The 72,089-nt window shown below is 46.6% G+C and overlaps 1 protein-coding gene across 2 annotated transcripts; it reads left to right on the top strand.

Moving 5' to 3' along the window:
- The first annotated feature begins 32,959 nt into the window (after nucleotides 1–32,959).
- On the top strand, nucleotides 32,960–55,512 carry LOC137305720 (thyrotroph embryonic factor-like). 2 transcript variants are annotated; one of them, XM_067974653.1, is made up of 4 exons: nucleotides 32,960–33,164; nucleotides 44,920–45,225; nucleotides 46,603–46,826; nucleotides 49,903–55,512. In XM_067974653.1, the coding sequence occupies exons 1-4, from the start codon at nucleotides 33,056–33,058 to the stop codon at nucleotides 50,116–50,118; spliced, it is 855 nt and encodes a 284-aa protein (XP_067830754.1). In that variant the 5' UTR covers nucleotides 32,960–33,055; the 3' UTR covers nucleotides 50,119–55,512. The 2 variants fall into 2 exon arrangements, with proteins under 2 accessions (XP_067830754.1, XP_067830753.1); XM_067974652.1 differs by having other exon boundaries at nucleotides 44,920–45,231.
- The last annotated feature ends 16,577 nt before the right edge of the window (nucleotides 55,513–72,089 follow it).

Raw genomic sequence — 72,089 nt, 5'->3', positions numbered from 1 at the left:
TGACTTGGGATGCAACATTTGGCCTCTGCAACCCATGAACTGGGGAACCACCTAGGATTCCTGGTCATTGTGCAGTGAACCCCTGCTGGAGGCTGGACATCAGGTGAGGTTAAGATTGGGCTTGGCTGCGATGCTGTCAGCAGTCAAAGAGCCTGCTGGATCAGACATGAGAATGGCCACTTAGGTGAGGTTGGCTGCAGGCTGCCGGAGCCCTGTGGAACGATGCTCCCGCATCATCAGGAGAAAATTGGGGCCAAGAGGAGGAATTTAAGGGCCCCAGCCAGGGTTGGTGTACCAATGCATACTGCACGGGGTCGCGCACCAGTACTGACTGTGCCTGTATCATCTCATCGTCCTGGGCTACCTTTGGGATACAGCAAGCTGGGCAGAAGCCTGGAGCAAGGCCATCTGGCTACACACTTTGCCCAGGAGTGACAGGTAGCTCACTGGGAGACCTAAAGGAGAAAGAGGACACGGGGTCAAATTTAAATGGTTTCTGTTGCATCGCCAATGTAACCAAATGTCTTATTAATTTATCTTAAAGTAAGAAAAAATGTGATCAGGCCATTCAGGTTTGTTTAGTTTAGAGTCCAGCACTGACTGGAGATTTGATGCTACATTTGCTGAGAGGCTTTGATTATTAGGAGCCATTGGAGAAACTGGGGCGATTTTCATTCAAACAAGGAAAGTTAAAAGGAGATCTGATAGATGTGTTCAAGATTATGAGAAGTTTTGATAAAGTAAATTGAGGGAAAAAAAAGTTGTTGAATTGGTAATTAGAGGGCATAGATTTAAGATCATCACTAAAAGAACAAGTGGGGAGATTAGGAGAATTTTGTAATGCAGAGGGTTGTTAAGATATGGACTGCCCTACCAGAAACATCACCAGAATCCACAATAGCCTTTAAAATAGAAATAGATAAACATTTGACTTGTTTTTAAACGGTTATGGGGAAAGGGCAGGAGAATGTGACTAAGTGGATAGCTCCTCCAGATAGTTGGCACGGGCCCAATGGGCCGAATGGCCTCCCTCTGTACTGCAAAATTCTGTGGTCCCGAAATTTCCCAATGTCCTCTCTCCGTCGCTGGAAGTGCAATGAGGCGGGACTTCTGTGCGCCAATCTCTCCAGAAACCGACTCTGCCACAGATCCCAGAGTCAGCTGATTTGGACTCGTGGGGTGTGGTCACAACAGGCAGACTTTAAAGGCAGGGTGCACTTAAAGGGGCAAGAACGCTGAGCTGGAAGCGAGCAGCAGAAAAAGATTAGATAATTTCACTGAAAGGGAGTTGGCGCATCTACTATGGGGGGCATCGTAACCAAACCCAACCCTGCTGTCACCTGACAGCCACAAACAGGCCATCTTCCAGCAGGAATCACGGAATAGTAATCCAGACAGGGAATCCCAGCAGAATACCCCCCCCCCCCCAACTAATGAGTACTGAGGCCAAATGGAGCAACCCAACTCCGGGCATGTGTTTCATTCACCCACTGAGCCATTTCAATATATTTTGGGGGTGACAAAAAACCAGAAGATACGAAACCTGATGGGAGCGGGGAGAGAAATGAAAATTTATATTCCTAAACAGAGAGGTTCCAGTTCAACCTGTGGCAGAGACAGTGATGCTGACCAAAGTTTCCTTTGGTCTGAACAGTGAAGCTGTGAACATTGTTGTGCTAATTACCAGTTGGACTGTGAGTTGGGACAGGTGCGGAAGGAGAGATGGGGGGTGGGGTGGGGGGAAGAAACAAGATCAGGGTCTGCATGTGGGACCCCTTCCCCTCTTCCCCCTTCACATGTTCAGAAGCTCTGGATTCTCATTTCAGCCATATATCTGCTTATAATTAAGATTACATTACGCGTTTATATATATATATATAGATAATACATATAAAGTACCTTACTGTGATAATGTGCTGGGGCCATTGGTGATTTCGATGAGTGTACAGGATGTTGACTCTCTCCGCACACTTTGTTTTAAATTGTTGTCTTTTTTTTCTTCTCAGAGAGCATGTGAACAGTGGGTGGCCCCTTATAGACTGAAGAGGGTTAATATAGTAATACACTGCAGGCCTGTGCTGTTGCAGAGGCTGGTTTGGTGAATATGTAAATGTAAAATCCTTCAGTATTTCAAATAGCTTGAGGTGTAATTGAACGGAATGATGGAAGCCAGTGTGAGCAGTGAATTGTAATGTTACTGCATGCAATGGGTAAAGATAAATTGTTATTAATGTGTTTTTACCTACAGTGGAACCTGTTTTTATGGTCACCCTGATCTTAAGCCACCGACTCAAACAATATAAGCTGTTTTTGCCAAATCCACATGTATCAAACGGCAAATCTGGCTTCAAATAGCAGTTGGATGAAAGGTGCATGACCTAAGCTCATCACAGCCCCTCAGCTCAAAGTAAAGTCCAGGATTCTGCTACCCAAACATCACAAATAGGCTTAGCGCAGAGATATCATAGAATCATTCAGCACAGAAGGAGGCCATTCGGCCCATTGTGCCTGTGCTGGCTCTCTGAAAGAGCTATCCTATTAGTTCCACTCCCCCTGCTCTTGCCCCACAGCCCTGCAATTTTCTCCCCTTCAAGTATTTATCCAATTCCCTTTTGAAAGTTACTATTGAATCTGCTTCCACCGCCCTTTCAGGCAGCACATTCAGATCATAACTTTCTGCATTTTTTAAAAAACAATTCTCCTCATCTCTCTGCTTCTTTTGTCAATTATCTCATGTAGTCAAATCCTCTTCTGCAGAGCCTGCTGGTTTGCATAGGCTGTACCCTGCGAAACCTGGAACCTCCCACACCCTGGGAATTGGAACTGAAATGTACTTTAGAAAATTGAAACGAGTAATCTATGGGGACTGGATGAGTGGGCGTTTTTACGAGCTTCTCTCTGCGTCGGCTGTATAAATGGCCTGAGTTGTCCTGTCCCAGTGGACCCCACGCCTCGCCCGCCCCCCCCTCCATTTAATGTGTGTTGTGAACTGTCACTGGCTCCCTTCTAGCCAGAGTCCAATGGAGAACAGCACTGGGCAGGAGTGTAAATGGGAGAGAGCAGCTTCCCCCCCAAAAAAACGCATAAACAACCTCGGCACTGGACCAGGACTCCAGAGTAACGGGATTAAAGGGGGAAATTTGCAGGGCAAAGGGGGAAATTTGCAGGGCTAAGGGGAAAGAGCAGGGGGGAGTGGGACGAAATGGATAGCAATTTCAAAGAGCCAGCACAGGCATGATGGGCCAAATGGCCGCCTCCTGTGCTGTATCATTCTATGATTCTAAAGCCTTTGGTGGTCCGGGTGCAAAGGTTCACAATTTCAGTTCAGCCCCCTCGGGTGTCCATATAATGCAGGTTTGACTGTGGGTACCTGGGTCAGCCTAATGCTATGTGTATTAATGGGACTGTTCTTCCAAATGAGGGTATTTTCTTGAGGCGGGGGTTTAATCCCCAAACAGTGCTGGTTTAATTCTGTAGGGACTTTCCCATTAAGTGTCTACTTCAATTTGTAATAAATGTATCTTTTCCTCTCCACTTGAATCCAGCTCTAAATAATTGATCTCGCCTCATGATTCAAATCACTCAAATTTCAGGTAGTTGGTTATGAAAGCAAAATGTGCAATGTTGCAAATCTGAAATTAGAACAGAAAATGCTGGAAACACTCAGCAGGTCAGGCAGCAACTGTGGAGAGAGGAACAGAGTTAACGTTTCAGCTCGATGACCTTTCATCAGAACTGGAAGATGTTAGAAATTTTAACAGTTCATAATCAAATACGAAGTAGAGGGGAAAAGGGGATGGGGGAGGAAAGAACGAAAGGGGGAAGGTGTGTGATGGGGTGGAGGGCAGGAGTGATTACATGACAAAAGGGACGATGGTGCAAGGCAAAAGAGGGTAAATATGGGACAAGTAAAGAAACGAAAGGTGGGACTAGAGGAGGTGTAAATGAGAACAGCAGAACCATTACCAGCACCTGCTGTCCGAAAAAATGGGAGCAGTGGTTATGATCTGAAGTTATTGAAATCAATGTTGAGGCCAGAAGGTTGTAAAGTGCCAGATCGAAAGATAAGATGCTGTTCCTCGAGCTTGCGTTGAGCTTCATTGGAACGGTTAACTCTGTTTCTCTCTCCACGGATGCTGCCTGACCTGCTGAGCGTTTCCATCATTTTCTGGTTTTATTTCAGATGGTTGGTATCTGGACCCTGCCTCAACAATTGGGATCAGTAATTTTATTTTTCATTGATGATGTTTCTTATTTATATATACATATAAAAAAAGAATCTAATAGTTGATCTCAACTGGGTGGCAGTGAGGCACTAGATGTAGTGCCCAAAACTACTCGTCCCAGGTTCCTGCTCCTGCCAGTGACCAACAACTTGATTTTATAAAGTCTTTAACATAGCAAAACGTCCCACGGTGTTTCAGTGGACGGCGAGCCAAGAGATATATTAGGAGGAGCTTGGTCAAAGAGGTGAGTTTTAAAGGAGGAGAGGAAGATGGAGAGGTTTAGGGAGGGAGTTCCAGAACATGGAGCCTAGGCAGCTGAAAGCACGGCCGCCAATGATGGTGTGAAGGAGTTGGGGGGGGAAACGACACATAAGAGGCTGCAGTCAGAGTGTCAGAATTCGGGCGGTGGTTTGTGACTCTGGAGGAGGTTTCAGTGGATGGGCAAGACCACAGAGGGACTTAAACACCAGGATGAGAATGTTCTATCTGACACATTGAGGGTCGAGGAGCCAGCGTAGGTCAGCAACTCTAGGTTGATGGACAAGCGGGGCTGGGTATGCTATAGGATACGGGGAGATGACATTTAGATAAGCTGAAGTTTACAGAGGGTGGAATGTGGGAGGCCGTCCAGGAGAGCATTGGAATCGTCAAGTCTGGAAGTGACAACAGCATAGAATCAGGAATTCCCTGCCTGAAAGGATGGTGGAAGTAGATTCAATAGTAACTTTCAAAAGGCAATTGGATATATACTTGAAAATTAAAAATTTGCAGGGCTATGGGGAAAGCAGGGGAGTGGGTCTAATTGGATAGCTCTTTCAAAGTGCCTCCTCTGCTGTAAGATTCTATGAGAGGATATGGGGTCAGAAGCTCAGCTCAGAGTCAAACAGGATGCTGAGGTTATGAACAGTCTGGTTCAGCCTAAGACAGTGGCATGTGAGGAAAGTGGAGTTGGTGACGAGGGTAAGAACAGAGCATTGACCAGATAATCCAGGCTGACACTCCAGTGCAATGCTGAGGGAGTGCTGCACTGTCGGAGGTACCGTCTTTCGGATGAGACGTTAAACCGAGGCCCTGTCAGGGGGATGTAAAGATCCCATGGCACTATTCAAAGAAGAGCAGGGGAGTTCTCCCCGATGTCCTGGCCAATATTTATTGTTCAGCCAACATCACTAAAACAGTTTATCTGGTCATTCATCTCATTGCTCTTTGTGGGATCTTGCTGTGTGAAAATTGGCTGCTGCGTTTCCCTATGTTACAACAGCGACTACACTTCAAAAGTATTTCATTGGCTGTAAAGCACTTTGGGTCATCCTGACGCTATGAAAAGCACTATATAAATGCAAGTTCTTTCTGCTTCTTTCTTCCAAACCAGTAGATCCCAGATTGGAACGCTGGTCTGTGCTGTGTCAGCCAGTGGGCAGCAGTTTGGGACATCATGATCATAGAAACATAGAAAATCGGGCCTGCTCTGCCATTCAAAATTATCATGGCTGATTGTCTAACTCAGTATCCTGGTCCCACTTTTCCCCCCATATCCCTTGATCCCTTTAACATTAAGAAATATATCTATCTCCTTCTTAAATACATCTAATGAATTGGCCTCCGCTGTCTTCTGTGGTAGAGAATTCCACAGGTTCACCACCCTCTTGAGTGAAGAAATTTCTCCTCATCTCGGTTCGAAATGGCATACCCCGTATCCTGAGACTGTGACCCCTGGTTCTGGACTCCCCAGCCATCGGGAACATCCTCCCTGCATCTAGTCTGTCTAGTCCTGTTAGAATTTTATATGTTTCCATGAGATCACCTCTCATTCTTCTAAACTCTAGTGAATACAGGCCTAGTCGACTCAATCTCTCCTCATACGTCAGTCCTGACATCCCAGGAATCAGTCTGGTAAACCTTTGTTGCACTCCCTCCATGGCAAGGACATCCTTCCTCAGATAAGGAGACCAAAACTGCACACAATACTCCAGATGTGGTCTCAGCAAGGCCCTGTATAACTGCAGTAAGACATCCCTGCTCCTATACTCAAATCCTCTTGCAATGAAGGCCAACATACCATTCGCCTTCCTAACTGCTTGCTGCACCTGAATGCTCGCTTTCAGCGACTGGTGTACAAGGACACCCAGGTCTCGTTGCACCTCCCCTTTTCCCAATCTATCACCATTCAGATAATAATCTGCCTTTCTGTTTTTACAACCAAAGTGGATAACCTCACATTTATCCACGTTATACTGCATCTGCCATGTTGCCCACTCACCCAACTTGTCTAAATCACATTGGAGCCTCTTTGCATCCTCCTCACAGCTCACATTCCACCCCAGCTTTGTGTCGTCTGCAAACTTGGAAATGTTACATTTAGTTCCCTCATCCAAATCATTGATATATATTGTGAATAGCTGGGGCCCAAGCACTGATCCCTGCGGTACCCCATTAGTCACTGCCTGCTACTCGGAGAAAGACCCGTTTATTCCTACTCTCTGTTTCCTGTCTGTCAACCAATTCTCAATCCATGCCAGTATATTCCCCCCAATCCCATGTGCTTTAACTTTACACACTAACCCCTTGTGTGGGATCTTATCAAAAGCCTTCTGAAAATCCAAATACACCACATCCACTGGTTCTCCCCCATCAGTCACACACACGTGTGTGAGGGAGCGGAGATGGGGAAATCGAACAGCGTTCCCACTCCCGATCACTTAATCGCCACCCCTGTTGCAAGTGTGCTGGGGCGGATTTCAGGTGAGGACGCGATATGGTGATGGTCCCTGCAATCGAATTGTCTGCTGACACTCGCTGTCTCAGGTCCCACGTGTAGTGCCCCAAAGGTGAGGTTCCAGAGGGGGAAGCCAGCACCTGTGAAACTGCATCACAACATTGCCTTCAGGAGTGGAGAGGACAAAAATCTGAGAAAATCTTTCAGGGGCGAGATGAGAATTTTTTTACGCAGCGAGTTGTTACGATCTGGAATTCACTGCCTTAAAGGGCGGTGGAAACAGATTCAATAGTAACTTTCGAAAGGGAATTGGATAAATACTTCAAAAAGGACACATTTGTAGGGTTATGGGGGAAGAGCAGGGTGAATGGGACTAATTGGATAGCTCTTTCAAAGAGCTGGCACAGGCACGATGGGTCGAATGGCCTCCTTTTGTGGTGTATGATTCTCTCGGGGGGGAATGAGCCAGGAGACAGCCAGGTCACTACTGCACTGATTCTGAAAGAATAAACTGCGAACAAAAATCTCCTCTTCACTCTCCAGTCAGCAAGGTCCCTTCAGCCAGCAAATCAACTATGGCAGTGCAAGGTGATCGGTTCCTGCTGTTTGAAGCCCAAGAGGAAAAAAAATTGAATTCTGTGCCCACCCTAAGATCAAGGTACGCTCCTATAAAGTACAGTGAGGTAAGAACTGTCACCGATAAATACTGGCTACGACAGTCATCAAAGCAGAATGAAAATTCAGGCCTTAGAGTTCAAGGTGAACTTGCCTCTGCTGTTAGCAGTACGTGAATCGTCCCACCAGATGGTGCCTTTGCTCCCTGTGTTGGCAACAGGACAACACAAGAGCTTAACAGTTTATGTTGATGCTGGCAGCATTTCAGAAATATAAAACACGGTAGAAGCTATAAACAATTTTTTTTAACTCCGTTTTCTTTCTTGACTCTTGCTGTGTAAATGGTTTCATGGGTGCCAGCAGTCCTTTGACACCTGACCCGAGTGGTCAGTCTTCAAATCAGAGCCAAGACAGTGGTCATCAGTGGGCTATTTGACTGTGGAGGGCATCACATTCAAGCCCTGATTCCCAATACTCCCACACACAGACACACACACACACCCCCTTTCAGTGTCGATTACTGGGTATTCAGTCAAGCTCCAAAACCCTGGCTGATTTTTCCCTTCCTGATCTGGGGGAGGGGAGTGGAGGGGCTGGGGTCAATTGTCAAGGTTTTGACCAGGTAACTCAGCACAGACTGGGGGTCAGGGCAGAGTTCGTACAGCTCAGTGAACTCACAGCCGTCAGTGGAGCCGCCCCCCGCGTTTGCCATTTTATTTATTTTTCCCTTCCTGGGTTGAAAGCAATGAAAGCTCGGCCCGTGTGTGTACAAAGCTGCTGCATTGACATCTCTCTCTCTCCCCTCTCTCTCCCACCACCCCTTTCTCCGAACCCCCTATCTCCCCTCTCTCCCACCACCCCTTTCTCTGAACCCCCTCTCTCCCCTCTCTCCCCTTATCTCCCCATTCTCCCTCTCTCCCCCCATTCTCCTTATCTCCCCGTTCTCCCCTTATATCCCCTCTCTCCCCTTATCTCCCCTCCCCTTATCTCCCCTTATCTCCCCTCTCTCTCCATTCTCCCTCTCTCCCCTTATCTCCCCTCTCTCCCCATTCTCCCTCTCTCCCCTTATCTCCCCTTATCTCCCCTCTCTCTCCATTCTCCCTCTCTCCCCTTATCTCCCCTCTCTCCCCATTCTCCCTCTCTCCCCTTATCTCCCCTTATCTCCCCTCTCTCCCCTTATCTCCCTATTCTCCCTCTCTCCCCTTATCTCCCTCTCTCCCCATTCTCCCTATCTCCCTAAGCAAGTTCAACTCTGCCTGAGGGGCCTGCAGTGGGGAGAGAGATTGAGGGTTGCTTCCCCCTCTTCCCCCTCTCCTCTCTTCCCCCTCCCTCTCACCGCACCCCCTCCCCCCGCCTGCTGCAGGCCCCTCGGGCAGCGTTGAACTTGCTGAGCCTGTTGCACCCGCACCTTGGGATTAACACCTTGCTTGCTGAGTTGTAAGAGAGTGGCTCGCTGTATTTACAGCAATTCGTTGAATTAATGCCCTTCATTTCCCCTTTTTGCAAAGCTTGCTGATGTACGACTGCTGGAAGAGTAGTCGGACTCAGTTTGGTGCTATCACCGCAGCAACAGGTAGGGGCAGTGAGGCCAAAGGTCAAACAGCCTGAGACCCAGTGTTGTAATTTGGGCCTCGCATTAGAAGGTATGAACAGTCCCCACCACTTATAGTTAACGCAATTTGGCCGCATTGGACGGTTCACATGATCAAAAAGTTCCGATACTAATTAAACTTTGAAATGGACAAAAATAATTCCTTCAAGAGAACCTGTGCTCTGATTTAATCTGTATTGCTTGTTTGCTGTAACTTGATTCTCCCTCAGTGATTTTTTATATTCATTCTTAAGGTGTGGGCGTCACTGGAAAGGCCAGCATTTATTGCCCATCCCTAATTGCCCCTTGAGAAGGTGGTGGTGAGCCGCCTTCTTGAACCGCTGCAGTCCGTGTGGTGAAGGTTCTCCCACAGTGCTGTTAGGAAAGGAGTTCCAGGATTTTGACCCAGCGACGATGAAGGAACGGCGATATATTTCCAAGTCAGGATGGTGTGTGACTTGGAGGGGAACGTGCAGGTGGTGTTGCTCCCATGCACCTGCTGCCCTTGTCCTTCTACGTGCCCTGAGGAACTCCTGCAGCAATGTCCTGGGGCTGAGATGATTGGCCTCCAACAACCACTACCATCTTCCTTTGTGCCAGGCTTGACTCCAGCCACTGGAGAGGTTTCCCCCTGATTCCCATTGACTTCAATTTTACTAGGGCTCCTTGATGTCAAGGGCAGTCGCACTCACCTCACCTCCAGAATTCAGCTCTTTTGTCCATGTTTGGACCAAGGCTGCGATGAGGTCTGGAGCCAGAACCCAAACTGAGCAACAGTGAGCAGGTAAATGCCGCTTGCTAGCACTGTCAATGACTTTTTCCATCACTTTGCTGAGGATTGGGAGTAGATGGGGCGGTAATTGGCTGGGTTGGATTTGTCCCACTTTTTGTGGACAGGACATAGCTGGGCAATTTTCCACATTGTTAGATGTCGGTGTTGTAGCTGTATTGGAACAGCTTGGCTGGAGGCGCGGCTAGTTCTGGAGCACAAGTCTTCAGCACTACAGCCAGGATGTTGTCGGGGCCCATAGCCTTTGCTGTGTCCAGTGCACTCAGCCGTTTCTTGATATCATGTGGAGTGAATCGAATCGGCTGAAGACTGGCTTCTGTGAGGGTGGGGATCTCGGGAGGAGGCCGAGATGGATCATCCACTCGGCACTTCTGGCTGAAGATGGTTACAAACGCTTCAGCCTTGTCTTTTACACTCATGTGCTGGGCTCCGCCATCGTTGAGGATGGGGATGTTCACGGAGCCTCCTCCTCCCATTAGTTGCTTAATTGTCCACCACCATTTGCGACTGGATGTGGCAAGACTGCAGAGCTTTGATCTGATCCGTTGGTTGTGGGATCGCTTAGCTCTGTCTGTAGCATGCTGCTTCCACTGTTTAGCATGCATGTAGTCCTGTGTTGCAGCTTCACCAGGTTGGCACCTCATTTTCAGGTACGCCTGGTGCTGCTCCCGGCATGGTCTTCTACACTCCTCATTGAACCAGGGTTGATCCCCTGGCTTGATGGTGATGGAGGAGTGAGGGATATGCCGGGCCATGAGGTTACAGATTGTGGTGGAATACAATTCTGCTGCTGCTGATGGCCCACAGTGCCTCATGGATGGTTAGTTTTGGAGGAGCGCCGAGATCTGGGAGGATTGTGGAGCTGGTGGCTGTTACAGAGATAGGGAGGGGCAAGGCCATGGAGAGGGATTTGAAAACAAGGATGAGAATTTCAAAATCAAGGTGTTCCCGGACTGGGAGCCAATGTAGGTCAGCGAGCACAAGGGGTGATGGGTGAACGGGACTTGGTGCGAGTTAGGATACAGGCAGCAGAGTTTTGGATGAGCTCAAGTTCACGGAGGGCGGAAGGGGGGAGGCCGGCCAGGAGAGCATTGGAACGTTGGCTGATAAGATATGATTCTGTGAGAATGATTCCCAAGAAGATAACGCCTTAGACTCAGTTTCTTGAGAGCTGAAGAAACCTCTTTGTGGTAAATAACACCTGGAGTTTCCGCATAATTACCACCCTAATCTGGGCGGAATCGAATGAAATTGCGCCAAAGGTCGCAAGAGTTTTAAGCGTGAGGGAGTTGCGCCCATAACCACTCTACGCTGGAACATCTTTTACACCGGTTCAAAAGCCCCCGCCCACAAAACAGGCCCCGCCCCCAGGTCGGAATGGCGAGTTTCTGCTGATTGCACCCATTCAGGGGGTGTTCATCACATTGTGCCCAGATACTCGGGTGCACAGGGTACCTGTGGGCACAGGTATCCAGCGTTAATTACCTGTACCTGCAATGAGCAGCAGCCAATTGAAACCTGACCCAGGTCGGTTTCTGCTGCTGCTATGACCTTAAATTACTTTAAATTCTGTTTAAATGAGTTTAAGTTCACTCACTTGATCTGCCCTTGGTACATTGGTGAGGATGGTCAGTTCCTCGTGTTGGTTCTCTCACCTCCTGCCGCAAGCCCAGTCTGGCAACTATGTCCTCAAGGACTCAGCCAACTCAGTTAGTGGTGGTCCTAACAAACCACTCTTGGCGATGGACATTGAAGTCCCCCACCCATGATATATTATGTGCCCTTTCTACCTTTAGTGCTTCCTCCAAGTGGTGTGCAACATGGAGGAGTACTGATTCATCAGCTGAGGAAGGGGGGTGCACTGTCGGGAGGGAGTGACCCTGGATGTCCTCAACATTGAATCTAAAGCCCATGAAGCCCTACAAGCCCCCGAGATCTCTGCGCTCCTCCAGTTCTGGCCTCTTGCGTATCCCTGATTTTAATCACTCCACCATTGGCAGCCGTGCCTTCAGCTGCCCTTGGCCCTAAGCTCTGGAATTCCCTCCCGAAACGTCTCTAACTCCCAACCTCTCTCTCCTCCTTTAAGATGCTCCTTAAAACCTACATCTTTGTCCCAGCTTTAGGTCACCTGTCCTAATATCTCCTTATGTGGCTCGGTGTCAAGTTTTGTTTGATAATCACTCCTGTGAAGCGCCTTGGGAGGTTTTACTACGTTAAAGGCGCTATATAAATGCAAGTTGTTGTTGTTGAGACAGAGCTTTCAAATAGATCTTAAATTATAAAAAAATCTAATGTGCCATAGCCATTCTTTATGCATTGTACTCGCCTCCCAGCCTCTGAGCTACAACATTTCCCCCGATTGGTTCACGAGCCATCCTGGCTGGGAAGGCGGAGCTCCGTGAGGATGGACGTGTCAGGCGACCAATGGCGAGAGTGTGGGGGTGGAGCAGGTGGAGGCAGGAGGTCATGTGATGGAACCTCCAGGGATAGATTGGCGGCTAACTTCAGGGAACACAGGGCAGGTTTGCGTGGGCGTCTGCGCTGAGCCGCAGGCAGGAAACGAATGAAGCAACGGGGGCTGCAGGGGATAGAGACAGACCGAGAGATGTGGAGAAGTGGAGCTCACTCTCTCAAAGCAGCAACAGCGTCACTTTTATCGGGAAAACCAACCAGAGTCAGACGGACACAGCCTGAGGGGCGAGACTCTTCAAAAGACTAATGTGCGGGAGAAAAGTACTTCAGAACAATACAAGTTATAGGGCCTCTTCCCATATACCTTATCACTGCATTAGGTATCTGAATATACAAGTTTAGGCGAACATAACTAATGGGATAATTAATGGCTGTAATTCTTGATAAAGTGACTGCGCTGGGAGTCGCGAGGTCAGCTCGTCTAAATATCGGTTGTCAGGCGCAGCTCCCGAGTAAAACTGAAATGAAGCGCTGGGAGGGGAGGGGAGGGAGGAGACCTTTTGCTGCAGGGTCCCAAGGAAGGTCTCAGGCAACCCCTGCCAGAACTAAGAGGCAGCCGCAGAGTTTTAGTGACCCAGGGTTAATGGCAGGGTTGCCAATCCTCCAGGATTGTCCTGGAGTCTCCAGGAATTGAAGATTAATCTCCAGGCCACTGCTGCGAGCAAAACCCGGGAGAAAAATCATAGGGGCAATAAATAAAATTAATGGTTTTTTTCATTTTCTTTGAACACTTCTGTTTATTAGTTATAAAAATATCGGAGAAAGGGAAAATGGCTGTTTGACTGACAGTCAAGAATCATCCAATTGGGTAATGAAGAGCCAATTGGCTGGGAAGGCGGAGCTCCGTGAGGATGGACGTGTCGGGCGACCAATGGCGAGAGTGTGGGGGTGGAGGCAGGAGGTCATGTGTTGAAACCTCCAGGAATAGATTAGTGGCAAACATAAGGGAGCCCAAAAGTCTGTTCTAAACATATAAATAGTAAAAGGGTAATCAAAGGAAGGGTGGGACTAACTAGGGACAAAAAAGACCTTCTTGTGGAGGCTGAGGTACTAAATGAATACTTCACATCGATCTTAGAACATAAGAACATAAGAAATAGGAGCAGGAGTAGGCCAATCGGCCCCTCGAGCCTGCTCCGCCATTCAATAAGATCGTGGCTGATCTGATCCTAACCTCAAATCTAAATTCATGTCCAATTTCCTGCCTGCTCCCCGTAACCCCTAATTCCCTTTACTTCTAGGAAACTGTCTATTTCTGTTTTAAATTTATTTAATGATGTAGCTTCCTGGGGCAGCAAATTCCACAGACCTACTACCCTCTGAGTGAAGAAGTTTCTCCTCATCTCAGTTTTGAAAGAGCAGCCCCTTATTCTAAGATTATGCCCCCTAGTTCTAGTTTCACCCATCCTTGGGAACATCCTTACCGCATCCACCCGATCAAGCCCCTTCACAATCTTATATGTTTCAATAAGATTGCCTCTCATTCTTCTGAACTCCAATGAGTACAGTCCCAATCTACTGAACCTCTCCTTGTATGTCCACCCCCTCATCCCCGGGATTAACCGAGTGAACCTTCTTTGTACTGCCTCGAGAGCAAGTATGTCTTTTCTTAAGTATGGAGACCAAAACTGTATGCAGTATTCCAGGTGCGGTCTCACCAATACCTTATATAACTGCAGCAATACCTCCCTGTTTTTATATTCTATCCCCCTAGCAATAAAAGCCAACATTCCGTTGGCCTTCTTGATCACCTGCTGCACCTGCAAACTAACTTTTTGATTTTCTTCCACTAGAACCCCCAGATCCCTTTGTACTGCAGTACTTTCCAGTTTCTCGCCATTAAGATAATAACTTGCTCTCCGATTTTTCCTGCCAAAGTGCATAACCTCACATTTTCCAATATTGTATTGCATCTGCCAAATCTCCGCCCACTCACCCAGCCTGTCTATATCCCCTTGTAGGTTTTTTATGTCCTCCTCACTCTCTACTTTCCCTCCCATCTTTGTATCATCTGCAAACTTTGATATGTTACACTCGGTCCCCTCCTCCAAATCGTTAATATAGATTGTAAAGAGTTGGGGACCCAGCACCGACCCCTGCGGAACACCACTGGCTACAGGTTGCCAGTCCAAGAATGTACCATTTATCCCAACTCTCTGCTTCCTGTTCGATAACCAATCCTCCACCCATGCCAGAATATTACCTCCAATCCAGTGATTCTTTATCTTGAGCAATAATCTTTTATGTGGCACCTTGTCGAATGCCTTCTTTAAGTCCAAATACACTACGTCCACTGGTTCCCCTTTATCCACCCTGTACGTTATATCCTCAAAGAACGCAAGCAAATTTGTCAGACATGACTTCCCCTTCGTAAAGCCATGCTGACTTTGTCCTATTAAATTATGTTTATCCAAATGTTCCGCTACTGTCTCCTTAATAATGGACTCCAAAATTTTACCCACCACAGATGTTAGGCTAACTGGTCTATAATTTCCAGCCTTCTGCCTACTACCCTTTTTAAATAACGGTGTTACATTAGCAGTTTTCCAATCTGCCGTGACCTTGCCGAGTCCAGAGAATTTTGGAAAATTATTACCAAAGCATCCACAATCCCTACTGCCACTTCCTTCAAGACCCTAGGATGTAAGCCATCAGGTCCAGGGGATTTATCCGCCTTGAGTCCCATTAATTTACTGAGTACCAATTCCTTAGTGATTTTAATCGTATTTAGCTCCTCGCCCCCTAGAGCCCCCTGTTTGTCCAGTGTTGGGATATTCTTAGTGTCCTCTACCGTAAAGACTGAAACAAAATATTTGTTCAGCATTTTTGCCATCTCCATGTTTCCCACCATTAATTTCCCGGTCTCATCCTCTAAGGGACCTACGTTTGCCTTAGCCACCCTTTTTCTTTTTATATAACTGTAGAAACTCTTGCTATCTGTTTTTATATTTTTTGCTAATTTATTTTCATAATCTATCTTCCCTTTCTTAATCAATCCTTTCGTTACTTTTTGCTGTCTTTTGAAGACTTCCCAATCTTCTATCCTCCCACTAAGTTTGGCTACCTTATATGTCCTTGTTTTTAGTCGGATACTATCCTTAATTTCTTTACTTAGCCACGGATGGCTGTCATTTCTTTTACACCCTTTTTTCCTCAGTGGAATATATTTTTTTTTGAAAGTTGTAAAATAACTCCTTAAATGAACACCACTGTTCATGTACCGTCTTACCCTTTAAACTATTTTCCCAGTCCACTTTAATCAATTCCGCTCTCATACCATCATAGTCTCCTTTATTCAAGCTCAGTACGCTTGTTTGAGAACCAACCTTCTCACCCTCTAATTGGATATGGAATGTAACCATGTTATGGTCACTCATTCCAAGGGGATCTTTAACTAGGACATTATTAATTAATCCTGACTCATTACACAGGACCAGGTCCAAGGTTGCTTGCCCCCTTGTAGGTTCAGTTACATACTGCTCAAGAAATCCATCCCTAATACACTCAATAAACTCTTCCTCAAGGCTACCCCGCCCAATTTGATTTGTCCAGTTAATATGATAGTTAAAATCCCCCATAATTATAGCTGTTCCCTTATTACATGCCCCGACTATTTCCTGATTAATACTTCTTCCAGCAGAGTTGCAACTATTAGGAGGCCTATATACTACGCCCACGAGTGTTTTTTGCCCCTTATTATTCCTTATCTCTACCCAAACTGTTTCATTATCCTGATCCTTTGTCCCAATATCTTTTCTCTGTATTACAGTGATTCCTTCCCTTATTAACATAGCCACCCCACCTCCCCTTCCTTCCTGCCTGTCCTTCCTGATTGTTAAATACCCTGGCATATTTAATTCCCAGTCGTTGTCACCCTGCAGCCATGTTTCTGTAATGGCCACAAGATCATACCCATACGTCGTTATTTGTGCCGTTAACTCGTCCATTTTGTTACGAATGCTACGTGCATTCAGATAAAGAGCTTTCAAATATGTTTTGTGACATTTAGGGCCCGAATTTAGCAGGCCTGCGGGTTCCCAGCGGGTGGTCCTCCGGGAGCGTGGTCAACACGCTCGGCGAAATTAGTGGGTTGCCCACGCGATCGTAGCAGGCAACCCACTAATAGGAATCAATTACCTGCTCCTCCGGGGTCCACGGCGCTGGCCTGCGCGTCGGTCGGGCTGCGCATGCGCAGTACGATCTGTCAGCTGGAGGCTCTCTAGTTAAAGGGGCAGTCCTCCACTGACAGATGCTGCAACCAATGGGACAAATTGCAGCATGGAGCAGCCCAGGGGGAAGGCTGCTCCCAGTTTAATGATGCCTCACCCCAGGTATCATCAGATGGGGTGAGGAGGAGGGGGAGGACACAGATCTTCCCCCCGGCGGGCGGGAGGAAGCGGCCTGCCTCTGCCACCAAGAAGGCCTGGCTCGAGGTGGCAGAGGGGGTCACCTGCGCCACCAACATATCGCCCACCTGCATACAGTGCAGGAGGCGCTGCAATGACCGCAGTAGGTCAGCCGCAGTGAGAACACAAAGTCTTTCCCCTACACTCCGTCTGCCACAACACTGCCCCCACCCCACATCTCCTTCGGCACCGCCAACACTATTCTGTCACATCACCCTTCATACCCACTCACACCCCATCCTCATCTTACCTCCACCTACTCACCTCGCCAGTACTCACCCTGCCACTAACACGCAACCCACTCCTCATACAATCTCATTGCTCCATCCCATACTCACCCTCTCGTGCATCTCCCTCACGGCCAGCCTCACTCAACCTGCCACCACCTGTGCTGCAGCCACAGGGCATGCATCACATATGTGCAGTAGGCAGCGTAAGGCAAACGTCTCGTCAGCATGAAGGGGGTGCACAAGGGTGTCTGAGGGTTTGTCATGGGTGTTACCCATATTGAATTTCAGAGCAACAAACAGCACACATTATATTGACACCACCACTGCCATGTCTCCGCGAATCCTGTCCGTTGTGTCCAATAATGCCCGCTCCTGGGTATCACTATGAGGACCCACCACTGATGCCACCCATCGTGTTACTGCAGAGTAGGTGCAGGTGTATTTGCAGGGCTCGTCCGCGCAGACGACTGAGAGACATCGGCGGTGTAGCCGGCTGCACCCTGGAAGGATGCGGAGGAGAAGGTGTGGAGGGCAGTGGTGACTTTGCCAGCGACAGGTAAGCAGTTGGTGCTGGGGCTAGCCAGGAGCAGCTCGGCATGAAAGAGGCTGCAGATCTCCACGACTACATGTCGAGCGAATCTGCGCCTCCCTGTGCACTGCTGCTCGGAGAGGTCCGGGGAGCTGCGCCTCGGTCTGTGGACCCTGTGGCGAGGGTAGTGCCCTCTGCGACGCGTCTCTCTCTGCGGTAGCCCTCCCTCCTGCTGTGCAGGTGGCCGTGCAACAACACCGTGTTGGGGGGATCCACGTCCCTGCGGCGGACGGCGTGGACTGCGAGGCTGCTGGTGCTGGTCATGCTCTTCGTCCTCCGAGGGTCTCCACACACCACCCAACTGGCAGGTGTTGGTCTGAGGGGTTGTGCAGGGTAGGTGTGTGGTTCCTCGGACTGGGGCTGCGGTTTCGTGTCGGTCTGTCCTCTGGCTTGGCGGGGGGTGGTGGAGGGCAGGGGTTGCCCTATGTGACGCGGTGGCCTCCTGCGTGGGTGAGGGCTCTCCCCCGTGGAGCGCACCTTGGCACCTGCCACAGGCTGCTGGCTGCAACACGCCTGGTTGGAGGGAGACTGTTTCCCCCAGTGTGGGAAACTCACTGCCTTGAACCTAAAATCCCACACTTCCTCTTTTGACAGCTGCTTCAGCTCATTAACTGACCACAACGAGCAAGGTAAGTACTCTCAAGTGGAACCCCGCTGGCTTTAATTGCCTGCGGGATTCCCACCAGCGGGGCTTGAGCGCGCAGCCCCGCACGTCAGCGCAGTACCCGGAAGTGGCCGGGATTTCGTCGCGATCCGGTCACGTGACCGGATATCGGGATTTTCGGGGCCACCCCGCTGGGAACCCGCCGGAAACACGATCCTAAAATCGAGCCCATAGAGTACAAAAGCAAGGAAGTTATGCTAAACCTTTATAAGTCACTGGTTAGGCCTCAGCTGGAGTATTGTGTTCAGTTCTGGGCACCACACTTTAGGAAGGATGTCAAGGCCTTGGAGAGGGTGGAAAGAGATTTACTAGAATGGTGCCAGGGATGAGGGACTTCAGTTATGTGGAGAGACTGGAGAAGCTGGGGTTGTTCTCCTTAGAGCAGAGAAGGTTTAGGGGAGATTTGATAGAGGTGTTCAAAATCTTTAACGGTTGATAGAGTAAATATGGAGAAATGTTTCCGGTGGCAGAAGGGTCGGTAACCAGAGGACACAGATTTAAGGTGATTGACAAAAGAACCAGAGGCGACATGAGGAAATATTTTTTTTACACAGCAAGTTGTAATGATCTGGAATGCACTGCCTGAAAAGGTGGTGGAAGCAGATTCAATCGTAACTTTCAAATGGGAATTAGATAAATACTTGATTGGAAAAAATTTACAGGGCTATGGGGAGAGAGCAGGGGAATGGGACTAATTGGAGAGCTCTTTCATAGAGCCAGTGTAGGCATGATGGGCCGAATGGCCGCCTCCTGTGCTCTACCTACTATAATATTATGAATGCATTCAACCAGAATAGGCAACCCTAGTCAGTGGGTGACAGTGGACAGTGGAAAGGCCGGGTACTGGGCTCACCAGGGGAGGAGGCCGTTTAAGGGAGTGATGCGGAGGGAGGTGGCAATGACATTGAGTGCCAGCTCTCTCACCCCGGGACAGCAGGCATTTAATGACCTGAGACCTTTTCACTTGGACACCATGAGACTCTCTGAACTGATCACCCTCACTTCTCTCATGGAATGACATGTCTTCATGTGCAGCACACCATGGTTCAATCGCTCCCTAACTCTTCCACCTCTGTTTGGAACTCCCTCACAAGCCTTTCTTGCATGTGACCCCTTATAGGAACAGGAGAAGACCATTCAGCCCCCTGAGCCTGTTCTGCCATTCAATGAGATCATGGCTGATCTGTATCCTAACTCCATCCACCCGCCTTGATTCCATATCCCTTAATACCCTCGGCAAGCAAAAATCTATCGATCTCAGATTTAAAATGATTAATTGAGCTCGCATCTACTTCATACAAAGGGTGGTAGAAGCATGGAACACTCTCCCACAAAAAGCAGAAGTGTTTCCTAACTTCTCTCTCTCATTTTAAGGTTATGTCCCTTTGTCCTAGACTCCCCCACCAGCGGAAAAAGTCTCTCTATCTACCCTATCAATTCCTTTCAAAATCCTAAAAACCTCAATCCAATCACCCCTTAACCTTCTATATTCCAGGGAACACACGCCCAGTTTATGTAATCTCTCCTCCTAATCTAACCCTTGGAACCCTGGTAACATTCTGGTGCGTGTGTATGGGTGCAGGTGTTTGTGTGTGTGTGTGGGTGTGTAGGTGTAGGTATGTTGGACGTGGGTGTACAGGGCACAATTTGCAGATGACACAAAACTTGGAAGTGTAGTGAACAGTGAGGAGGATAGTGATAGACTTCAAGAGGACATAGACAGGCTGGTGGAATGGGCGGACACATGGCAGATGAAATTTAACACAGAAAAATGTGAGGTGATACATTTCAGTAGGAAGAATGAGGAGAGGCAATATAAACTAGAGGGCACAATTCTAAAAGGGGTACAGGAACAGAGAGATCTGGGGATGTATGTACATAAATTGTTGAAGGTGGCAGGGCAGGTTGAGAAAGCGGTTAAAAAAGCATACGGGATCCTGGGCTTTATAAATAGAGGCGTAGAGTACAAAGCAAGGAAGTCATGACGAACCTTTATAAAACACTGGTTCGGCCACAGCTGAAGTATTGTGTCCAGTTCTGTGCACCACCCTTTAGGAAAGATGTGAAGACCTTAGAGAGGGTGCAGAAGAGATTTGTTGGAATGATTCCACAGATGAGGGACTTTAGTTAAATGGATAGACTGGAGAAGCTGGGGTTGTTCTCCTTGGAACAGAGACGGTTGCGAGGAGATTTGATAGAGGTATTCAAAGTCATGAAGGGTCTAGACAGAGTAGATAGAGAGAAACTGTTCCCATTGGTGGAAGGGTCAAGAACCAGAGGACATAGATTTAAGGTGATTGGTAAAAGAACCAAAGGTGACATGAGGAAAAACTTCTCTACACAGCGAGTGGTTAGGATCTGGAATGCACTGCCTGAGGGGGTGGTGGAGGCAGATTCAATCATGGCTTTCAAAAGGGAAATGGATAAGTACTTGAAAGGAAAAAATTTGCGTGGCTACGGGGATAGGGCAGGGGAGTGGGACCAGCTGGATTGCTCTTGCTTGGAGCCGGCGCGGACTCAATGGGCCGAATGACCTCCTTCCATGCTGTAACCTTTCGATGATTCTATGTGTGTGTGGGTGTGGGTATAGGTGTAGGTATGAGTGTGTGTGTGTGTGTGTGTGTGTGTGTGTGTGTGTGTAAATGGGTATAGGTGTAGGACCCCACAGCCGAAAGGAACATGTCTCCACCCGTCATCCCCACAGTTGTACTTTCCTATAGGATTCATTACATAGCGATCAGAAGCAGGACCTGGGCAGATTTTTCTGTCCTGTCACTGAAACCAATTGTAGTGCCCGTACCATCAGCTAGCCAGAGATCGGCTACTTCATCACTTGAGATCCTCCTGATCTATAAGATGGGGCAGCTGCCACTGAGCCCGTGGACAGCGGTTCCTGAATTTTTCTCCCTGCCACAGCGAGCGCAGAAATCCGCAGCATTATTTTATAGAGTTTAATAGAGAAGGGAGTGGAGGCACTTTTGGTGGGTGAGAGGGACACAGGCATTGATGGGGTGATTAGGAGGGAGTAAGAATAAGGAACAAGAAAGATGTGGATAGAGGGCAGATTGGGAGCAGAGGCAAGGAGCGAAGTGAATGATGGTAACTGTCTACTAATAATTTAAACTCCGTTTCTCTACTAAGAAAATTTAAATTATCCAATAATTTGAATTAAGCAATGTAAATATCATAGTAAAATGGGAATTTAGTGTTAAAAAGAATTGAATTATCAAATAGTTTGAATTAAGCAACTCTGGATTAAGAATGGACCAAATAACATTGTGCACTAATTTCCCAATTAATTAAACCTTCCCCTCCTACTACTGTGCTAATTAGAGACTGTGTCTCTAGGTCTCTATGTCTTAGGAGGCTGCATTATGGACCTCGGGTCAAGTTTAAAGTCCAGTTCTGAATTAAACATTCCAGTTTAAGGAGTGGCAATCCACTATCGGCAAAAGTACAACCGCAACCCCCCCCCAGCACGAGACAAACAATCGGACCAGGTTCGATCAGGGATGGGGCCATTGTTTTAAGTATTGCATCCCCCTGAGTCTCAATGGGAGAAAGGTAGCAGTGCTTTCCACCCACGAACAATCTGGGCAGGCAAGGGAGGCATTTGGGCACCTGGAAATATAACAACGTGCACTGACCAGTCTAGCACTGAGCCATGCACATCGAGAATGCCCAGGGTTCGATTCCTACCCTTTCTTAAGTTCTCTAATTTCACTTGGATCATCAGCTATAACTGGCCTCAGTACTGTTAGCCGAGGGAAGGGGGCAAGAAGATCAGCCAGCCCAGGGGGCCCCGTCCCTGATCATTATCCAACGTCCCTTGCTGGAAAGTGAGGGTGTGTGGATATCAGCTGAGGATCAGAGTCAGCTGTGATGCCCTCATGGTCAAATAGCCTGATGATGCTCATTATTTGAGCTCACATATAAAGCATAGCCACTTGATAAGGTACCAGAGACCACTGCCTGTGGAGTTATGCTGTTGTGTGCAATGAGGGGAAAGAACAATGGTCACAATTAGCTACAGAAAAATTACATAGAATGTACAGCACAGAACAGGCCATTCGGCCCAACAAGTCTATGCCAGCGTTTATGCTCCACATGAGCCTCCTCAACCTTCATCTATTCTTTGCATCTGTGCTGTTCGCCTCAACTATTCCTTGTGGTAGCGAGTTCCACATTCTCACCACTCTCTGGGTAAAGAAGTTTCTCCTGAATTCCCTATTGGATTTATTAGTGATTATCTTATATTTATGACCTCCAGTTTTGGTCTCCCCCACAAGTGGAAACATCTCTACGTCTACCCTATCAAACCCTTTCATAATCTTAAAAGACCTCTATCAGGTCACCTCTCAGCCATCTCTTTTCGAGAGAAAAGAGCCCCAGCATGTTCAGTCTTTCCTGATAGGTATAACCTCTCAGTTCTGGTATCTTCCTTGTAAATCTATTTTTGCACCTTCTCCAGTGCCTCTTTATCCTTTTCATAATATTTAGACCAGAATTGTGCACTGTACTCCAAGTGTCCCCTAAAAAATAGGGAGTGAGATTTGAATCAGAGAATGATGGTCAGTTGAAACCTATTTACACTGGTTTATACCAAAGAGCAGAAGTGGTGACAACTAGTGTTATTGGGTCATCACTAAAAACATACATCAATAAAAGAAAGGAAGACTTGCGTTTATATAGCACCTTTCACAACCTCGGGACGTCCCAAAGCGCTTTACAACCAATGAAGTACTTTTTGAAGTGTAGTCACTGTTGTAATGTAGGAAACGCAGCAGCCAATTTACACACAGCAAGCTCCCACAAACAACAATGTGATAATGACCAGATAATCTGTTTTAGTGACGTTGGTTGAGGGATAAATATTCCCCAGGACACCGGGGAGAACTCCCCTGCTCTTGGAACGGAACGGACGACAAGCGCCAGTCTTGAATCAGCCGATTCATTTGAGATCAGATTTGTTTTTTTCTGTTTCAGCAGATAAATTAATTCCCCTGAGCACAAGTTGAACAGATCAATCATACGCTGGAACTCTGAGCTGTACATATTCTGAATCAAAACATGCCGTTGTACAGAAACATGCCCTGTTTGTCATGTGCTCAAGATATGTGAGCTGGACACATGAGAAGCACTTTCATTAACGTTGGACATTTCATGAAGCCTTAATTATGTTTGTAACAGCCAGGTTTTGTGGTGTCGATCAAGGTATATGCCTCGCTCAGAGTGCCACATAGAGTTTGTGGGGGTGGGGAGGGGGAGATAGACATCTAAAGTACATACAGACATTGATAGAGAGTAAGATGAAGCAGAAAAAGGGGGGGGGCATGTGACAGATGTCAGGTTGATAATACAAGTGAGAACCAGGCTGAATATAGAAAGTTCAGAGGAGAAGTGAAAAAGGAAATAAGAGGGGCAAAGAGAGAGTATGAGAATAGACTGGCGGCCAGTCAGATTAACTTCGGAATGTGGAAAGCTTTCAGAAACAATAGTCCGGGACAAAATTAATAGTCACTTGGACAAATGTGGATTAATAAAGGAAAGCCAGCACGGATTTGTTAATGCAAATCGTGTTTAATTAACTTTTTTTATTTGTTCATGGGATGTGGGCGTCGCTGGCGAGGCCGGCATTTATTGCCCATCCCTAATTGCCCTTGAGAAGGTGGTGGTGAGCCGCCTTCTTGAACCGCTGCAGTCCGTGTGGTGAAGGTTCTCCCACAGTGCTGTTAGGAAGGGAGTTCCAGGATTTTGACCCAGCGACGATGAAGGAACAGTAATATATTTCCAAGTTGGGATGGTGTGTGACTTGGAGGGGAATGTGCAGGTGGTGTTGTTCCCATGTACCTGCTGCTCTTGTCCTTCTAGGTGGTAGAGGTCGTGGGTTTGGGAGGTGCTGTCGAAGAAGCCTTGGCGAGTTGCTGCAGTGCATCCTATGGATGGTACACACTGCAGCCACTGTGCGCCGGTGGTGAAGGGAGTGAATGTTTAGGGTGGTGGATGGGGTGCCAATCAAGCGGGCGACTTTGTCCTGGATGGTGTCGAGCTTCTTGAGTGTTGTTGGAGCTGCACTCATCCAGGCAAGTGGAGAGTATTCCATCACACTCCTGACTTGTGCCTTGTAGATAGTGGAAAGGCTATGGGGAGTCAGGAGGTGAGTCACTCGCCGCAGAATACCCAGCCTCTGACCTGTTCTTGATTGAGTTTTTTGATGAGGTAACAGAGAGGGTTGATTAGGGCAATGGGGTTGATATTGTCTATATGTACTTTCAAAAGGCGTTTGATAAAGTGTCACATAATAGGCTTGTCAGCAAAATTGAAGCCCATGGAATAAAAGGGGCAGTGGCAGCACGGATACAAAATTGGCTAAGTGACCAGAAACAGAGAGTAGTGGTGAACGGTTGTTTTTTGGACTGGAGGAAGGTGTACAGTGGTGTTCCCCAGGGGTCGGTACCAGGATCACTGCTTTTTTATATATATATTAATGACTTGGACTTGGGTGTACAGGGTACAATTTCAAAATTTGCAGATGACATAAAACTTGGAAGTGTAGTAAATAGTGAGGAGGATAGTGATAGACTTCAAGAGGACAGACAGGCTGGTGGAATGGGCAGACACATGGCAGATGAAATTTAATACAGAGAAGTGTGAAGTGATACATTTTGGCAGGAAGAACGAGGAGAGGCAATATAAACTAAATGGTACAATTCTAAAGAGGGTGCAGGAACAGAGAGACCTGGGGGTATATGTGCACAAAAAGCATTTTGGATCCTGGGCTTTATAAATAGAGGCATAGAGTACAAAAGCAAGGAAGTTATGTTGAACCTTTATAAAACACTGGTTCGGCCACAACTAGAGTATTGTGTCTAATTCTGGGCACCGCACTTTAGGAAGGATGTGAAGGCCTTAGAGAGGGTGCAAAAAAGATTTACTGGAATGGTTCCAGGGTTTGAGGGACTTCAGTTACATGGATAGACTGGAGAAGCCGGGGTTGTTCTCCTTAGAGCAGAGAAGGTTGAGAGGAGGTTTGATAGAAGTGTTCAAAATCATGACTGGTTTAGATAAAGTAAATAAAGAGAAACTGTTACCTTTGGCGGAAGGGTCAAGAACCAGAGGACGATCCATCTCGGCCTCCTCCCAACATCCCCACCATCACAGAAGCCAGTCTTCAGCCAATTCGATTCACTCCACCTGATATCAAGAAACGGCTGAGTGCACTGGATACAGCAAAAGCTATGGGCCCCGACAACATCCCAGCTGTAGTGCTGAAGACTTGTGCTCCAGAACTAGCCGTGCCTCTAGCCAAACTGTTCCAGTACAGCTACAACACTGGCACCTACCCGACAATGTGGAAAATTGCCCAGGTATGTCCTGTCCACAAAAAGCAGGACAAATCCAATCCGGCCAATTACTGCCCCATCAGTCTACTCTCGATCATCAGCAAAGTGATGGAAGGTGTCGTCGACAGTGCTATCAAGCGGCACTTACTCACCAATAACCTGCTCACCGATGCTCAGTTTGGGTTCCGCCAGGACCACTCGGCTCCAGACCTCATTACAGCCTTGGTCCAAACATGGACAAAAGAGCTGAATTCCAGAGGTGAGGTGAGAGTGACTGCCCTTGACATCAAGGCAGCATTTGACTGAGTGTGGCACCAAGGAGCCCTAGTAAAATTGAAGTCAGTGGGAATTGGGGAAAACTCTCCAGTGGCTGGAGTCATACCTAACACAAAAGAAGATGGTAATGGTTGTTGGAGGCCAATCATCTCAACGCCAGGACATTGCTGCAGAAGTTCCTTAGGGCAGTGTCCTAGGCCCAACCATCTTCAGCTGCTTCATCAATGACCTCCTCTCCATCATAAGGTCAGAAATGGGGATGTTCGCTGATGATTGCACAGTGTTCAGTTCCATTCGCAACCCCTCAGATAATGAAGCAGTCCGAGCCCGCATGCAGCAAGACCTGGACAACATCCAGGCTTGGGCTGATAAGTGGCAAGTAACATTTGTGCCAGACAAGTGCCAGGCAATGACCATCTCCAACAAGAGAGAGTCTAACCACCTCCCCTTGACATTCAACGACATTACCATCGCCGAATTCCCCGCAATCAACATCCTGGGGGTCACCATTGACCAGAAACTTAACTGGACCAGCCATATAAATACTGTGGCAACAAGAGCAGGTCAGAGGCTGGGTATTCTGCGGCAAGTGACTCACCTCCTGACTCCCCAAAGCCTTTCCACCATCTACAAGGCACAAGTCAGGAGTGTGATGGAATACTCTCCACTTGCCTGGATGAGTGCAGCTCCAACAACACTCAAGAAGCTCGACACCATCCAGGACAAAGCAGCCCGCTTGATTGGCACCCCATCCACCACCCTAAGCATTCACTCCCTTCACCACCGGCGCACTGTGGCTGCAGTGTGTACCATCTACAGGATGCACTGCAGCAACTCGCCAAGGCTTCTTTGACAGCACCTCCCAAACCTGCGACCTCTACCACCTAGAAGGACAAGGGTAGCAGGCACATGGGAACAACACCACCTGCACGTTCCCCTCCAAGTCACACACCATCCCGACTTGGGAATATATCGCCGTTCCTTCATCGTCACTGGGTCAAAATCCTGGCACTCCCTTCCTAACAGCACTGTGGGAGAACCTTCACCACACGGACTGCAGCGGTTCAAGAAGGCGGCTCACCACCACCACCTTCTCAAGGGCAATTAGGGATGAGCCTCACCAGCGACGCCCACGTCCCATGAACGAATAAAAAAAAAAGCACAGATTTAAGATGATTGACAAAAGAACCAAAGGCGACATGAGGAAAAACTTTTTTATGCAGCTAGTTGTTATGATCTGGAACGCACTGCCTGAAAGGGTGGTGGAAGCAGATTCAATCATGGCTTTCAAAAAGGAATTGGATAAATATTTGTAGGTAAAAAATTTGCAGGGCTACGAGGAAAGAGCGGGGGGAAGGGACTAACTGGATTTCTCTTTCAAAGAGCCGGCAGAGGCTCGATGGGCCGAATGGCCTCCTTCTGTGCTGTAACGATTCTATGATAGGTGTGCTCCACTTATACCTTGTTTTCAATGAAGACCCAAGATTGTGGTATGGAACAACATAGGCCCAAATGTCTCAGTTCAAAATGTGCTGAGTTACATAAAATTACATCGAATCTACAGCACAGAAACAGGCCATTCAGCCCAACTGGTCTGTGCCAGTGTTTAAGCTCCACATGAGCCTCCTCCCTCCCCTCTTCATCTAACCTTATCAGCATATTTCCCTCATGTGCTTATCTAGCTTAAATGCATCAATGCTATTTGCCTAAACTATTCCTTCTGGTAGCGAGTTCCACATTCTCACCACTCTCTGAGTAAAGAAGTTTCTCCTGAATTCCCTATTGGATGATTGGTGACTATCTTATATTTATGGCCCCTAGTTTTGGTCTCCAATAATGTTGTTTGTAAGATTGAATAGACAATGAAATGGTAGAAAATGGTTTTCTCAAATCATTAGGTCTAATCTTAATTAGACCTACGTAGGAACACATGTTTTTCGGGATGATTTAATTAGTTAGGTCCCAAAGGCATGGAATCAGGTGTTCATTTAGGAGCAGTCACTATACCTGGCTCCTTGATGAGACAAAAATGAAATGTTTTAGTATTTGAGTATATTTTATGCACTGGGTGCAATTTGGAACCAAATCACTTCGTTGTGACCAGGTTCATAACAGCATAGTATGTTACAGCACAGGAGGAGGCCATTTGGCCCATCGTGCCTGTGCCGGCTCTTTGAAAGAGCTAACCGATTAGTCCCACTCCACCTGCTCTTTCCCCATAGCCCTGTAAGTATTTTGCCTTCAAGTATTTATCCAATTCCCTTTTGAAAGTTACTATTGAATCTGCTTCCACCGCCCTCTCAGGCAGCGCATTCCAGATAATCACAACTCGCTGTGTAAAATAAATGTTTCCTCATTTGCCGATCACAAATCTATGCTCTCTGGTTACCAACCCTTCTGCCACTGGAAACAGTATCTGCTTTTGGTTCTAAAAAAAAATTTCCTTTCACCAATATTCTCCCCATCTCCTCTTTTCTAATGGCAAACATAACATACTATGCTACACCATTAAATTAATCCTTTTCTTTCAATTTCTTCCCTATTCTCCTGATGTTTGGTTCCTCACCCAAGTGGCTATTCTTCACGTGAGCTTCAACAGTGAGTGTCAATAACAACAACTTGCATTTATATAACATCTTCAATGTAGTAAAATGTCCCAAGGCGCTTCACGGGAGCGTTAACAGACAAAATTTGACACCGAGCCACATAAGGAGACATTAGGACAGGTGATCAAAAGCTTGGTCAAAGAGGTAGGTTTTAAAGAGCATCTTAAATGAGGACAGAGAGATAGAGAGGTTTAGGGAGGGAATTCCAGAGCTGCCAATGGAGGGGCAAAGGAAATCAGGGATGCATTAGAGGCCAGAATTGGAGGAACGTAGAAATCTCGGAGGGTTATAGGGCTGGAGGAGGTCACAGCAATAGGGAGGAGTGAGGCCATGGAGGGAATTGAACACAAGGATGAGAATTTTAAAATTGTGTCATCGAGCTATTTGACTGTAGGGAGACATCACAACTGAGACCGATCCTGTCCTCACCTAATGCACACACTTTCAAGAAGGGGGTCACTAGATATCAGCTAAGAGTGGGAATGCTGGTAGATTTCCCCACTCACTAGCCCAGGAGTACCGGAGGAAAATTTTAATTCACAGATTTTGTTACAGTTTTATGAATATGAAACTTGAGGTGATCAGGTGCAAGTGTGACACACACTTTGCACATCAACTGTGACCCTTGATCTGTGACAGACATTGGTGCACACTAGACACAAAATCTTGCTCATGGCTAATGTGGTTGTGATGTATGGCTGCTTACCTGGCCTATCCCTTGAAGGTTACTGCTCAGATAGTCGCTGTGGAGAAGTGGTATAAATAGGATCTGGAGTCATTAAGAGTTTAATAGGTGTTTGTTGAGAGAAGTTTGCAATTTGCCTGATGCCTGTAAATTTCTGTTCTGGGTCAGAATAAAATAGCGTGTCTTTCTTTTATTGATACTTTTGATGTTCTGAAATGTGACTTCTGGAGTTTGAAGAATGCTCTTAGACAGAAGGATGGACAGATAGATAGAATTCGTTTTTAAAAACAGGTTTTTATGGAATTTGGGATCCCTTTGATGCCTTTCCATCCAGAAAATTCCAGAATGAACATCACTTTGTGTCCCACAAGGAACAAAGTCTGGGAATAACATGATGAAATGTATTTATTTTTATAGTCTAAATAGCTAAGCCGTTCAGATCAGGAAGGGCCAGGGTTTGATCCCCAGTCTGTTGGATTAGTTGATGTCAGCCAAGTTCCTACAATTGGCTTCAGCATCCCTGGGTTCGGGAGGGGGAAACCAGCCGGGGTTCCCACTCCTGATCGCTGTCCAATGAACCTTGCTCGAAGTGTGTGTTTGTGTGTGGAAATTACAGCGATGACAAATTTGGATAGACTGTGATGCATTCCACAATGGAATAGCCTAATGGCACTCATCATCCAGAATGACGACTTGGGTGAGAAGAGGGTGATTGTTGCCCATAGGATCATGCCAGAGGAAAGGCTGAGAAGGGAGAAAACTGTTGGGAGAATATTTAAAATATGTATTTATTTTACAGGTGCCGCCTTATTACACTTGTTAATATTTATATACTGTTACTTCATAAATCAGTAATTCCAAAATCTCATTACAGTTCATTGGAAGAAATGGCCCAAGGCCTGTACAAAGCAGGAAGATCCCAGGTTTGAGCGGAGTTATTTCATCTCAACACAGACTAGTTGCCACGTCTGGCCTCAGCATCCCAGGCAAATAGAGAGTGGAAAAGTAGCACCGCCACCTTTTGCCCGGTCCAAAACCAGCCAGAGGCATTTTTTTTAAAAAAAAAGGATGTGTGCCAAAGGGGAAACAGGGGCAGATGGCAGGTGCACAGATTGGAAAGAACTTGCATTCATACAGTGTCTTATCATGTCATCAGGACATTCCGAGCTTCACAGCCAATTTATTACTTTTGAAGTGCTGTTGTCACGTAACCAAATATGGCAGCCAATTTGCATGCACCAAGATCCAACGAACAGCAAGTGAGGTAAATGGCCAGTTACTCTGTTATTTGGTTGAGTGAGGGCAGGGTGGTTGCAGGTCATCTGATAAAACCTTCGGGATAACCTCCAACCAGAGTTGGCAACCCAACTGTACACAACCACCAGTCAGAATGATACAGCACGGAAGGAGAACATAGGAACAGGAGTAGGCCATTCAGCCCCTCGTGCCTGCTCCGCCATCTGATAAGATCATGGCTGATCTGTGAGCTAACTCCATATACCTGCCTTTGGCCCATATCCCTTAATACCTTTGGTTGCCAAAAAGCTATCTATCTCAGATTTAAATTTAGCAATTGAGCTAGTATCAATTGCCGTTTGCGGAAGAGAGTTCCAAACTTCTACCACCCTTTGTGTGTAGAAATATTTTCTAATCTCGCTGCTGAAAGGTCTGGCTCTAATTTTTAGACTGTGCCCCCTACTCCTAGAATCCCCAACCAGCGGAAATAGTTTCTCTCTATCCACCCTATCCGTTCCCCTTAATATCTTATAAACTTCGATCAGATCACCCCTTAACCTTCGAAACTCTGGAGAATACAACCCCAATTTGTGTAATCTCTCCTCGTAACTTAACCCTTGAAGTCCGGGTATCATTCTAGTAAACCTACGCTGCACTCCCTCCAAGGCCAGTATGTCCTTCCGAAGGTGCGGTGCCCAGAACTGCTCACAGTACTCCCGGTGCGGTCTAACCAGGGTTTTGTATAGCTGCAGCATAACTTCTGCCCCCTTGTACTCTAGTCCTCTAGATATAAAGGCCAGCATTCCATTAGCCTTCTTGATTATTTTCTGCACTTGTTCATGACACTTCAATGGTCTATGTACCTGAACCCCCGAGTCCCTTTGGACATCCATTGTTTTTAACTTTTTACCATTTAGAAAGTACCCTGTTCTATCCTTTTTTGATCCAAAGTGGATGACCTCACATTTGTCTACATTGAATTCCATTTGCCACAGTTTTGCCCATTCACCTAATCTATCAATATCCCTTTGTAATTTTATGTTTTCATCTACACTGCTTACAATGCCGCCAATCTTTGTGTCATCGGCAAACTTAGATATGAGACTTTCTATGCCTTCATCTAAGTCATTAATAAATATTTTGAATAATTGAGGCCCCAAGACAGATCCCTGAGGGACTCCACTAGTCACATCCTGCCAATGTGAGTACCTACCCATTATCCCTACTCTCTGTCGCCTTTCACTCAGCCAACTTCCTAACCAAGTCCGTACTTTTCCCTCGATTCCATGGGCTTCTATCTTAGTTAACAGTCTCTTATGTGGGACCTTATCAAATGCCTTCTGGAAGTCCATATAAATAACATCCATTGACATTCCCCTGTCCACTACTTTAGTCACCTCTTCAAAAAATTCATTCAGGTTTGTCAGGCACGACCTACCTTTCACAAATCCATGCTGGCTCTCTCTGATTAACTGAAAATTCTCAAGGTGTTCAGTCACCCTATCCTTAATTATAGACTCCAGCATTTTCCCCACAACAGATGTTAGGCTAACTGGTCTATAATTCCCTGGTTTCCCTCTCTCTCCCTTCTCAAAAAGCGGAGTGACATGTGCAATTTTCCAATCTAGAGGGCCAGTTCCTGAATCTCGAGAACCCTAACTGTACACAACCACCAGTCAGAGGTCTCATAGAATCATACAGCACGGCAGGAGAACATCTTCCAGTTCTGACGAAAGGTCTTCGACCTGGAACGTTAACTCTTGTTCCTTTCTCCGCAGATGCTGCCTGACTTGCTGAGTGTTTTCAGCTTTTATTTCAGAAGGAGGCCATTCAGCCCATCGTGCCAGGGCCGGCTCTTCGCAAGGGCTGCCCAGTTAGTGCCAATTCCCCGTAGCCCTGCGGCTTTTTTTCCCCTCCAAGGAGAAATTAAAAATAATCTGCAGTCAATTCAATGCAATGCAATGCAACCCAACCATGGCCTGTGCCAATCTCCCAATGTAGGTCAGCCTCAGGCTGTGGCTGCACGTGTACTGACGCCTGACCCAGGCCCGCTCAAACCGACCCGCCTCCTGTCACGTGACGTCTGCGTGCGTCGGCGGAAAGCGGCGGTTGCATAAATTATGCTAATTAAGTATGATATAACGCTGGCCAGGAAACATTTAGCAAACACGACTCTCGACACGGTATCAATTAGGGGCTGTGGAGAAAATGAATTTAAAGAGCCAAAAGTGTAGTAAAACCGACTAACGATAATAAAATAAAAAATCAATCATATTAACATGCTCTCTCTTTTGGGCCAATCAAAACCAAGACCGGTACATAAATTATGATAATAACGCGGGATGTCAGGCGCACTGTAAACGTCAGAGAGATGTTAGCATATATTATGATAATTACGTCCAATGGGGAGCGCGGAACGGTCCGAGGGCGTAATTAATTATGTTAATAGATCCCAGAGCACCAATGACAGTTTGCGTTTTCCCGCGTGCTGAGTGCCAAGAGATGAATATTTAATACGCCTGGTGGGGACACTGAGGTGAAATATCGGGTGTTCGGAGTGACAGCTTCGGGCTTGTTGTGGATTAAAATTAAATTATTTTTTTTTAAAAAATGCACCGAAAGAGTCCGCAGATCCCGGAGTCGGAGGTTTTATCCTCGTTCCCGGTGGTTTTAAAGAGTCTGATCGAGAACCCGCCGCAGAAACTGCTGGAAAATGAGGGTAAGGAAAAGGGCTTCAACCGGCTTCAAAACAAGGCCCCGGTCCCCGGCACCCCCCCGGGTCCTAAGACCCACCGCCCCCCTCCCCCGGGGGTCTACCCACCCCCCCCCCCCCCCCGGGTCCTAAGACCCACTGCCCCCCGTCTACCCACCCCCCGGGTCCTAAGACCCACTGCCCCCCCGGGGGTCTACCCACCCCCCGGGTCCTAAGGCCCACCGCCCCCCCCCCCACGGGGGTCGACCCACACCACCCTCCTCCGGGTCCTAAGGTCCACCGCCCCCCCCCCCCGGGTCCTAAGGCCCTCCCGTCACACGAGCCCCTCAGTAATGAGATGTTATTTATTAATGGGTGTGAGAGACTCGAGTGGGGACGGAGGTGAGAGACGGAGGAGGAGGGGTATATGGAGGCAACAAGGTGACCAGGACACAGGAAATGGAGCAAATCGTTTGGAGGGGTTAACCCACTGAGGGCTAATCTCTGTATAATATTCAATCCCAGCTAATACTGAGGGCTGATCTCTGTATAATGTTCAATCCCAGCTAATACTGAGGGTTAATCTCTATAATACTCAATGCCAGCCAAAGCTTTTCATACTTTGCTCTCAATTAACCCCATGGGAGATGTCCTCTGCCCATTGTATAAATTGCTGAGTCATCACATTCTATCTTGAGTATAACGGATCCTGAAAGTTGCCTTTTCTTCAAAAATTGAAGACAGATCATTATGTAGCCCTGAATAATTGTTTGACTGGCAAAGTTATAGAATTGGAATTGCAATGTAGCTGAGGATGAGAAGGATGTAATCTTTTACAGTCTACCCTCATTAATCTGAATAAAACTGTTGGATTAACAAGGGTGTGAAAACAAGACGTTTTTTAAGTGGTTGATGCAATATTGTAAAAATAATATATCGAATAAATCTCAAACCCGTCTTTAGACAGGTATAGTCTGGTGTAGCCCATTACTATACCAATATGAATTGTCCCTAAGAAGAGGTTCTGCTACTGTTTTTTTTGTCTTTTCTTTCTCTGGCAGGATTAGAATATTGTGGCAAGAGACATGGTGAAGAGTTCAGGGAGCAAGGCAACTAAGAACGTGGCAGAGAACTGAGGGAGCAGTTAGGACTTGGACATAGCCGCAGGTTAGGAGGGAATTGGGACTGGATGTTGTGGCATGCTGGACATTGAGTACAGCAGAAACAGTTACTGATCAAGGAAGTAAGGTGGCTAGGATGAGCTTTGAACTGTGGTTTTGGTAATTCTTGTTTCTTGACAAGGGTTAATGGAGGACTCAACACATGCTAAAATCAGTTTGTTACCAACTTGTAGTTGGGAGTGCACGATTTGAATTTTGACGAGTGCAAAATGTAGTACTGTTCGCTTGTCCAGTTATCACAGATTTCAAATAAAAGTTTTGGGATTAAACACAGCTGACTGTATTTGTGCAACGACAATAGCACCTTTAACATAGTAAAACGTCCCAAGGCCCTTCAGAGGAACGATTATCAAACAAAATTTGACATCGAACCACATAAAGAGATATTAGGACAGGCTTGGTCAAAGAGGTAGGTTTTAAGGAGTGTCTTAAAGGAGGAGAGACAGATAGAGAGGTCTAGGGAGGGATTTCCAGAGCTCGGACCCAGGCAGCTGAAGGCACGGCCGCCAATGGTCGAGCGATTAAAATCGAGGATATGCAAGAGGCCAGAATTGGAGGAGCGCAGAGATCTCAGAGGGGTGAGGCCATGGAGGGATTTGACCACGTGGATGAGCATTTTAAAATCGAAGTGTTGCCGGACCGGGAGCAATGTGATGAAGATTGTTAAATTGCAGCTCTTTAATTATTTGTTCGTAGCCGCCTACAGAGGTCCGATTTGTCCTTTGTTGGCTCGGAAAGGTGACTTACCAACGGGTCATTAAGGAGCAGCAGTTAGCCAACAGACTGTGTTCTATCCTTTTATCAAATCAGAAAGCTATTTACGGCTAATTCCAGATTTTTAATCTGAGATTGGGATTGGTTGTGGGACCTGAAAAGAATGAAAGTTAATGACACCCGCCTGCAAAATCTACACTCCTATCAGCAAATTCAGTTTGTATTTCCCAGCTGATCGGTTGGCTCACAGTCCCTGCCCCTCCTCCCCCTAAATTTACTTTCCTGACTCTTTAACTCTCACCGTTGTCTATTAGTGTTGCTGATTCCTGACACACACGGGTCCCAGGCATTCGATGGCACTGTCCACTATGTAAATTTATTTGGATCAGACGTGAAGATAAAAATGCTTTATTTCTTTGTGAGATTGACACAACTACTACAGTGAAACCCGTTCATCCAAACTCTCAGTTTAACCCACTTAATTTCCATTCCTGCTCATGCCCTCCTCTCCTCCACCGCTTGTCCTCTGCTCCACGACTATGACCTTATTCTCTACAACACTCTGCCTAGTGCTTCCTTCCCACTCCCTCTCTGCTTTCAAAAAGCTCCTCTGACTTAAGCCTAACTCACTTGGTTTCATAACCTTTTGTTTCCCTCTTGCTTGATGTGCACTGTTTTTTGCCTTACGAATGTGAAATCCTTTTGAGAAGGCTTCCTCCACCGACGCGACTTGTTATCGATTTTGGAGGTTTTAGATACTGCTTGTGTGCATAATGACTGAGGACCGCATTGGGCTTGTATTTGCATCTAAGCGTCTGTTGTGTAAATACAATAACTAGCTGTGTATAGCATTGGCGCCAGTCTGGCTGTCTTTTCAGTGAACCAGTTGGGTTTTTCATATTGTCAGATGACTTTTTAACCCCACAATACACTGGTTGTTTTTATTTTTAGTGCTGGTGGGACCTGGGCTCCTGCTTCTGATTGCTTTCCATGATTCTTGTTCCAAAGTGCGTATTTGTGGACATGGAGCGAGAAGAGGCTCAGGCACATATTCCCTGTGGTTGAGCAACCAGTTGACACTCAAACATGCAGGCTTGGATATCAGGAATGGTCAGTTGGGCAGGGTATCGAGCAGTGCCTGGTGGCTGTGGAATTATATTGCAGAAAGAGGGGAGAAAAAATAAATTGTATTTGTGTGACCATTGACAATCCTTTTCAAAATGTTACCTTGCTGTGCATGCAGGCACACAATCTCAGCTGAAAGTAGAAATCATTAAGCAATGCCTTGCTGCCGATGCAATAGTGCAGCTGGCTGGAGCCTCGGAGTGTACCAGGGAGTGGTAGCATGAGGATATACCTGTGATCCGTCGCATGCTTCACCTGTACTGCTATAAGGAGGTACCCAATGGAAAAGGCAGCGTTCCACAAAAAAAATCACAGGGAGGGTCACAATGAGCTTCTCTTGCATGTCTGCCAGGACTGGTTTTAAAGTGTCCAGGGAGCTGTTGTCAGCCCTCTTGCCCAGGGGAAAAAACAAGCAAGCAAGAAAGAGAAAAATAAGACCTTTTTAGAAAGAAGAGTCTATTCGACTCTCCCTGCTCCTCACACAAAAAAAAATGTTTTTAATTACAGGCATGGTAAAATTGGGATGGTACTGGGAAAGAATTGGCAACAGGGGTGGGGAACAAATCCAAAAGTAACCAAAGGAAGTAATGAAATGGTGAAAACCGTGGTAGTAGGCAGTCCTGGTGTGTGACAGGATCACTGGTAGACCCCACCCTGTCATTTGAAAGTGTAGAAGACCCACGGTGACAGTAATTATCAATTCCTTCGTAGTTGTTTTATACCAAAATTACATAGATAACCACAACATTGGAAGGGGGCAGACAGAAGGGTATTTTGTGCCTGGAATAGCAGAACAGTCCAGCTCTGAGTAAGACATATATGAATGCTATGTCCGTGTCTTCCCGAAATTATGTATCTGTGCTCTTCGATTGTGGGGGGGAAAAGGCAAATAAAGCTTCAGAAGAACACTAATCAGGGTTACAGCACAGATTTATATTCCAAGTCCTAAATTCACAGTCTCAATGTGGATTACAAGTTATCATACGATAAAAGGCCATTCAAGGATGTTGGGGGCCCTCCAACGACTGTGGTTAGCTGTGCCATGCAGACCAGATCTTCCAGGGAAAACTGGATTCCATAGTGATATTGAATATTAACACAGGCCCAAGGTCAAGGGAACATAGATCGAAATTTGGACCAGCAAAGTTGAATGCACAGTTAATCTATAACTACTACTTGCAGAGGTTGGTGACATCTGGAACGTCTTAAGCACTGGAAGCAGAGGATGTTATAAATTTTTAAGAGAGTCACGGATACATTTTTGGCAGACAGGGCAGTTGAAGTGTCGTCCGAAGTAAATTGGGGTACGAGGTCTGTGACCCCTGAGATTGCCCCAATGGAGTGGTTGTTTTTTTGTTGGTGTTCTTAAGCAAATTGGGTCATCTGGGAGGGTAGTTTAATTATGTCTATTATTATGTCTTATTACCCTGCGTAACTATGGGGAGTGAATTTCCTCAGCTTCTCCCACTTCAGTGGAGACCCTGAAGTTACAGCAGGAGAATCTGCGAGAAGATTGGCCTCCATGGTCTCCTGGAGGTTGCTTGAGTGCCTTCGGGAGTTGGACAATTCCCAGAATTTTTATTGAAAATAGAGACAGGTTTTGTTTTAACCTGTCTTTCCCTCCCCCTCTCCACTTTCCAATTAGTTAGCTTTGTCAGAGTTTGGGGAGGATGATGTGGGGTGAGTATCAAATGGCCTGCTTAACCCAGGACGGATGTTTGGTTTGATCCATGGTGTGTGCTGAATTAGCTGCTCTCAGCTGAGCCTCCAAAAGGGATGTTACATTTGGCTTCTCCCTGGGTGAGGGAGGGGGAATTTAGCTAGGTTTCAAGGATCCGATCACCATCCAGCAACTCCTGCTGGGAGTGTGTGTTTATGGATATTGGACGAGGACAGAATGAGACTCAACTATGATTTCCCTCCATCTTGTGATTTAAGGCCTCCCACCTTACACCCTCTGTAAACTTGAGCTCATCTAAATCTCTGCTGCCTGTATCTTAACTCGCACCAAATCCCATTTACCCATTACCCCTGTGCTTGCTGACCTACATTGGCTCCTGGTCTAGCAACCCCTCGATTTTAAAATTCTCGTCCTTGTTTTCAAATCTCTCCATGTCCTCGCCCCTCTATCTCTGTAACCTCCTCCAGCCCTGTATCCTACTGAGGTCTCTGTGCTCCTCCAATTCTGGCCTCTTGTGCATCCCTGATTTTCCTCGCTCCACCATTGGCAGCCGTGCCTTCAGCTGCCTAGGCCCTAAGCTCTGGAAATCCCTCCCTAAATCTCTCCACGTTTCCCTCCTCCTTAAAACCTCCCTCTTTGACCAAGCTTTTGGTCACCTGTCCTAATATCTCCTTTTATGTGGCTCGGTGTCAAATTTTGTTTGATAATCGCTCCTGTGACACGCCTTGGGAAGTTTTACTATGTTAAAGGCGCTATATAAATGCAAGTTGTTGTTAATAACCCGCCAGCAGCCATAGTCGAGGCTCCCAGGTGGCCGATCCAATGGGATGGGAGTGATTGACCCCACAGCCTTCAGGTGAGGAGGGGAGAAAACTTCCCCCCCCCCCCCCCCCCCCAAAAAAAAAATCTTAGTTTTTAGTTATGGTCACAGTAATATGAGGGATGGGATGGGTGGGGATTATTACTGTGTGGAAGTAATTGGTAATGAGAGGGGACCATTGATGTTATGAGGTTTGAAGTTGATTAGTCTCAGTTACTGCTGAACAATGGTAGGGAGGGGTGGGGGGAGAGAAAGCACAATCACAAAAGTACTTGGTTCTGCAGGCCAGATACTGAAGGAAAGAAAGCAAAGGCAATAATAACATGGGGTGCATTGCAAAAACTGCTGCAGCAGCAGCCACACACAGTGTAATTAACTTCATTTATTTTGTTCATACTGCATGTTAGTCAGGGTTGAATTAAAGGCGGATATTTTAAAATGTGGGCCGAGCTTGATGTAGGTGAGCTCATTACGAACTTTTCTTTCCCTTCAGTCATGATCATCTCCATGAAATATCAGGAACATGGAGTTTAATGGTTGAATGTATTACCCAATGTGGTACTGAGCCACGCTGATCAGGAAAACTCCAGGTTTGCTCCTGGTTCTTGGCTGATCTCGGCTGAAGAGGCTGTAAGGGTGCTGGTTCTCAAAGTAACATTGTAACATAAATAGTAATGTGACATATCACACTTTATAATGATTTGCTGCTGGCCTTTAGCTTACTGTCTTGTTCATGCAAAGTAACACATTGATGTGCCCATGTGTTGGCAATTATTCTTCATTAAATCATTACCCATCATATCAAGGAAGCAGCTTAAAACATTCCATCGATTGATTGGCCCATACTAATGCTCAGTTGGTTACACTCAGCTGCACCCACTGTAGTAACAGTTGCATATCTATAATCAAAGTATTATATAAAAATAAGGACAGAATATATGACTTTAAAACGAGGGCTGAATTACATCGGCACGCCTTGGTCCAATGTTGTCTAATAGAAATCGCCACAGGATTGGCTACAGCGACTCCATTTTAGCCACATGTTACTAATTTTAGTAGAAAACGCCATACACACATTCTCTCAATACAGCTAAATGTACTTAAGTGTACATTTACTTAACAAACATCTACCACCATTCAGTAATCAAGGAAGTAAAGCACTCACTACAATCAAAAAACACTCGCACGCTCTGCTTTTTGTCTTACCATTCTACCAACAAATGCACAAAAAAGTTAAAATTCACACTCATACACCGTGAGAATGAGTATTGAGATCACATGCCCAGCCACTGTGTCTATTGTTAATTTTTAAATTTACTAATCAGAAATTTAATTAGCCACATCTGGATTCCCAGTTATCCACATGTGGCTAGTGACTAACGTATAGGACAACACTTCTCCTGGTCGCATTATCCCTTGCCCTCTAAACCCTGCTCCACCTAAAGACTACACTTGGTCTTTATGCCCACGTACAACAGCATAAGTGATCAACTAGTAATATTAAACTTGTGGCGAATGTGGCACACTCCTTATTTGGATGTCACTGTTCAATGTGCCCTGACTTTCCATGGGAAATGCCAAAGGAGATCCACTAATGATATCATCAAAAGTCAGCATTTGTTTAAAAATAATTTCTAGCTGCCCAAAGGCACCATCTGTGGCGAAACACTAAGCCTATACTGAGATTGTTAGGTAGTTGGAAGCTCTGTTGGATAGGGAAAAGAGGGGCAAAATCAGGCCAAGGTTCTCACTCCGGATTGCTTTCCGGTAATCCCTGATTGGATAAGAAGCAGCTTGGGACCCCAGGGCAGTCTAGAAACCTGCTGACCACGAGGGTGAGATACCAAATTATCAGCATCCGTAGAACTAAAGTCAGTGCTTTCGAGATGGCAGATGGGGCTTTTCTGTTTCTGGATGGAATATAATTTGTACTGTAGTTGCAGGAGGACATGTTGCTATGGAGACCAAGAGAAACAGAAACGGCAGTCAATGGTTTAACTCGTGTTCAAGTCGACTGATTTGTGTTTTAAGTTTCACTGTTTAGTCACAAGCTGTGCGGTTCTGCTTAGCCTGCTTTTACTATAGACTGCTTTTGGATCAAGTTACTCCCAATCCTCCAAAACAGACACAGAACGTGAAAGAAGTGGCAGCAAATGTTTTCTTTAGTATTGCCAACTTATACCAAGTCAAAATCCAGGCAGGGACAGGATGAGGTGGGATTGTGGCTTGATTTTCATAGAATCGCACAGCTCAGAAGGAGGCCATTCAGCCCATCATGCCTGTGCTGGCTCCTTGAAAGAGCTATCCAATTGATCCCATAGCCCTGCAAATGTTTCCCCTTCAAGTATTTATCCAATTCCCTTTTGAAAGTGATTATTGAATCTGCTTTCACCGCCCTTTCAGGCAGCGCATTCCAGATCATAACAACTCACTGCGTTAAAAGAAATTCTCCTCATCTCCCCTCTGGTTCTTTTGCCAATTACATTAAATCTGTGTCCTCTGGTTACTGACCCTCCTACCTGTGGAAACAGTTTCTCCCCATCCACTCTAACAAAACCCTTCATAATTTTGCAAACCTCTATTAAATCTCTCCTTAACCTGCTCTGCTCTAAGGAGAACAATCCTAGCTTCTCTAGTCTCTCTACATAACTAAAGTCCCGCATTCTTGGTACCATTCTAGTAAAGCTCCTCTGCACCCCCTCCAAGGCCTTGACATCCTTCCTTTTGTCAACTTTGCTGCTGATGAAAATGTATTGAAAAATCACAGACTACGACACTAGAGTAATTGGAGAAAAAATAAACTATTCTTAAGAATATTGGGTTTATATTTCATAAATTTCTGAATAGCCCACTCCAAGACTGGATTTTCTGGTCCGAACTGGATTGCTGGCACTTTGTTTGTGCGTCCCTCGTAGCCTAGTGGTGAAAGGCACAGTGAAGGGTAATGCTCAGCCTTACGGAAAACAATTAGCAGTTTCAGTTCTTGGTCTCCGCACAGTTATTTCGGCACTGCTGGGCACACAGAACTGCTACATTTCTGGGTATGGGGAAGGGAAAAGCAGCTCCTCATACAAATATATGAAATTGACGGGCAGGAAAAGACAGCTGGTCCATCAAGCCTGCCCCACACCTCATGATGGCTGGAGTATCATGATTATTCCACCCCCCCCCCCAACCCCAGCAGACATGTAATCTCTTGGGAGAGGTTTTAAAATAAGAGAAAAGACGCAGAGCCAATAAGGGAAAGAATACTCTGGACAATTCCTCTCCGACCCCCTCAGGCGATTGAAACCAGCCCAGGAGATCACAGGGACCAAGTGTTATCTGTAAAACCACTTACCTTCTATATGATGCGATCTCTGGTCCAGCTCCCTCTTGAAGACAGAGAGTCTTCTCGTTTGTCCTTTTTTATAAAGGGAGGTCATCCACCACGCTAGCCGGCAATGTATTCCAGAGGCTCACTAGAGAAGAACTGCCTAACATCCAGTCTATCCCTACTCTTATATAATCTAAGCTTACGTCCCCTGATCCTCCCCAATCTGTTTAACTGGAATAATCTTATTGCTTATACGTGTCGAGGTCTGGTGTGAGGACCAGGTCAAGCTCAGCTCTGATTTTTGGGTGTCCGCTATTGAAGTACATGCGTGAATAGTGGCTGTTTGGGTGAGGCTGGACAGCCATTGCTGTCTGTGGAACTGTACCCCAGTGAAGACATTAAGGGGACAATGAAATAGGAAATCTTTTAAAAACATCAGAGGCAGCATAATTCCTTTTTAGTTAGGATTACATTTCCCCCCTACTGAAGTGCAGATAGCTTTATGACATTTTAAACTTTCACGTTTGTCCTTTTTAAAAAGGGAGGTCACCCTCTGTTACAATTTTAAGATGCTTCTCCGGTACAAACTGAAGCTGACCAGCACATTGCAGGTTCTGCCATTCCCAAACAACAATTAAACAGTGGTTGACCTTTTTGAGTCTATGTTTACTTAATAGCAAACAGTCTGACCTGTAACTGACCCCATGTTCATTTCAACAATGCAGAGCAGTCCCAACGTGTAACCTAAAAGGGACACAGTCAGAATAATAGCGTGCATCGCAAGATAATTATGGATGAGGAACATTTGGACCATTTTCATTCATTCATTCATCCAGAAAGACCCCATTTCAACATCGAATTGTTTCTTAAATGATTCCACTACTGTATATCTGGGAGTCCTTTCCATGTGTCAATCACTCTGTCAAATACTTCTGATATCAGTCTTACTACTTTGAACCTGTGTCTGTTTTGTCCTACTCGTGCAGTTTAATATATTCTGCGTTTACTTTTTCATTTCCATTAACTATCTTTGTATACCTCTCAAAAGCCTCCCTTTTAGGCTGAAAAGCTTAAGTTTCTTCAGTCTTTTCCCCTGTTTAGGTGTCAGCAGTGGCTCAGTGGTAACACTTTTACCTCTGATTCAGAAGGTCGTGGGTTCAAGTCCCACTCCAGGACTTGAGCACATAATTCAGGCTGATACTTCATTGCTGTACTGAAGGAGTGCTGCATTGTCAGAGATATTAGTAAACCCTTTCGGGTGGATGTAAAAGATCCCATGGCACTATTGGAAGAAGAGCAGGGGAGTTCTTCCAGTGGCCTGACAACATTTATCTCTTGACCAACATCACTAAAACAGATTGACTGGTCATTAATCTCACTGTTGTTTGAGGGACCTTGCTGTGTGCAAATTTGCTGCTGCACTGACTGCACTTGGAAAGTACTTCAATGGTGTGAAGGGTTTGGGATGTCCTGAGGTCATGAAAAGTACTATAATCAATGCAAGTTTGTTTTTTTTTGTATAACACTGTCCTCTAACATTTGGGATCAGCCTCGTTGCACTGTCTCTAATGCTTGAATGTTGCTTTTGTTTCACCGTGACCAGAACGGGACACTGTACTCGAGATGTGGTACTCTGTTTGATCACAACTTCCTCTGGCTTGTATTCTACAGTTTTGGTTGTGTAACAACAACTTTCTATTGGCTTTGTGGATCGCTGTTCTATATTGGTTGGACATGTTGAGCCTGCTTAGATTCCCAAATATCTTTCAACTTCATCTTTAGCTATTTCAACACTATTCATGGAGCATGTTGCCCATTTTTTCCTTCTGTGTAGTACTTTATATTTGTCAGCATTGAATGTCATCTTCGCTTGTTCTCCCCACATACATATTTTATCCAACTCATTGTGTAATTTCTGTGACTTCTGATGCCGTATTTCACAAAGTCTAATCAGAGCTACGTGCAAAGGCATGGGATCTTAATTGACAGAAATTGTCTAAAATGTAGTAGGAATGTCCTGGTAGCTACAGCCTGCATTCTCCAGTTCAAAGTTCCGTGCTCTGCATGTAAGATGGGTTAATTTGTCACTGGGTAACAGTGTTAATAAATTAACGGCTGTTTATAATGACACCACAAGTCCCAGCCGGAATGGAGATGATTGAGTAATTCCCCTGTCAATAACGCCTGGAGAGCGCAGTAAATGAAAACCACAAGTCCTGCCCCTCCTCCAACTCATTGGCTGATAACGGAGTGAATATTGACACCACTGTAATAAGAAAGGGTGAGGAGGTGGGGTGGGGTGAAATTGGCTGCAAGCTCCCCTGATGGTTTAGTGTGGTACTGTGTCATACAGATTGAGAAAGTCCTGGATTTTTGCTGAGTTGATTTCAAATGGGGCAGCACTGGGGACACTACAGTTAGTTGGACTGACTGTTGTCTGAGGGAGGGACCAGTTAGTCAGCATTCTTGCCAGTGGGTTGGGTGTGTTGCACAGGCAACACTTGAGGACAGGATTGGACGTGTCTGTGGTGCTTCGTGTAGTCAAATAACCTGCTGACACTGCCAAGACTTATGCATAAAGAATAACTACTGGACGAGGTAGAACAGGGTGCTCGGTGTTTGTCGGATCCTTTGAGACAGAAGGGGCGAAATTGGCATAGTAAAAATCAGCTGTTAATATTTTTTTTTGTTTAAACACTTTCTACCAACAGCAGAAAAACAGACTTGACTTTTTTTATTCGTTCATGGGATGTGGGCATAGCTGGCAAGGCCAGCATTTATTACCCATCCCTAATTGCTCTTGAGAAGGTGGTGGTGAGCCTCCTTCTTGAATCTCTGCAGTCTGTGATTGTGTTTATGATTGTGTTTTTTTTTGCATGAGTGAAACATTGTGCGTCAATTAACAAGGTGACAAAAAAAAAGCCTATTTTTAATTTCTTCTCCAGGGAAAGACGAGGACAAAGAGAAGAATGTGGATGAAGCAGCCAGCAGCACCACAGCAGCATCTGCATCCCTCATGCCAGCCATCTGGGACAAGACCATTCCGTATGATGGCGAGACATTCCACCTCGAGTACATGGACCTGGATGAATTTCTATTAGAAAATGGTATCCCAGCTAGCCCGAGCCAGCTCGAGCTGCAGGAAGCACTGCAAAATGGCCTCTTGCCAGTGGTGGAGCTGGAAGAGAAGGAGCTATCTCCTACATCATCCTCGTCTGTTTCCAAAAGCGTGATGTACTCTACAGTGGACGGTAACGGTGGGTCCTGACTGAAGGGGGTGGCTTTGATTTATTATTTTTAAAACATGATTGGACTGAGTGTTGTACCTCCAGACTTGGGTTCAAATGAAGCCCAGACCGATTGGATGAAAGTCTCCTCTATCTATAGGTTGTGAAGATCAAATGTGAAATGTGTTTGGTTAGTCTCAGCCTTGTTTCTTTGTAGACATGGAGCTGATAGGGTTAGATTAAGAGGGGTGGGAGGAGACTCATGTGGAGCATAAACACCGGCATAGACCAGTTGGGTGGAATGGCTTGTTTCGTGCCGTTGGCTGTATGGGAGGCCTAGAGTGCAAAATTGCCCCAATTGCTACATTAGCAATCTCTCTGTGAGGTTAAAGGATGGGAAGTGGAAAAAATATGTTGCTGGTCCTGTAGGGATCTTCTTCTGAGATTGGGGCAGAGGGTCAGCTGTCATGCCCTCTTATGATTAAATAGCCAGTAGGCACTCATTGTTCAAGCTCGCAGATCAGGAGTGACTGCTTGGTGAGGTGCCAGAGAGGCAGCCAGCATCTGTGGAAACCATACCTGAGAACAAGTCAGCCTGTTCAAGAGGAGGACATGGCTGGGGGAGGGAAGGGGAATGGAATGCCACGCAGTGTTGATTGTGGATTATGGTATTCAGATAACGTAACCTTCAACAATGACCTAACCCGTTTGTGTTTGCTGTTACAGGTTATATCCCCTGAATGCTTCGTAGGACACCATAAGCAATAAACCTTAAATGCAGACTATGTCATTTAGCAGTGTGTTTTTAAAATGCTCCTCCCCTTCCCCACAAGGCTGTTAACTAGTCAAGGGCAGATCTATCTCTGTATTGTATATCTACTGTGAGATTCTGCAGAATAAAAGTTGCTTTCTGTGTGTTTTCCCTTGAGGGAAATGTTTCCTTTAATGAAACCTTGGCTGATTATTGTTTTGTTTCCCTCTCCATAGCGGAGGGGTGCTGAGGCTAATTGCAGTAACTGCATTGGTCTGGGATAGATATGGATCAACTTCACGCTGAGCAGAGTGCTAATCAACAAAACCATTTTAAAATTAATCTTAAACTACTTATCATTGTAGCTGAGGAATTAATTTTTGTTTATTTCAGTTAAACCTCATGATGTGCACGAGCACACATTGGTGTTGTAGTAACAAGTCCTTTTTAATTGTTAGTCAAACCCTTTCCTGGAAAGGTGCTTGTGTTGTCATGGTGTAAGATTAATCCAATGTGAAATGGGAGAGGGCCAAAGAATCTGGAGCATTTATAATCTGCTCAGAAATCACCCCTTTTTGTTTTAAGGATTTAAAGATTTGAAAGGCAGTTTTTATATAACCTGTCTGTGCCTGTGTTCTCCCACATTCTAGATTCTGATGGGAACCATTCTGAACGGCAAACTCCAAGCCCCGTTGACCTGGAGATGATTGAGGTGCCAGTGAACTTTGAACCAGACCCTACAGACCTGGTGCTGTCCAGCGTTCCCGGGGGAGAGCTGTTCAATCCTCGGAAGCACAAGTTCTCCGAGGAAGAACTCAAACCACAGCCCATGATTAAAAAAGCAAAAAAGATCTACGTACCAGATGAGCAAAAGGTATCTGTCTACCAACCTCTCTGCTGCAGCCTTCAAATGAAATCCTGCAGCGCAGGGCTCGCATGAGGCTGCTCTTGCTCCAGGCTTATCACTCGATTTTTCACAAGTTGATTCCTGGGATCCAAGGGTGTTTTAAGCTGTATGAAACAAGCAGAACAGTCTGCTCCATGATGGTGAAGCAAGTTCATTCAATGAATAGCTGAGATACACAGACTAGAGGTCTGTGCTGAGTTAATTAATCTTAGTTAGGATGACCCTAGGGAAGGTAGAATTGATCTCCGTGCCTCTGAGCTAAGGAGGGGGAAGTGAGCTAGAGTTCCTGCTGTTTTCCAGTGACCCCTAGAGAGTGTGTGGATATTGGGTGAGGACAGGATCAGGCCCAGCTCTAAGGCCAATAGGGTTTAATAACCTGCCCATACTATATGCATGAAGAATGGCCACTCCAGTGAGCTCTTGGAGCGCTGCCAGTGCCTATGAAACAGTAATTTTCAGAGAGGAGGGGAGACACTGCTAAAATCAGCTGTGTAGTCTGTTCCACTCCCCTGCTGAAGGAAGTCTGTGGTGACGGAAAGTGATGAATTAATGCCAACTCACATTGCTTTGGTAGTGTCCTTCTCATCACACTTTATTATGTAAACAGTTTGGGTTTTGCTGTTCTGTGTATAAGTAAAACTATTGACCTACATTCACTAACTGATTTGAGAAGTACAGTTTGACCTAGTTTAAGAGTTTGGGCTGGAAGCATGTTCCTGCCTCATGCCTGTTTTTTTTTTAAAACTCTGAACAGCTTTAATAGGCAGCCAAAAAATGATGTCTGTTCTTGAGGCCTGTGAGTAGCCAGGCCTGTGACGTAGCCACACCTGTGACAGATTCAAGTCATTATGGTTCCCACCATTTTTACAAGTTCAGATGTCAGTCAATTTAGCTCAGTGGAAATGTTTATTACACAGACCCTACTCCAGAGACTTGAGCACACAATCTAGGCTGATGCTTCAGCACAGTACTGAGGAAGCGCTGCATTGTCAGAGGTGCTGTCATTAGGACGAGATGTTAAACTGAGGCACGGCCTGCCTGTTAAGGTGGTCGTCAAAGATCGGGACACTGTTCAAAGAGCAGGGATTTATTCCAGTGCTCAGCCAACATTCGTCCTTCACCCAACACCAAATTAATTCATCTCATTCTGTTTGTGGGACCTTGCTGTGTGCAAATTGGTTCCTGTATTTGCCTACAAAACAACAATGACTGCACTTGAAAAGTAATTTGTTGGCTGTAAGCAACTTGAGGATGTGATTTATAAATCAATATTTGAGGGTCCATCTCTATCTATATATTTGGTAGTGAAGATCCATATACTGCAATGTCTATTTGCTGTGTTGCAAATGCACTTCATTTATGAACCTATGCAGCCCTTTTCCAAAAAAACAATTCTTTGTTATGCTAAATAAACCTCTGGAAATCAATGGAGGTTGGGACTAATTGGGTAGCTCTTTCAATGAGCCAGCACAGGCATGAAATTCAATCTCTCTTTCTCTTTTCTCTCTCTCTCACGAGAGGTAGGATAACCATTGGATAGGAGCATGGTTTTAATGAAAAGTCTGTTTTAAAAAAAACCTTAATGATATTCGTTACTAATGCCTTAGAGGCAGTGGACGTGGGGGTGTTTTGTTTTTTTAAAAAAAACGCACACACAGACTTCGGGCTTATATTCTTGAAATTCTCAACCTTCTACTCAACTGGACTATCTGGTTCGAAACTGAACTGGTGGCAACCTACTTGAATCCTGAAACTTCTTGGCCTCTGTTGGAATCCGAGGTTGGAAGGAAGGGTGCTGATAATGCAGTTTGGCAGCATTGTTCAGGAGCTACGTGACCTGGATCACTCTACGTTCCTGATGGAAGCTGGGAGATGTGTGGAGAGAAGTGGTGAATTAAAGGTTGAAGTTGACAGTAATTTTTACTGTGACTTATAATTATAACGTAACTTTTCCATTTGCTGGTTCTGTGTATTCCCCCTCTGCCTAATCTCGTAAAGCTACTGACTCTTGCTAACAAAGTTTCGACGCGTGCCGGCAGCTTTACAGTATCGTGCCCAGGTGGCCGTTCTTAACGTGTTAGCCTAGATTGTGAGTGTTTGCAGGCTAGATGACCGAGAGCGAGGAATGTGACAGCCAAGCCCCAGCCTGATGTCTTGCACAGTGCTTTCCAACGGGGCTCACTGGATAGCAATCGGGAGCGTTTACCTTTGTGTCCTTCCCAGCCCTGAGTCACTGAGACCAATTGTAATCAACACCAAACAGACCAGGAACTGTATCTGGGATCTTGCTGTCTTTTTGGCTCAGTACCACAGGAGACAGTACGTCTACCCACTGAGCCATGGTAACCTGCCTAGTAAAACAAATTGTACAGTAAAAGCAACCCTACAAGTATTGAACCTTTCTCTGTGCTCTTGTACAGGGGATTTGTACTTTTTTTTCTCATTCTGAATAATCTTGACATTGCCAATACTGGGTGTTTTATAATGATAGCTATCGCTGAGGAATTGTTGATGCTGGATCATGTCGTCTCCCACTTATTCTGGCCTCCATTTTATTCTCGTTGTTGCAAAAATGATGCTGAGTTAACTGATACAACAGTGCCCACACTTCAAAAGTGCTCCATCGGCTGTAGAGCTCTATGGGGCGTTCTGAGGTTGTGAAAGGCGCGATATAGACGCAGGTCTTTCTTTTCTTTCCATCAACTGGGATAGCAGTTGGGATGTTACCAGTGGCCTTAGTAGCCTGGAGCTGGTACGGTCTCTTGTTCCTAATTTGTTATCCAGTGGACCACCCCCCTCCCCCCACCAATGAAATTGTGCATGTGTGTTGTGAGGTGCCCCTCTGTGATTTTAAAGCCTGATGACACCGTCTTGTGCTTCTACACAAGGGATGGCCACTTGGGCAAAATGCTGGCAAGTCACCAGCAAGAGTCAGCACCTTTTTTTTTAGGAATGGAGAAAATGTAATGGCCTCGGATGGTGTTGCCCTGTAAGATATGATTACATTAATATATCTTTTTAATTTGTTTTTAATAAACAAAAGGATGATAGGTACTGGACAAGACGCAAGAAGAACAATGTAGCAGCGAAGCGATCTCGAGATGCCCGGAGGCTGAAGGAGAATCAGATCACAGTGCGAGCGTCCTTCCTGGAGAAGGAAAACACGGCCCTCAGGCTGGAAGTGGCTGAGCTACGCAAGGAGGTGGGACGGTACAAGAACATCATCTCCAAGTATGAAGCCAAATACGGAGCCCTGTAAGAGACCTTCATCTTTGTGGGGGGGAAATGATTGTAAAAGTATTCCCACCAAAGGGACAGAGCCCATAACCTATGTCTTTCAAAAGAGCTCAGCTTCCCCTTCTCCCTCACTCCAACCCCCTCAAAAAAAAACAATTTGAACAGCCAAATGTATTCATGGAGCATTTATCCTCATCCCAACTTTATTTTAGAATGAATAAAATGCAATAAATCTTCCTGTCCTTTCGGATGAGATGTTAAAACCAGGGTCCTGTCTGCTTGTTCAAGTGGACATTAAACACTAACTGGAAGATCGTAGGGTTTGATTTTTTTTTTGGAGGAATGGGATTAAATTGGCCTGGAGCTGCTGCCATCTAAACCCATCTTTTGAAGTACTTTGCATTTTGTTCATGCTAAAGGAACTTGGGCCATGACCTTTCAATATCCATGTCTCCAAAAAATTAAAATCCTTTTCAAAAAAGAAAAGAATGGACTGACGAGGAGTTCTGCTATCTGTTTACTTATGATTGCTAATGTGATGCCAATTTATTGTCTCCCCTAAGCTGCACACAATACGTAGCCTACAGCCAGGCCTCCACCAATGCCATTCTGAAACCAGCACAGGAGCACCTCTGGTAATGGTGTGACCCCACTGTACCACAGTAGGATCAGGAGCACAAGCCCCTCTTCCCATTCTGGCATTTTGAGGATTTTTTTTTTAAACTTACTGCGCACACTATTAATGGGCCTCAAATCCCCACCAGCCAAATGGCTCTGGTGGGGAAAACCTCTACAGGAAGACCACTCCGGTCTTAGCACTGGGCCAGATTGTGATCTTCCTATAATCAGGCCAGAGAGCTAAACAGATTGGCAGTGCAACAAGCCTGGGTGCAGGTTGGACATTATTTTATTAAAACATTTTCTCCTTAAACCATCAAGTTGTAACATAACGGATTAACTTTGGAGATTTTGAGGTGGAAATTCATCTTATTAACGTATGCGACTAGTTTGGGCACTGAGGTCACTGATCCCCTTTATTTTAAGTGATCTGTGGACTTGCAATGATTCAACTAAGATGATTTTTTTTTTACCCTCTGGAATGGCCAGAAAGAACCCACTGAGGCAAATGTATAAGCAAGTAGAAATCAATTTTTAAATGTGTCCGTAATCTGAATGTGTTGCTGTGAGGAGTGTGTTGTACCATTTATACTTTCAGTACTTTTATTCTCTATTTCACGCCCCCGCCCCCCCCCACTTCTACCTCCATACCTTTTGGATTGCAGAGCTCTCGGCTGCTGTCAGTGTGGGTCAGCGTTTAAACCTCCTACCCTCTGGGATTTTTATCACTCGCTGCTCGTGGTACTAAAATACATTTTATTTCATGTTTTTCCTTTTTAAAAAAAACCATTCCCCTCTGGTTTGGATCCATTGCCTTTCTTCCCCTTCCCGCCCCATAACTAAAGCCTCAAAGTTGTTGATTACAGTTAATGTGGAATTCAGAAAACACTTGAGAGAGAACCAATATTATACAAAATGAGATCTCCTTCTTTAACCTTCTCGTGATTTCAAAAGAAAAGAAACCTTTTTTTTTGTTGGCCAAACAATTGGATATTTCAGTGCAGAGACAGTGGTTCCAAGCAGAATATTCAGGAGCTGTACAAGTGACTGAGAAACTTGCACAGATTGTTGAGCACCTCAATGTTAACTTATGTTTTTTTTTGAGATGTATGTTTTAAACCTGGCCTGATATAGGCTTTTAAACTAAAACAATGTTTGCATTCCCCAGCATCAGGACACAGTTTCTTTTCAATTGCCTTTAAAAAGATGTCTTGTTATTGGCGTACTAGTCGATCTTCCCATGGCCTTACATACATGCACAGTCCTGACCACGAGTAATCTTCAGGTGAAGCAGGGTTAGAGGGCAGGGCATTATTCGATCATGGGGCACAGATGTAATTCAGTCCCCATTTTAAAGTCATACATTCTGTCCTTTTTTTTATTTTTACATTTCCGTTATAAATTCCTTTGTCCACATTACGATGGAAACTGCCTATGTAAACTTGTCACTCGGTAATTACAGGGAAGTTATGTTAAACTTGTATCGAGCCTTGGTTAGACCGCACTTGGAGTATTGTACACAGTTCTGGTCTCCATATTATAAAAAGAGGCACTGGAGAAGGTGGAAAAAAGATTTACAAAAATTATACCAGAACTGAGAGGTTATACTTATCAGGAAAGGCTGAACAGGCTGGGGTTCTTAAAATTATGAAGGGGTTTGAAAGGGTAGACATAGAGAAGACATTTCCACTTGTGGGAGAGACCAAAACTAGGCATAGTAAATATAAGATAGTCACTAATAAATCCAATAAGGAATTCAGGAGAAACTTCTTTACCCAGGGAGTGGTGAGAATGTGGAACTTGTACCACAAGGAGTAGTTGAGGCAAATAACATCGATGCAGTTAAAGGGAAGCTAAATAAGCCCATGAGGGAGAAAGGATTAGAAGGATATGAAGAGGGGTGGGAGGAGGCTCGTGTGGATCACAAACACCGGCACAGACCAGTTGGGCTGAATGGCCTGTTTCTGAGCTGTAAATTCTATGTAATGCACCCTCTTGCCAATGGAGGTACTGCAACATCACTGGTAGGAAAGTATATTTGTCACCAGTTTACATATGCAATTTCCATATTAATTTTCTACACTTACATTTTTAACAGAAAAAGTTAACATGAGTGAGTGCACATGTAAGATTTTTAATAAAGGTTAGTGTGGTGCATACTGGGATGGCTTGACTTTTAGGAGATCTGATTGATTCTAAAATGTCTGCCTTAACCAGGATGATTGTAAACAATTTTACAACACCAAGTTATAGTCCAGCAATTTTATTTTAAATTCACAAGCTTTCGGAGGCTTCCTCCTTCCTCAGGTGAACGTTGTTGGTTAACCAGGATGGGAAGAGCTTGAATTTTAAAAAATATTTTTTTTTTCCTTTTAAAAAGGAGTTTTTGCAAATATATAACATTGATTATTCTAGACATCAAATGATTAAAGCTTAGCAATTTATGCACTATCTTATATTTACTGCCCCTAGCACTATTCACACTGACGCAGAGAAACTTGTGAACCAAATTAAGCCAACATGAAAACCTGTTTCAGCCTTTACCTTTCGACTTCTTTTCATGTGTGTGCGTGGCATATCCCCTTTCTCATAGAGCACTCAAGTCTCCAGCCATACGATTGAGTGCACCATACTCCACAGGGAACCCAGACCACTCTTTCATTGGCTGGTTTGAATGGCAGGACGTTCATCCTGTGAATGCAAGGGGCCAAACTTTTTCTGAATGTATCTAGAAGTGGAAAATGCTGGAATTGCACCATGGCGCAGTGAGCATGTGGAAGAGACAGGGTGGGTTCCTGTTTTTTTGAGTGAGGGACCCTCCCTTCATCAACCCTTTGCTGCTGTATTTGTATTGTTGAGATTGTCAGTGTCTGCAAGTGTGGCTGGTACTGGGGAAGGGAAGCCATTCTGGACATGCTTTCAGGTCTAGTGGCCATGCAACTAAACTTGGCTATTTAAAAAGCTAAGTAGGCCACGATGTGGTTATATTTAAAATAAAAATCGTGGTCACGCAATACTCCTTACCACAGGTTTATTTTTGCTCTGAGTTCAACAGCTTGCTTGTATGAAATGCTGTGTGTTTAATAAAATATATATATATATATATCTTGTGTATATGGAAGCTGTCCTGTCCTGGCATTACCACTGCTATTTAATTAGATTTCACGTGGATTGGTATATAAACCTTCAACAAAGGAAAGCATTTTATTTCAGGGATGTTACAGTACAGAATCACAGTGGTTCTCTGCCTTTTTAGATATTCAATGTTAACGGACAGCTTAGCTCTTTGATGCCAAAAAGGGTGCTGATTTTTAAACTTCAAGACTAGCAATGAACAATGGAATGGGTTTAAAACATCCATGTTCTGCAGGCACTTCTATTCGTTTGTTGATCTCAGTCACATAACTTGTTAAGCTTAGTGGGTGGTGGTTCTGTGCCTGTGTTTTAAACAGCAGCTACCCACTGAGGGATCAGTTTTGGTAAAGGCAGTGTGACACTGATGTGTACAGGCCAGACTCACGGTCAGTGCCGATCTGAGCTGAGGGGCTACAGTCGGCCTCTATCTCTGGGTTAGGAAGAGGGAAAATTGGCCAGGGTCTCCCCCCCCCCCCCCCCCACCCCCCTCACCCTCTTGATCGCCATCTAGTCACCCCTGCTGCAAAGTTCACATGTGGATGTCTGGTGAAGATAGTGTCAGGCATGGCTTTGATGCATTCTAAGGTTGAACAGCCTGGCGACACTTGCTGTCTAAACTGACACTTGGATGGTGTATTGGACCCTCAACTCAGGTCAGCAGAGGAGGAAGGAGAAAATACGTTCTAAATACGGGGAGTTGTATGTTGGTATTTTGTATTTGCACATTAAGACCATGGGTTTTGCTGGATTTAACCATGTCCTCTCTAGGTTACTGTACTCTTGTTCTATTGTAGTTGACCTGGAGGAGGGAAGTTCTGAGCAGGCTGTTAATCAGACAAACCCTGGGCAGCCCAAATGCCATTTTGGCTTGGGTGAGTATGTTGTCCAAGCCACTGGGTGAAGTGGTATTGGAACTGAGTGCTGCAGTGCATTGGACACTGGCCTTCGGGTCAGATCCACACTCCTGTTACTGGCTAAAAGGGCCCTCTGAGAAATGATATTGGCGGATGAATCTGGTTCTTAAGCGGGCACAGCACAAAACTGGCCTTCGTTTTGTGCTAATTGATAATCGCACCCGGGCTGCTAGTGTGGGAAGTAGCATTATTGGAGCTGAGATGGGGAGTGTTCCTCTGCATCTGACTGACTTGAGTTTTTAATGCTGACACTGGGTGCCTGAAATGGAGTGTGTTCCAATTCTCAGCACTCGCATTACTGAGCATAATTATTCAGACAAGGGGAGAGTTTGCAATCGGATCCAAAGTAAGTTGTTCCACTTTGCTTTTTGAGATTGGGGGCAGTGGGTGGGAGGAGGAAGAGGGGAAAATAAACGACCATCCATCTTGCTTTGGTTAAAAAGCACCTCCTGCTGGCTGCAGGAGATAGTTGTGAGGCTGTGGTTACCGTACCTTCCCGATCCACGGAGGGTTCAACCAGGGGAGGGGCCAGTGAGGGGAGGGGGAAAGTAGTTTTTATAAAACCATATCTGGGTTTTTGAAACTGGATCAGATCTGGTGCACGGATGTGTATATTTTAAGCCCTGTGATCTCTAATACGGTATTTGTATAAAATGTACATTTTAGCTGTTACTAATGTGTAAAGTTTTAAAAAGTCTATTTTTGATTCTGTTTGTTCTTTGTAGAACAATAAATGGTTTTAAAACCTCGCTCTGTATTTCTTTCGCCATTTAAAAAAAATATATATATAGGCTTATAAAATAACATGGCATTTACTGGCCAGTGCGTTTTTCATTTTGTTTTTAAAAAGTACCATTTTAGTGTATTGGAAGGAAGGACCTGGAGGGACACCTTCAGCTTGAGTCAGAGCGTTGTCTGTTTAAGCCCTGCTGCATTGCATCAGCAAGGTTGACACATCAACAACAGCAGTACTGAGGGGCTGCACTGTCTGAGGCTGCCTTTGGAGGAGACCTTTAGAAACAGTCACTGCACTCTAAACATAATTCACGGTGTGAAGAATCACGAGGTGCTTCACTGCCTAGATAGAGCCCTGGATACATCGTTCATTTTCTTTGCTGGAAACAAGACCCGTGTGTCGATACGTAAGAAATAGGGGTAGGCCATTCAGCCCCTCGAGCCTGCTCTGCCGTTCAATAAGATCATGGCTGATCTTCTGCCTCAACTCCACTTTCCCGCCCAATCCCCATATCCCTTGATTCCCCTAGTGTCCAAAAATCTATCTATCTCAGCCTTGAATATTCAACGACTGAGCATCCACAGCCCTCTGGGGTAGAGAATTCCAAAGATTCACAACCCTCTGAGTGAAGAAATTCCTCCTCATCTCAGTCCTAAATGTCCGACCCCTTATCCTGAGACTATGCCCTCTAGTTCCAGACTCTCCAGCCAGGGGAAACAGCCTCACAGCATCGACCCTGTCAAGCCCCCTCAGAATCTTATATGTTTCAATGAGATCACCTCATTCTTCTAAACTCCAGAGAGTATAGGCCCATTCTACTCGATCTCTCCTCGTAGGACAACCCTCTCATCCCAGGAATCAATCTTGTGAACCTTTGTTGCACCCCCTCTAAGGCAAGTATATCCTTCCTTAGATAAGGCGAGCAAAACTGTACACAGTACTCCAGGTGTGGTCTCACCAAAGCCCTGTACAATTGCAGCAAGACTTCCTTACTCTTGTACTCCAACCCCCTTGCAATAAAGGCCAACATATCATTTGCCTTCCTAATTGCTTTTTGTGTCGGCTGCTGGTAGTGTTTGCTTCCCCAGGATATATCACCCTTTAGGGCAGTCTGAAGTTGCAGGCCCCGTTCCAGTCATTGGAGCTGTTCTGGTGCACTCAGGTCCTGTTCCCACTGCTATCGAAGCGGCCTGTTGGTGAGGTATTCCTACCACTCGGCGAGATTTTTTTTATATGGGGAAATGCTTTGAACAAAATTGCTCCCTCGAGACTTTCTCTTCCCTTTTTAGGTTTCACCCCTGTCTTGATTGGGGTCCAGTATTTCAAGCTGAAAATGTTCCAGAGCACACATTGGAGGTGAAATTTGCATTTCCCCAGGCACTCACGCTGGGTTTGAGCACTCCCTTTCCAATCCCGCACACCCTAAAACCAGGGGCCAACAGTAAACTTTGAAAAGTTGGCCTTGTGAAAGTGTCATAATGTCCCTCAGCTTTTAACTGGGACAGTGTGCGGTTTTCATAACATTTTTGCTATGCTTTTTGGAATGGCTGAGCGAAAGTACTATTGTGGATTGCCTGTTTCACGTGGAAACTTTTACTGAGGCCCAAGATTGAACTCTTCTCCTTTTCCAGCCTTTCCCTCTCCTTTCACCTCCAACCCCAGTGCAGGGTACCAAGCATTACAGTGAACTGACTGGGGTCCTGACAAGGCACCCCGGCCCTGCTGAAAGTTTTACTGTTGGTGCTGGCTGGCACCCCCCCACCAGATGTTATGCCCCTCTACCTCCAGCCACTGATTCTTGCCTATGCCAGGGCAATTGTGTACTATGCACTCCAGGGGGATGCATTGCTTATGACTACTGAACCCTGGGACTAGGAACTGCTCAAGGTAGACCTCATTCTGTATTAACGTTCTGCCTGTATTGTGTTTAAAACCTGATGTAAATTGAGGCTGTACGGAAGATCATTTGAGAAAATCGCGTTGTCCCTAAACCAGGAGAATTTTTTTTCAGCCGCTGGCTGTTCTGTCACAGCAGTTTCCCAATAAACGCCCTATGTCAACCGGCTGGAGTGTGTTGTTAATGTCCAAGCCCAGGTCTCAAACCAGAACCCATCAGACACTGATCCAGTGGTTCAGTGGGTAGCACTCTCGCCTCTCATAAAGAAACTCGTCGATTCAAATCCCACTCCAGAGACTTGAGCACGTAAGCCAGGCTGCCAGTCCCAGTGCAGTAGTGAGGGAGTGCTGCACTGTCAGAGGTGCAGTCTTTCGGATGAGACGTTAAACCAGGGCCCCGTCTACGCTTTCAGGTGGATGTAAAAGATCCCATGGCACTCGTCTAAGAGAGCAGGGGAGTTCTCCCCAGTGTCTTGGCCAATATTTATCCCTCAACCAACACCTACAACAGATTGTCTGTTCATTATCACATTGCTGTTTGTGGGACCTTGCTGTGTACAAATTGTCTGCCGCGTTTCCTAAATTACAACAGTGACTACACTTCAAAGGCACTTCATTGGCTGTTGAGATGCATTGGGATGTCCTGAGGTTGTGAAAGCTGCTATATAAATGCATGTTCTTTCTTTACACACCCTTACCACTAGCTGGAATCAGACAGTAAATTCACTCACTACCATTATGTGCTGCTCCAAACTGAAAGTCATGGATGAGAAAGAGTTGACAGAATTTTTTCATGAAATTTCATGAAGAAAGCTTCGCTGGTTATATTTTTAAGTGTTGAATGGGAGTATGTACAAGCTGGCTCACCTCATTGCCTTAACCAACTGCGCCATACGGACCAGAAGGTCCCAGTCTCTGCTGGACGGTGAAAGGTTGCAGCTATTGGTATCAGAGCCCCTGCATTAGCGAGAGGAAAATCAGCCATGGTTTGTGCTCCTGACTCGTACCTCTGCCTGAATGTGTGTGTGGAGAGAGGGTCGGGTTTAGTTACGAAATGTGTCACATCACACAACCTAGCGATTACACGGCCTGGGGCCACCAGAGTGCCTCCCCGTCTGTGGAATTGTAACTGATAAGGAGCCGACACCTTCAGGAGAGGAGAATATAAACTGGTTAGAGAAGTAAACGCAGCTCTCCCCAATCTGCAGAAAGACCGTTGGGTGGGGGGGTGTATGGGGGTTGGTTGGGTGGGTGGGGGGATGTGGGGGTCAGTGGGGTGTGTGGGGGGATGTGGGGGTCAGTTGGGTGGGTCGGGTGGTTGTGGGGGTCGGTTGGGTGGGTGGGTGAGGGGATGTGGGGGTCGGTTGGGGGGATATGGGGGTCGGTGGATGTGGGGGTCGGGTGGGGGGGTCGGTTGGGTGGGTATGGGGGATGGGAGTCGGTCGGTTGGGTGGGTATGGGGGATGGGAGTCGGTCGGTTGGGTGGGTGTGGGGGTCAGGTGGGGGGATGTGGAGGTCGGTTGGGTGGGTCGGGTGGGTGTGGGGGATGGGGGTCGGGTGGGTGTGGGGGATGGGGGTCGGGTGGGTGGGTGTGGGGGTCGGTTGGTTGGGTGGGTGTGGGGGATGGGGGTCGGTCGGGTGGGGGGATGGGGGTTGGGTGGGTCGGGTGGGTGTAGGGGATGGGGGTTGGGTGGGTCGGATGGGTGTAGGGGATGGGGGTTGGGTGGGTCGGATGGGTCGGGTGGGTGTAGGGGATGGGGGTTGGGTGGGTCGGGTGGGTCGGGTGGGTGTAGGGGATGGGGGTTGGGTGGGTCGGGTAGGTGTAGGGGATGGGGGTCAGGTGGGTGTGGGGATGGGGGTCGGGTGTGGGGGATGGGGGTCGGGTGGGTATGGGGGTTGGGTGGGTGGGTGGGTGTGGGGGATGGGGGTCGGGTGGGTATGGGGGTCGGGTGGGTGGGTGTGGGGGATGGGGGTCGGGTGGGTATGGGGGTCGGGTGGGTGGGTGTGGGGGATGGGGGTCGGGTGGGTATGGGGGTCGGGTGGGTGGGTGTGGGGGATGGGGGTCGGGTGGGTGTGGGGGTTGGTTGGGTGGGTGGGTCGGGTGGGTGGGTGTGGGGGATGGGGGTCGGGTGGGTATGGGGGTCGGGTGGGTGGGTGGGTGTGGGGGATGGGGGTCGGGTGTGGGGGATGGGGGTTGGGTCGGGTGGGTGTGGGTCGGGTGAGTGGGTGTGGGGGATGGGGGTCGGGTGGGTGTGTGTGGGGGTTGGTTGGGTGGGTGGGTGGGTGTGGGGGATGGGGGTCGGGTGGGGCTTCCAACATTTACCTGATGATCTGCTCTGTCCCATGTGGTGGTTTGGTGCCACCAACTGGCAGCTGCTAAGTATTGCAGCTAAAGGCAGATCCGTCGAACCAGGATTTTCTATGGGTTCGGCCTGTTTACTTGAAGTAACATTGGGGGGAGATGGGAGGAGGGGAGGGATAAATTTACAAATGATAATCAGGGTGAGAAAACTTGAAATGTGACAACTTGAATTTTTTTGCAAAAGTGACATCCCAAGTGGAAATACACTCCTAGTCCTCATCTACACCCTGCCCCTCAGCGACATCATCCGAAGGCACAATGTCAGGTTCCACATGAACACTGACAACACCCAGCTCTACCTCACCGCCACCTCTCTCGACCCCTCCGTTGTCAGACTGCTTGTCCGACACCCAGTCCTCAATGAGCCGCAATTTACTCCAATTAAACATTGGGAAGACCAAAGCCATTGGCTTCGGCCCCCGCCTCCGTTCCCTCGCCACTTATTCCATCCTTCCTGGCCACTGTCTCAGGCTGAATCAGCCTGTTTGCAACCTCGGCGTCCTATTTGACCCTGAGCTAAGCTTCCGACCCCATATCCTCTCCATCGTCAAGGCCGCCTACGTCCGTCTCAGCCTCTGCCTCAACTCATCTGCTGCTGAAACCCTTTGTCACCTCCAGACTTGACTATTCCAATGCTCTCCTGGCCGACCTCCCATCTTCCACCGTCCATAAACTTCAGCTCATCCAAAGCTCTGCTGCCCGTATCCTAACTCGCACCAAGTCCCGTTCACCCGTCAACCCCTGTCCTTGGCTCAGTCCGGCAATGCCAAAGTTCTAATCCTTGCGTTCAAATCCCTCCATGGCCTCAGCCCTCCCTATCTCTGTAACCTCCTCCGGCCCTACAACTCTCCGAGATCTCTGCGTTCCTCCAACTCTGTCCGTCCCTCACTCCCTTCGCCTCACCGTTTTAGTGGCTGTGTCTTTGGCTCGGTGTCACGTTTTGTCTGATTACACTTCTCTGAAGCGCCTTGGGATGTTTCCCTGTGTTAAAGACGCTTCATAAATGCAAGTTGTTGTGTTTCGACTGCAGAGAGCGAAAATAAAATCCTCCGACGTTTTCCTCTTGGGCTTTAATGCTGTCAGGACTGAGGACACAAAAAAATATTTGGGAATATTTTGATAAGAATATTGGTAAAGTAGAGGAGTCTATTTTGCAAGCGAAGCAAGATGGAGGAAGCAGAACGTAAGTGCTGAAGGTCACCTCAACTGACATAAAATTAATTTCCAAGATTATTTCTGCTGAGCTCTCTCGGTCTCACATGAGTTGGAGCAACCGCCAGCTTGTAGCTGAAGGAATGCAGAGGCTATGTAAATGGATGAATGAAAGTATTTTAAAACAAACAAACAGACAACCCTGTTGGCTCAGCATTGCATAAAATTTACAGCACAGAAACAGGCCATTCGGCCCAACTGGTCCGTGCCAGTGTTTATGCTCCACACAAGCCTCCTACCTCCCCTCTTCGTCTAACCCTATCAGCATATCCTTCTATTCCTTTCTCCCTCATGTGTTTATCCAGCTTCCCCTGAAATGCATGTACGCTATTCACCTCAACTACTCCTTGTGGCAACGAGTTCCACATTATCAGCACTCTCTGGGTAAAGCAGTTTCTCCTGAATTCCCCTATTGGATTTATTAGTGACTATCTTATATTTATGGCCTCTAGTTTTGGTCTCCCATGTCTTATCAGTGAGTTGCTGAGCCACAGGGAGGAGGATGCTCCCAGGTCCGATACCTGATCTCAGGTGAGTTCGTTGATCTGTGTCGAGAGGGCAGGTGGATGCTACACTTGGCCCCAGCACCCACGAGGAAAATCGGCCATGGTTCCCACTCTTGCTTGGTATCCAGCAACCCCTATTGGAAGTGCAATAGGGGATGCTGAACAAAGACAGGATTGGGCTTGGATGTGATACATCCCACAGTCAAATAGCCTGCCTGCTGACTCTCCCTATACTTGAACAACAGCCACTTATACCAGGGGCCAGTGGAGCCGTTGTCAGCGAGGATTGAACAACAGCCACCTGCATTTATATAGCGCCTTTGACATAGCAAAACGTCCCAAGTCACTTCACAGGAGCGATTATCAAGGAAATTTGACACTGAGCCACATAAGGAGATATTAACACAGGAGACCAAAAGCTTCCATCTTTCTTGGCCACTCATAGCTGGTGTTGTCCACCTCCCCTCTTCCCCCAGCCAAAAGTGATTTGAGATGTGACGGCCACTATTTAAAGGTTAGCAGGGTTCCTTCGGGGTCAAGCTGCCTCTAACATGACATGCTGGATGATTGGAATCAAGTAGCCATCTGCGGTTGACGAGGTAATCTGATATCGGAGGTCAGCAGGACTGCGAGTCGGCCTGGCTTATTAATAAGATCTGGAGGGGTCGGACTGCCACTGGCTCCAGGTAACTCTGCAAGCAATAGCTTAATGGGTAGGATGATCCTGGGTGAACAAGCAGCAGGAAGTTTACCAGGGCGGTGTGATGATAATTGTTTGGTTTCAGCTGCATGAACTCCAGCTGTTCCCCATTGTTCACACTTGAGGGCCCATCAGCCAAAATTGTCAATGGTCATGCTATGCATGTTCCATTTCAACAATAAGAATAAGCTTGCATTTATATAGTGCCTTTAACATCGTAAAACGTCCCAGGAGCGTTACTAAACAAAATTTGACACCGAGCCACATAAGGAGATATTAGGACAGGTGACCAAAAGCTTGGTCAAAGAAGTAGGTTTTAAGGGGAATCTTAAAGGAGGAGAGAGAGAGAGGTGGAGATGATTAGGGAGGGAATTCCAGAGCTTAGGAACTAGGCAGCTGAAGACACGGCCGCCAATGATGGAGCGATGGAAATCAGGCCAGAATTGGAGGAGCGCAGAGATCTCGGAGGGTTGTAGGGCTGGAGGAGGTTACAGAGATAGGGAGGGGAGAGGCCATGGAGGGATTTGAAAACAAGGATGAAATGTGGGGATTTCTCAGCAGGTTGGAGACTCCTAACCATGGTGACGGGATTCCACGTTTGTCAGACACCTGGCTGACAAAATAAAGGAAGTAGGAAAATAAAATGACACTGGTGCAGTCAGGGGAGCTCTTCTGAGGTCTGCAGAGCAGAGGAAGCTGTACTCTGCAGCTAATTGTGCTGTACCCACACATGGGGAGCTCAATGGTGACACTCGGGGCCTGAGTCTGAAAGTGGTCCATTCCCCAGCGTTATCATCCCTCATACCATAGATACATTGAAGTGGAAACCAGATAAACACATGAGGGAGAAAGGAATAGAAGGATATGCTGATAGGGTGAGATGAAGTGGGGAGGGAGGAGGCTGGTATGGAGCATGGACCAGTTGGGTTCTGTGCTGTACATTCTACGTAATGAGCAAAATAATTTCACCTCTCTCACCCACCCCACCCCCCAAAAAAAAAACTGGGGAAGAGGGAGAAATGAAACAGAAAAGTAGCCATTGAACCGACTCTATGTTGGAGACGGAGAGGGGATTGGAAATGAAAATATTGACAGACGTTGACCGGTGAGGAGGCTGGAGGTCACTGGGAGACAGCTGCTGTGGCTCAGCGCACCAGCCTGTTACCCACAAGGTGACTCCACTCCAAGCCGGCAAATTCCCCACCAGGAGAATTACAACAAATCTGATATCGCTCACTTCTTAATCTCCAAAAAAGTCTTTATATCCGTTCTTCTCAGATCAAGCTGCAGCCTGCAATGTTTTTCCAAAACACTTAACACCTTGCAAGTAAAGAAATTACTCTTGCTATCTGTTTTAAATTTACATACATGGAATTACATCGAATGTGCAGCACAGAAACAGGCCATTCGGCCCAACTGGTCCATGCTGGTGTTTTTGCTCCACATGAGCCTCCTCCATCTCTTCTTCATCTCACCCTATCAGCATACCCTTCTATTCCTTTCTCCCTCATGTGTTTATCTAGTTTCCCCTTAAATCCATCTATGCTATTCACCTCAACTATTCCACGTGTTAACGAGTTCCACATTCTCACCACTCTCTGGGTAAAGAAGTTTTTCCTGAATTCCTTATTGGATTTATTAGTGACTATCTTATATTTTTGGTCCCATAGTTTTTTGGTCTCCCCCACAAGTGGAAACATTTTCTCTACGTCTACCCTGTCAAACCCCTTCATAATTTTAAAGACATCTATCAGGTCCCCCCCACCCTCCATTATTTTATTATTATATTATAAAATCTTCCCCTTCTTTTCCAGGCACTCATTTAGATTGACAGCCAGGGGTCCTGTTACTTACTCTGAAGAGATGTTCTGAGATTACCTTACCTGTGCCATTTTATATAAGGAAAGTCAGGCCCTTTAGTACAGCGTCATTCACAACCTCAGAAAGTCCCAAAGTGCTTTACAGCCAATTAAGTACTTTTTGAAGTGTAGCCACCATTATAATGTAGGAAACGCAGCAGCCAATTTGTGCACAGCAAGATCCCACAAACTGCAATGTGATAATGACCAGATCATCTGTTTTTTAGTGATGTTGGTTGAGGGATAAATATTGGCCAGGACACCGGGGAGAACTCCCCTGCTTTTCTTCAACATAGTGCCATGGGATCTTTTAAATCCACCTGAGAGGACAGACAGGGCCTTGGTTGACCATCTCATCTGAAAGACGGCACCTCCGACAGTGCAGCACTCCCTCAGTACTGCACTGGGAGTATCAGACTGAATTTTGCACTCAAGTCTGTGGAGTGGGACTTGAACTCACAACCTTCATGACTGAGTGAGGCCAGAGAGAGCTGCCTGCTGAGCCACACCGACACTGGGATAAGGAAAGGACTTTCAGTCCCATTGGCACTTGTCTGCTACTCTCAGCCTCCGTTGAAAGTCTCTCTCACTCTGCCTGGCCGGCTCCCCACTATAAAAACAGAAAATGCTGGAAATAAACAGCAGGCCAGTCGGCAACCGAAAGGGAAAAGTTAGTGCTAATGCCTGGGCCGTTCATCCTGCACTTGTCCTTTCTCTTTACTGATTCTCGCTGACCTGCTCTTCATCTCCAGTATTTTCTGACTTCCAGCACTCGTGGTTTTCTTTTATGTCGATCATTTCTCTGTGTCGTGGGGATGATTTTTGTTGTATAAACTGGAGTGGAGGGGACTTAAAATATGGACTGGACAAAACAAAACACTCGGGCTGTTCTATTCTCATTAAAAGGTGGGCTGATAGAGAGGAGTATTCAGTGTGTTCATGTCCAGGACTGAGGGCATTAATGGAACCATGGCACAAAAATGTGCAAAGGAGTTAGGAATTTAGACCAAATCAGTAGGTTGCAGGCTGGTTTAATTGAGATAGAGATCATCAGAACAGGAGCAGGCCATTCAGCCCCTCGAGCCTGTTCCGACATTCAATTAGACCATGGCTGATCTGTATCTTATCTCCATCTACCTGCCTTGGTTCTGTAACCTTTAATAACCTTGCCTAACAAAAATTTATCGTTTTTTTTATATTGTTTGTTTTGAAATTTTCCATTGACCCCCAGCCTCAACAGCTTTTTGAGGGAGAGAGTTCCAGATTTCCACTCCCCTTTGTGTGAAGAAGTGCTTCCTGACATCACCCCTGAACGGCCTGGCTCTAATTTTAAGGTTATGCCCCCTTGTTCTGGACTCCCCCCACCAGAGGAAATAGTTTCTCTCCATCTACCCTATCAAATCCTCCAATCATCTTAAACACCTCAATTAGATCACCCCTTAATCTTCTATACTTGAGGGAATACAAGCCTAGTCTATGCAACCGGCCCTCATAATTTAACCCTTTAAGCCCCAGTATCATTCTGGTGAATCTGCGCTGCACCCCCTCCAAGGCCAATATACCCTTCCTGAGGTGCGGTGCCTGAAGGGAATGGGCCAGTGTTGGTTTGACGTGGATAGGTGCAGTGTTATGGGAGCCCCCAGGCTTGTGTACACCACGCAGGGTCACCCATTAAAGGCCACAGACCGAGAGAAGGACTGGGAATCACAGTCGATTAACCATTACAGGTCCACAAGCACTGTGATGAGGCCATTGGGAAAGCAAATAAGATTATATTGCTAGGACAGTCTAATATAAAACTAAGAACACTATACTTGTGCTTCAGTGTGGCCACACCTGGAGTATTGTGTCTGGTATTGGTCCCCATACCTAGTGAGGGATGTTCAGGCTCTGATCAAGTTATGTAGAGGAGGGCAAAAAAAAATGATACCCAGTTTCAGGGTATCCCAAGTATTGGAATCACTCCAGGAGTTGGGGCTATTTTCTTTAGAGAAACACGGGATATAATTGAGGTTTCTAAAATGATGACGCCATTAGATTCTGTCCAGTTCGATAGGTTATTTACAACAACAACTTGCATTTATATAGCGCCTTTAACATAGTAAAACATCCCAAGGTGCTTCACAGGAGCGAATATCAATCAAAATTTGACACCGAGCCACAAAAGGAGATATTAGGACAGGTGACCAAAAGCTTGGCCAAGGAGGTAGGTTTTAAGGAACGGTTTAAAGGAGAGAGAGGCGGAGAGGTTTAAGGAGGGAGTTCCAGAGCTTAGGGCCCAGGCAGCTGGAGGCACGGCCGCCAATGGTGGTGTGATTAAGATCGGGGATGTGCAAGAGGCCAGAATTGGAGGAGCGCAGAGATCTTGGAGGGTTGTAGGGCTGGAGGAGGCTTCAGAGATAGGGAGGGGCGAGGCCATGGAGGGATTTGAAAACAAGGATGAGAATTTTAAAATCGAGGCGTTCCCGGACTGGGAGCCAATGTAGGTCAGCGAGCACAGGGGGTGATGGGCGAACGGGACTTGGTGCGAGTTAGGATACAGGCGGCAGAGTTTTGGATGAGCCCAAGTTTATGGAGGGTGGACGATGGGAGGCCGGCCAGGAGAGCATTGGAATAGTGAAATCTAGAGGTAATAAAGTCATGGATGAAGGTTTCAGCAGCAGATGAGCTGAGGCAGGGACGGAGACGGGCGATGATACGGAGGTGGAATTAGGCGGTCTTGGTGATGGAGCAGATATGTTGTCGGAAGGTCATCTCAGGGTCAAATAGGACGCTAAGGTTGTGAACAGTCTGGATATAATTGAGGTTTTTAAAATGATGACGCCATTAGATTCTGTCCAGTTCGATAGTTTACACCAATAACTGCATTTATATAGCGCCTTTAACATAGTAAAACATCGCAAGGAGCGTCACAAGAGCATTATCAGACAAAATGTGACACCGCGCCACAGGTGACATTAGGACAGGTGACCAAAAGCTTGGCCAAAGAGGTAGGTTTTAAGGAGTTTCTTAAGGGAATAGAGAGGGGGAGAGAGGCGGAGAGGTTTAGGGAGGGAATTCCAGAGCTTAGGGCCTAGCCAGCCGCCAATGTTGGAGCGAATGGATAGTGATGTAAGACTAGGGGGCATGAGAATAAAATCCGAAGGCAAAGCTTTAGGTCAGACGCCAGGAAGTTTTTCACTTCACAGAGAGTCTTCGTGCTCTGGAACAGATTACTGAAACATGAAACGAGGATGGATTCCCTACAGTCATTTAAGAGGGATCTGGACAAGATGGAGTACATACCAGCACCAGGTCTGGATGGGGTGGGTTTGATGGACCGAATGGTCTTCTCCTGACCTTATCTTACATTCGTTTGGTTTGTGCTGACTGATTTTATATTCAGTGCACATCTCCCGAGGGGCGGCTGATAGACTTGTATGGATAAGAAACATAAGAACATAAGAAATAGGAGCAGGAGTAGGCCATACGGCCCCTCGAGCCTGCTCCACCATTCAATAAGATCATGGCTGATCTTCGACCTCAACTCCACTTTCCCGCCCGATCCCCATATCCCTTGATTCCCTCAGAGCCCAAAAATCTATCGATCCCAGCCTTGAATATACTCAACGACTGAGCATCCACAGCCCTCTGGGGTAGAGAATTCCAAAGATTCACGACCCTCTGTGAAGATCTCACCCTTCCCCTTGGCCCCACTGATGCCAGTGACCGGAGCTCAGAGCTGTGCGACAGCACAACACGAGGGAGGGAGGGGGGCGAGGGAGACAGTGCCTTGGCAGCGGAGTCTCTCTATCGAGCAGGGGGCAGAGACGAAGGTTAGTCAGGCAGCAAACTACTACCTAGTCTGGATCTCAATTCTCGTGGAATGTGATTGGTGAATCAGAAAGGAGGATTTTTTTTAGTAAAAGCAGAAAAAGGAAGACTTATATTTATATAACCCTCCTGTTCTGATCGATTCGAATTTCATGGCTTTGGTCCACAATATGCCGCCCAGACTGCCTGATCTGTGTCTCCCACTCACGTTTACTCCCCATTGGTTGTCTGTACCCACACCAAGTGCCTCTCATGACCTCAGGCCGTCCCAAAGCACTTTACAGCTGATGAATACCTTTTGAATTGGCGTCACTAGTGTAATGTAGGGGAACCCGGCAGCCCATTTGTGCACAGCAAGGTCCCGCAATGTGATAACGACCAGATAATCTGTTTTAGTGACGTTGGTTGAGGGATAAATATCGGCCAGGACACCGGGGAGAACTCGGTGTGATTGTGCCATTGCAGCTCCCGGCCCTGTCCACCGCTCCTGTGGGGAATAGAGGGCATCTTGCCGTTCGATACGCCGCTCTGCCACGTTAAAGGGCTTTCCAAGTGGTAGAGAGAGTTTGTACTCAGTGTGAGGGACAACACAGGATTCATGTCACTGCTCTGCCCGGTTCCTGTGCTCTGTAGAGTTGTGAGCTGGTCTGTGAATGGAAGGGAAAGGTCAGAGGGCAAAATCACAAAGAATGACTGTAGCTACAGGGAGTAACACACTTGCATCTGAAGCAGAAGATCATGGGTTCAAATCCCACTCCAGAGACTTGAGCACAAAATCTAGGCTGACACTCTGAGTGGAGGTGATATCTTACAGATCAGATTTTAATCACTCCACCATTGGCGTGCCTTCAGTTGCCCAAGCCCCAAGCTCTGGAATTCCCTCCTTAAGACTTACCTCTCTGACCAAACTTTTGGTCACCTGACCTAATATCTTGTTTAACTTATAAAACCCTCCTTCGGAATCCAGAAAAATTACAATTGACATTTTCAGCAAGGATTGTTCATTCAACCTCCAATGTTCTAGCATCAGCACTCAACCACCTTCCTATCATCGTTTGTATGTTGTCCCCTCCTCTCCTGCGGGAGCTGCCTGGTACTGGGGTACAGTTCCACAGGCGCCCTCTCATTACTCCCGTTTCCACCCCCCCCCACCGACGGCTCCTTCCATAATGTCCATTCCGTACCTGTGAGCCTTAAGTGTCAGTGTCAGCGGGCTTGCTGACTGTTGGCGGTGGATGTTTTCAAATCCCTCCATGGCCTCGCCCCTCCCTATCTCTGTAACCTCCTCCAGCCCTACAACCCCCCCGAGATATCTGCGCCCCTCCAATTCTGGCCTCTTGCGCATCCCCGATTTCCATCGCTCCACCACTGGCGGCCGTGCCTTCAGCTGCCTGGGCCCGAAGCTCTGGAATTCCCTCCCTAAACCTCTCCGCCTCTCTCTCCTCTCTTAAGACGGTCCTTAAAACCTACCTCTTTGACCAAGCTTTTGGTCACCTGTCTCCTTATGTGGCTCGGTGTCAAATTTTGTCTGATAATCGCTCCTGTGAAGCGCCTTGGGACGTTTTAGGCGCTATATAAACGCAAGTTATTGTCGTTGAAGTGTGGTTGGGGGTAGGGAAAGGCGATGACAGCACGAGTGACCCTGATTCTGTCCTCTCCTCACCTGCTGTTCAAACACACAACCCCCGACAGGTCCTTGACCTGCTGTCAGGGCCTGGGGTGGTTCGAGCCAGAGTGCGAGCCAAAGGTAAAGAGACAGAGCAAAAAAAAACATGACAAGGTTGGAAGAAAATAAATATACTGGGAGGTTAGAGGAACTCTGTCACAAGGAGAGATGGACAGTGAGTGAGAGGGAGAAAGAGTGAGAGAGGTAGAGGGAAAATTAGACAAAAATGATCATTTAAAAAAAAATCTTTATAAATTTTTTATCTGTAATCTTCTTGTTCTGAAAGGGACGATACACGTAGTAAAGGGAATGTTGGCACACACGTAGAGAGATAGCTAGGGATCGGAAAGCAGGGATAGTGGACGTTGTTCAGATTGCCGGGGGTGGGAGGGTTGAGATGTGAGACCCCCAGGGATCTGTACTGGGACTTCCTATTTTCCATTTATATAAATAATTTGGACAGAGGCCCAAAGAGGGGTTTGCTGATGATGCCATTTCTTTGATTGGTTAAGTGCCTGCTTTCGAATAGGATATTTCACCAATCACATTTCACAAACTTACCAAAGACCTTTCACCCGTGGCTCGGTGAGTAAGTGTCACCTCTGAGTCGTGGGTTCAAGACCCACTCCAGAGACTTGGGCACATAATCTAGGCCAACGCTTCAGGACAGTACTGAGGGAGTGCTGCACTGTCGGAGGTGCTGTTTTTCGGATGAGATGCCAGGGGGGATCTTTTACACCCTCTCAGGTGGGTGTAAAAGATCCCCCCTGGCATCGTTAGACGAGCAGGGGAGTCCCCCCCTTGCCAATATTTAACCCTGAACCATCTTCACTATTAGCTGGTTGACAGTATCCGGTCATTAGCTCACTGCTGTTTGTGGGATCTTGCTGTGCACCAATCGGCAGCTGCGTTTCCACTGGGCCTTCGCCTTGTCCCTCCACCAGTCAGACGCAGGTACTGTGGATGGAAATCATCGTGAACACGGGACAGGATTAAAATGAGCCCCAGAAAACTCACACTTCAGAAAGTAATTATAGATCCTGGACGTAAAGGGTTAGCAAATTCCTGGCCTGACTCACCGATTCCAGAGAATCTTCTGCTGACAGCACACATGCAGGATCTCTCTGCACTGCGGGCCTGCTCACAGCCTCCACACACAGCCTGACCCACTTACCTCAATCAACTCTTGTGCTGCTGCTATCCCGTCTTATTTGAGTCCGTTCCTGCACAGGAACATCGGAACAGGAGGAGGCCATTCAGCCCCTCGAGCCTGTTCCGCCATTTAATGAGATCATGGCTGCTCTGTATCTTAACTCCACCTACCCGCCTCGGTTCAGTAACCCTTAATACCCTCGCCTAACAAAAAATCTATCAATCTCAGCTTTGACATTTTCAATTGACCCCCAGTCTCTACAGCTCGTTGGGGGAGAGAGTTCCAGATTTCATCCTGGTTATGTTGCAGTGTGTTTGCTGCAGTCATTTATTTTCTGGCTCAGGCACAACACAACCTCCAGCGCGGGACGGACCAGAGACCTGCCAGCTCTGAACCCCGGACTGTGCCGACTTAGCAGAGCCAGCAGCGGTGGCGTTTTAAATTGGCCACAGTGACCCTGAATCGCAGAGGTCGGGGTGGGGGGGGTGGGGACAGATCATACTAAGATTCCCCTGTTGAGTGACCCCTGTGGAACCCCCACAAGTGCGGAGTTCGGGAGATGATGTGATGCCGCCTGTTGTCGAATAGCTGGCCAACTCTGCGCGTCTAGGCGCCCATCCACTTGAACGGGACTGACCGGCCTCTAGAGAACCAGAGCCCAGAAACAGTTACCACCCTCCCCACTATCCCCCCACCAACCCCACTCCCCATTCAGGGGGACGAGAGGAGAAAAATAAAGGGAGGGGGGAGTAAAATACTAGAGATGATCGGATGCTGTTGTCTTTAGACCAGCTCCTTATCTCCAGCCACTCAGGTCACCTCACCACCCCTGGCCAAAGTCATCGACTCAGCGTCCAGGAAAAGGGTGATGGGAATTCCTGACCCGTTTTCCTCAACTAAACTCCCTCCCCCACCTCCACCCCCCAACACAGAGGTGGGAGGAGTCAGGAAGGCAGTGCCTTGATTTTAAAATTCTCATCTTTGTTTTCAAATCCCTCCATGGCCCTCGCCCCTCCCTATCTCTGTAACCTCCTCCAGCCCTACAACCCTCCGAGATCTCTGCGCTCCTCCAATTCTGGCCTCTTGCGCACCCCCGATTATCATCACTCCTCCATTGGCGGCCGTGCCTTCAGCTGCCTAGGCCCTAACCTCTGGAATTCCCTCCCTAAACCTCTCCGCCTCTCTCTCCTCCTTTAATATGCTCCTTAAAACCTACCTCTTTGACCAAGCTTTTGGTCACCTGTCCTAATATCTCCTTATGGGGCTCGGTGTCAAATTCTGTTTGATAATCGCTCCTGTGAAACGCCTTGGGACGTTTTACCATGTTAAAGGCGCTATATAAATGCAAGCTATCATTGCTGCTTGCCATTAAATGCAGACAGTGAGCCCAGTCGGGCTCCATTGACTCTGTAACTCCATTTCT

This window comes from Heptranchias perlo, chromosome 40, assembly GCF_035084215.1.
Source record: "Heptranchias perlo isolate sHepPer1 chromosome 40, sHepPer1.hap1, whole genome shotgun sequence".
Taxonomy (NCBI): domain Eukaryota; kingdom Metazoa; phylum Chordata; class Chondrichthyes; order Hexanchiformes; family Hexanchidae; genus Heptranchias; species Heptranchias perlo.
Note: the sequence above shows the minus strand (reverse complement) of the source record. Positions and strands in the feature narration are given on the sequence as shown.

Excerpts from the sequence above, each read along its gene's own strand:
- LOC137305720 (XM_067974652.1), top strand. The coding sequence starts at position 33,056 with ATGCACCGAAAGAGTCCGCAGATCCCGGAGTCGGAGGTTTTATCCTCG. Across the intron at positions 33,165-44,919 it reads GAAACTGCTGGAAAATGAGG|GGAAAGACGAGGACAAAGAG; the intron begins GTAAGGAAAAGG and ends TTTCTTCTCCAG. Across the intron at positions 45,232-46,602 it reads CTCTACAGTGGACGGTAACG|ATTCTGATGGGAACCATTCT; the intron begins GTGGGTCCTGAC and ends CCCACATTCTAG.